At 40.2% G+C, this 72,089-nt stretch overlaps 2 protein-coding genes across 5 annotated transcripts; one reads left to right on the forward strand and one right to left on the reverse strand.

Moving 5' to 3' along the window:
* Positions 1–12,596: 12,596 nt before the first annotated feature.
* salr (spalt-related) lies at positions 12,597–32,979 on the reverse strand. 4 transcript variants are annotated; one of them, XM_018004688.2, is made up of 7 exons: positions 31,747–32,979; positions 18,643–21,566; positions 17,975–18,132; positions 14,232–14,460; positions 13,930–14,162; positions 13,647–13,844; positions 12,597–13,481 (listed from the first exon to the last, which is right to left on the reverse strand). In XM_018004688.2, exons 2-7 carry the CDS (start codon positions 21,455–21,457, stop codon positions 13,077–13,079), a joined length of 4,038 nt encoding a protein of 1,345 aa, XP_017860177.1. In that variant the 5' UTR covers positions 21,458–21,566; positions 31,747–32,979; the 3' UTR covers positions 12,597–13,076. The 4 variants fall into 4 exon arrangements, with proteins under 4 accessions (XP_017860177.1, XP_089320074.1, XP_089320073.1 ...); XM_089463948.1 differs by lacking the exon at positions 31,747–32,979 and adding an exon at positions 22,181–22,315; XM_089463947.1 differs by lacking the exon at positions 31,747–32,979 and adding an exon at positions 21,812–22,145.
* A 20,633-nt stretch (positions 32,980–53,612) lies between these two features.
* On the forward strand, positions 53,613–54,447 carry LOC108609845 (uncharacterized). Its single transcript, XM_018001620.2, has 3 exons — positions 53,613–53,842; positions 53,911–54,148; positions 54,220–54,447. The coding sequence occupies exons 1-3, from the start codon at positions 53,753–53,755 to the stop codon at positions 54,279–54,281; spliced, it is 390 nt and encodes a 129-aa protein (XP_017857109.1). The 5' UTR covers positions 53,613–53,752; the 3' UTR covers positions 54,282–54,447.
* The last annotated feature ends 17,642 nt before the right edge of the window (positions 54,448–72,089 follow it).

Here is a 72,089-nt window from a genome sequence, read left to right on the forward strand (position 1 = left end):
CTGGTTTTTTGTATTTTTTGTTGTCTTTTTCGCTTTGCGGTTTTGGCCATCTCGCTGCTTTAATCTGCATATCTTCATTTGAGTCTGCCGCGTTTGCTCTTAAATGCCCTGCGGTGTGCTGTCTCACATCCAGTTTATTCCCATTCCTCTGCTTAGAGCAGCGTTTTTAGCAAAATAATGAGAATCATGATTTCTGCTGCAGACTCTCGGCCTCTGCGGCTCTGCGACTCTCAGCCTCGGCGCAATTTTCAGTTTTTACGCCATTTTTGTTTGGCTTTACTTATTTTTATTCTGTGTACAAATTGATATGCAAATTTTTGAGTAGCACTACGGCGACTAAATGCTGGGACTCCTCCGATCGGGGCTGGCATTTATCGTAGCTAAAATGTAGCCAGAAACGAACGTTAATTAGTTCCAAAGTGTTTGCCAGCCACTGTCATCCCGGGCAGAGTGGGAAGGCAACCCGAGTTTGCTTAACACAGAGGCACATTCAATTGAAACTGAGCTCCCGATTCATATTGTTCGTCTTTGCAGCACTCACTCCATTTTGATAAATCCACTCTATAGCGCAGCTGACCCAGCTTTGCTCTTGGCCTCGCAGACGTTCACTCAAAAACATGGCCACAATAATCTTCAGCTCCTCAGGCCCCCCATCCCCCCACTCTGGCGAGGTTGGCAAACAAGTTTCTGCACTCGAATAATCTGCATGAACCATAATTTTATTGAGAGCACGCCTGCCAATAAATAACTCCAGTCCGCTGCGCCCCACACCCGCCCCTCTCACCCTACCTCTCTCTCTCTCTCTCTTTCTTTTTGTGGTGCTACCTCTCTCGCTCTGTTCGTGGCCATTTATTAATATGGAAATCTACAGAGAAGCCGCTGCTGGCTGCTGGCTGCTGAAAGTGCTTCTGCTTCTGTTGTGTTGGCCAAGTCGGCTGAGTTGGCCAAGTCGGCAGTCGCCTCTCGCAGCCTAAACACATTACACGATAGCGTCAAATGGAAGCCGATGGAGCACGCCACTTGGCGCTGCCTCCATCCTGGCAGCCCCAGGGCACAGGGGGTCCATGTGTTCTTGTTGTTGTTGCTGTTTTTAATGCCCGATGCCGCCATCGTCATCATTGTGGTCGTCATCCGCCTTGTTCTCATTGTTATCGGAATTCTGTGCTGTGCCATAAGCGACCCGCGTTGCTGCGCGAGCCTGAGAATGAAGATGGGGCCATCGGCTTCAGCGTCAGCTTCGACTGCCTAAGCAGGCGGCCATCACAAAGAGCCGAACACAATTTCAATTTCATGTTATCCGCAAAATATTCATTTTAATATCTCTTCAATCCAACGAGCGATGCGGCTGCTGCCCGCAGAACTGCAGATAAATGTACAGACACACACGCACGCACACACACACAGACAGATATTATATTGTATCATCCAGGTGCATCGTTAATAACCAATCACAATTGCTTCCAAAATGCTCAAAATGCAAATTGCTTATGTCGCGCCGCACATAACTCATTGCCTCTGGCCAGGCTCTGTGGTTGGCTATATCGCTGGTTAGGTGGTTAGGTGGTTAGGTGGTTAGCTCGAGTCTATGCCTCTCTGCTGCGCAGCTTTGCATATGAAATGCTGCACACGGCTCTAACTGCAGTCGCCATAATCCCCAGCCGGGCGCTCAAACAGAACACCCCGCCGAGGCAGCAGCCCCAGGCCAGCCCCAGCATATGGATGGATGTATGTGCACAGCTGCCAGTTGTATGGTGTCTCTGGATATGGCTGGCGATGCGGTGGCTGTGCGGGGTGGCTGTGGGTGGTCTGCTTCCATTTGGTACATTCTGGCATAATTATAATGCACGCAGCGAGTCCTGGCTCCCCTTTTGCGATGGCAATTTCTGCGCTAGCTGCAACTGTAATTCTCCCAGTCAGTCAGCCACCCCCACCGAACCAAGTGACCGCTGTGGTGCTGGCGGTTTTCATTTTAATTCAGCCAACGGATCGTCGAACATATTCACCCTCAACATTGATGGACATAATCCAGCATTCGTTGGAGGCGCAAGTGTGCACTAGGGCTAACAGGGCAATGCTCGACTATGTGATACTCTGTACGAGTAGCTACTAGGTAATATTATTGGGTGATAGTTAAAAGCGGTTGCTCCTATATATATGCCACTACTTTGAATTCTTCCCTGACTAGCTTCAATTCAAGAAATAAGTTCTTGTGGGACAGATCAAAGGCTTAGATTATTTGATATATTATTATATATATATTATATATTATTCATATATTCAAAGCTCTAAACCTAACGTCTCCCTTCAGATCTGCCAATTCCAATTTCTATTCTTATCATATATAAACAAAAAGAATTCAGATGCCGAAATCAAATAGACTAAAATTTATAGCTCCAGCGAATCCAATATCTTTTTAGAAGCTTTCTTTTCAATATTCTTCATATTATTGAAAATAATTTATCACAGTTAAAAGACTCTACAGTTGTCAATATAAGAAGACACACAAAAAAATATTTTATAATTAAATTTAAAGATACGCATAAACAAAATTATTTTATTGTAATATAAATAAATAAATATATAAGTAAATCTAATACATTTAATAAATAAACTATATAAAATAAATAAACAACAATTTATATACCTGTGGGAATCAGCCACACCTTCGACTCTATGTTACACACTGAAAAGCATCATGCCCTGTTGAACGCTTTTCAATATGAAGAGGGTATTAAAAACACAGACTCGCTTCACTAAACGTTTCAGTCTCTGGAGTTAGAAGAAACTGCTTTAAGGCCCAGCCAGATGCGAAGTCTTTAAAATTGATGGAAGTGAAGAGAGAATCGCATGAGACAGACTCGCAGAACACATTTGGCAATTACCTGTTCCCGAATGGGGACTTTAAACTAGTTAAGCATTAATGCAACTAACATTCGGCAACTAGCAATTTATTAAAACTAACGTTTACTTTGTCAAATTAGAATATTATTTATTTAGAATGTAAATATGAACATTTGACCACAGACGTGTGCGTGTGTGTGAGTGAGTGTTTTAGTGTGTGTGTTAGTGTTAGTGTGTGTGTGTGTGTGCAAAGTGCAAACATTTAGCGACACGCACATTTATTTCCTTTTTAGGCCCTTACCCCAACCACGCCCCCCATGTGGGATGCGGGTTCGACGACGTCATTAATATTTATGCAATTCTATGGATGAGTCTGGCTCTGCTCACTTTTTGCACTAGACAGTGGAGCACACACTAACACACACACACACACACACACACACACACACACACACACACACACAAATTGCAACTGTGAGTACATTAGAAACGTAATTATTATTTTAATTGCACTGCAATGCTCATTTTGTTTAGTGAGTGCAGTGCTGCAGAGTGGAAGGGGGGGGGGGGGGGGTTGGGAGAGCTGTGGTCTGGCGCCGAGCTTTGCTATGCGGCAGTGCCACAAATAATAAATGTCCGAAAATTTGCCTGGCTTTATCGTATCCATTTGATTTCGGTTAACCGACTCACTGTAAATATGAATAATTTCGCATGGCCAGGCAGCCGAATTAGCATTCATCAGCAGCGTCGAGTGCGGCCGGGGATCATCAAAATGTAATTGACGGCGATGCTGAAAGCTGTCAACATGTGGCGCGATTGCCTATTTGGTCAGATCACATCGCTTAGTGACACGCCCCACTCCATAAGCAATCGGCCAACATCCAATCAGCGTTCCGCTGATCTGGCTAACTGCACCCGCCTGCCAGTTGAGCAGTTGCTCAACAGTATTAGCCATTAAAAGTGGGCATCTTGTGTAGGCATAAAGGTACTTAATATGCATAAGAAGGCGGTGTTATCAAGAAAATATTACATCTCTTCCATCTATTCAACCGAGTATTCTACAGTTAGCCCTCCCAGTAAACCGTTCGGGCTACTATCTGTATGTCTGTCTATTCATCTCTCTATCCCTCCCTCAGACTCTCATTCAGTGCATTAGATTGTCAGTTCGTCGGGTTGTCAGTTCATCGGATTGCGAGTTCATCGGATTGCCAGTCTGTCTGTCAGTATTTATGAACACGTCCAGCTAAGAATTTATAGGAAATAGAGAAAAACTTTTTGGTATGATGATCAATGGTATAAGAAAAATCGTCTTTCCTTTCCTTTCCCATTCCGTACAATCTGAGCTTTTCTTTGCCTGTCAGTTTGTCTCTCTGTCGATCTGCCTATCCGTCTCTGCGGCAACTCCAATGTCCGTCAAAACGTCACTCATTCCCTCCGTTTGACCGCCTCTGAGTCAGTCCGTCCGTTCAACCGTGTCTCTGTCACTCCGTCCATTCGACCGTCTCTCCGTCACTCTATCGTCCTCTTCCGGTTAACCGTATCTCTTGCTCGCCGTTTCTCCGTGACTCCGTCCATCCGACCATCTCTCTGTCACTTCGTCCGTCCAATCGTCACTCCATCTCCTCGTCCGTTCAACCGTATCTCAGTCTCGCCGTTTCTCCGTCACTGCGTTCATCCGATCGTTACTCTATCGTTCTTGTCCCTCATTCCGCCCATCTCTCCGTTATTCTGTTCGTACGACCGTTTCTACGTCACTCCGCCCGTCCGTATTTATGAACTCGTCCTCAATTGATATTATTCAATAGATGCATTCTACTTTTAATATACGATTCTCAGCACATTACCGCATTGAGTTAGGATTCCATCAAGTTGGACAATCGTATTCTTATTACTTCTTCACTTACTTCTTCTAGTTTACGTATTTTTATATAGAACTTCTCAGTTGATTTGAATGCTTTTTTTTGGTGCGAGGGTTCGAAAACCATGCCCATGCCCATGTCTATAGGATTTCGTTGAGGTACAGCATGGGAAAATGCTGCAGCAAGTGCAACGATTTGCAACCAAACTGTACAACTCAATTGGACTTGCAGCTCGCCACTGAGAGGCACAGAAGAGTCGCCATCTATAAATGGAGTGTACACACACACACACCTACATATATATATATATAGGTATATACTCAATCAGAGGCAGAATGCGGACAGTGTAAAAATAAAAATGAAACAAGAAACATAAATTCAATATGAACTTGTGAGTGGAGGAAATCCAAATCGGAGAACGAACAGCCTAAAGCCGGACTTGGGAGTCCGGTTCGCTCCACTTGTCGCCATTTGTGCTGGCGCGCATCTCGTTGCTTATTCGTCGTTGCCATTCCTTTTAATTTCATTTATTTTGCAAAATACAATTTAATTTGATGTGAATGCAACTGACAACTGGCAGAGAAGACAGCTAAAGCAACAAAAAAGACGAACAAGAAGAAAACAGGAGCCAACGACAAAAACGGCAAGCGACTGTGATGGAGACGCCGCTTCCTCTCTATTGGCCCCAGGCTGGGGCCTCCTACCATAAGGCAAATATTGAACTACAATAATCATCAACATCGATATCGACAACTGCACCGCGGCCATATCAGCGAAATCCCCAACATCGCTCGCCATTTCGTGCCGCCGCTCTCATCATCATCATCATCGTCATCATCTCAGTCGTCGTCGTCGACGATGGTTAACTGTGGGCAGGTGGGTAGACAGCTGAAGACAATCAAGCGCAAAACGAACGAGCAATTGTGGCACACGGATGAGCCAGGCCAATGATTGTCATGAAGATAACAAAAGTTGCCTTTTTGCATACCAAAAACATAGCCAGCAACAACTGCTGCCGAGTAACCGCGCAGCCAAACAGCAGCAGCAGCAACAACAACAACATCCACAACAGCAACATGTTGCTCAAAACTAACAAAGTATTGATTGCGCCGATTGCCAATGGATGTGGATCACTCGTCGTTGTCGTCGACAGCAACATGGATTGTCATCCAACTTCAACAGCAGCAGCAACAACAGCAGCAGCAACAACAGCAGCAGCAACAACAACAGCTTTGGCTTCAACTTCAGCTGCATCCTCATCCTTTGCCTTTTTAGTTATTGTTGTTGTTGCTGCTGCTGCTGCTGCTGCTGCTGTGATGCTGAGATACGCCACAGTTGCTGCCGACGACATTCTCATCCGCTTATCAAACTTCAAACAAATCATTTTGCTGGCGGCCTTGCAGGCCTTCTAGGTCACAATGAAAGCACCAAGGCAATAGTTAGCAGTACCCTAGAGTGGTGCATGAAGAGACTGAATTCCTCTCGCGATTGAATATACATAAATATCTGCAGTGTACATAAATATCGAGTCCACTTGAACCTGCTAGCGAGCCAGTTTTCTATACGAGAGCAATACCCTGTATCAAAATGAAATGTTGAAAGCGTAGGTATGACTAGCGATAACACGATTAGTTTTAGGGTACACAAGAATCGATTTGCTTTCGTTGGCGATTTAATTGTATCGCGAATGGGTTGCAATTAATTGAAATCGATAATTAATTAATAATAATTTTTTCAATATTTAATCCGTTTTTTCTTTTTTTTTTCAATACAATATCTTAAAGAACTATAAGAAAAATCATTTGATTAATGATTAATCGATTATATATGGTTGATTAATTACAATGTCGTTTACATTTATTACATATTTTATTAAACTGAATTAAATCGCTTTGATGGGGAATTTACTCTCAACCATCCATAGAGGTCTCTTAGACTATATATAACAAATAGGAAAAGTCAAGATCAAGATGTCATCAATATATCAATACTCACTATAAATCTACATTTCAATTAGATTGTATAGAGTGTAGAGTATTTTTAGTCGAGCATACCCGATTATTCTCACTAGTTCTTGAAGACAGACAGTTGCGTTGCTCATAAACATTTTGCGTCTAAATTTAAACATATTGCGTCTTATGGACTGACTGCAATCATTTTATAAAGCCTGATAATATAGTACGGTGCGACCGTATTTCAGTGCACCACTGCACCACCGCCGCATTTGATTCGAATGGAAGCAAGTGCTTGTGGCTTCTATGTAAACCATCATTTGTAATAATGAGCCCATGCCCAGGCCGTAGACGAAAGAATTCTCGGCCGAAATCAATTTATATAATTTGGTGAAAAATGATTGGCCCATAAGGTGTGAAAATACCTACAACAAAGCGATAGATTAATGAAGGCGCTGAAAAACTACTCTCCAAGGCTCTCTAGCTCGCTCGCTCTCTCGCTCTCTCGCTCACTCTCGCGCTCTATCACGCTGTCTTGCCACAACTCTAGACGCATCCGAGCTGTATCATGCCACCCAAATGTGGCAGCCAGGCTGTCATTAGCGGTATCCAAATCATAACATAAATATACTTGTCGTCTGCCGAGTGTCTGCTGCGGCTGCGGCTGCTGCTAATGCGCGAGCTGAGAGAGAACTAGGGGCGCGTTTGTATTATGACAGGCTGATGGAAGTGGAGATGGGGGTGGAGGTGGAGCTGGAGTAGAGTCTGGTTGGAGCTGAAACTGGCTGACAGACGATGGCGCGTCATGTTTGGCTGGGCTGCTGGGCTGCCGGGCTGCTGGGCTGCCGTCTGTCTGAGCAACTTGTTGGCCACATTTCATTTTGATAACTTGTCAAAATAATCTGTCGTCTGCAGGGCCGGCGGGGCGTATGATAAATGCGGCCAGACGCCGAGCAAGCCACTGAGTAAGTGTTGAATGTTATGCCACTTTATTATTGCCATTAAATGCGGCACACTCATGGCTGCCTCTACACACACACACACGCACACACACACTGATACACACCTTGAATTTGGTGAATTCACTGCAAGGCTGTCTTTATGGCTCTGCTGGGGCAGCGCGGCTCGGGGTCGCATAAACTTGTCGAGCATTGTCATAAAACTCAACCCTCTGCCACGACCCCGGCCCCTGCCCAATATTGAACATTGAATATGGAAACACTTTTGGGACGCTCGTGTAATATCGTGCAAGTCCCTAGCGTGATTCGAGCAAAAATATTTTTCGCTCTGCAATAATTTAGCACTTACTGGACAACAAATGCTCGGCAGATCCCGTACAGTTCGATCTAAGCCCTGCCCCGCCCCACTTGACTTTGACCTTTATTGATGCCAGTTGGTTTTATGTGCTCGGCTGATTGGAATATAATATCCAAACTGTGTGTATGGCCATCGACTTCAGCTTCAACTTCAAGTCGAGTCTCAGCTTCGGTTAATAAAGTCTTCTCTGGACTTCTTGGCAGGACATGGCTTAATTTGTTAAACGTTATCGCTTCCGCTTTCAGCCAACTGCCGCCGCAGTGCGGCCAAACAAAATGCAAGCCAAGACTCTAGCAGCCAACTTGTTTAGCTCGTGCGGCAGGGGGGACAGGGGCGAGCGGAGGGCACAGGCAAGACCTGGCTGGGCTTACCTTGGCTGGCTCTGTGCAGAAGATGTTGCAGTCACGTGCATTGTGCAATAAGCCAAACTTATTTCGCATGCCATGCGATCACTTGCCTTATCGACGCGACGCTTCCATGGCCTTGCCACAACTGAGAGGGGATCTAGCTCAGCCTTGTGTATTGTCGAATGCCTGCCATGAACTATATATATGTATATATAGTTGAATTCAATATAGGAATTGGTAAAAATTGTCAAACAACGTGAAGAGTGAAGTCTAGTAATATTATTGATTCCCACTTATCAGAGATGGGAACAATAATATGGCGAAAATGAGCTAATATTTATATTGCTATTTATATATGTAAACATGTAAATATTCGTTAGATTATCCTAGTTCATCTTTGCATAATGGCTGTCGTGAATTATTAAATTCAGGAATTAATATTGGTTGAAACAAGAACAATTTATGGAATATTTTATAGATGAGTAGTTGAAGTTCAACACTGTGGGATATTGATTTGTCCTAGTTAATTTTTGCTATGAATTATATAGGTATATTTTTTAGGAAATTGCAATTTTCTTAAAAAAAGAAAAGAAATGTTGTTCATCAACGTAAAGAGCGGAGAATAACTGTATGTTATTTTGAAATTCACTAGAGACAAATTGCAAAAGTTCTGTAGAGGAGTTCAAGTTCAGTATCAAGTTTGTGTGATATAAAGATTATAATAATGAGCTATTTTTTGGCTCATCATTTATATGCTATAACTAAATCGAAATCTAAATTTAAAAAAGTACATGATTTAAAATATAAATGAAATATACACACATGTATATACATGTCTAAATTATTGTTCATCACATTAGGATAATATGAGACCTCGATATAGCTTAATTTCTTGCAGTGTTTACTCGTAATGTTCCATAACTTTTATATATTCTAGATATGCAATATAAGAGTAAGATTTGTATTTAAGATAGACAAAGTATATATATAAATATAGTAAGCAAGCGGAGTATTTGAATTCTAATAATATTTCATTTAAGAATCTGCATCGATATCCAAAAACAACAACATGAATAATCTATTCTTTTATTTATTTATTTATTTTTTTTAGAGCACTTGTGCCTGGCTTTGAGGCTGGGCTTAGGCGAAGGCGAAGGCGAATGCGAACGCGATGATCATATGTAGATATATAGAAAGACTGCCGCTCAGCTCTCAATCCGGCAAGGTGTTGTCTAGATCGTGGCCACGCATGCGGCAACTGCAGAAGCCGAGTGGATGCTGCTAAAGTTGTAGGAGCACGCCGCATTGCATCGCAGCGCGCCGACAACGTCAAGGTTGTCAGCGACACTAGCTCTAGAGATTAAAGATTCCACCATAAACAAACAAGCGAAATAATTGAGGCAAAATTGAAGCAAACTGCTCGAACTCTCGCAGCGGCAACTGCAACAACTTGGCGATCTTGGAATACGGATATGGCCATGGCAATGGGCATTGGATGCTGGGCACTGGGAGTTGGATGTAGGAGTAGGGGAGTAGGGAGCTGCAAGCTGGTTGAGGCTGCAGCAAACCAGTTGCCGGTGCAACAATTAGCACGGAATTTGTGGGTGCCATTAAACGCGCAACACGATGGCCGCATGTTGCGTTTGCTCCCATTTCCATTTTTATTTACCATTTCGATGGCCATTGCCAACGGTGGGCGATAAAACCGCAGAGTCTATGGACTGCTTGGCTTCCATACGCTAACGGTTCGCAGTACTCCCAAATTGCGGCTCTTAGCGCCAGCTAGCGGAATACTCACACTCAATTAGGCACACTTCAAAGCTGCCTCCCGGCTGGCGAGCTGGCCCGGGATTTTTATTTATGTGGCCGTCGTCTCTCATAATCTCGCATATGCAGACGAAAATTTAATTGCTCGTTGAGATCAAACAAATTGCATGCAACATAAATATGGATCGTACATAGAGCACGACGTCGGGCCACTTGGCCACGAGGCTCGTTCGCGTAACTGGGCAAGCGAGCAGCGAATGAGGTTATAAAATCGAGAGTCTAGCAGAACTATACGGTTCATAATACATGCTCGTCATCTCTCCACTCACTCTCTTTGCAAAATCTTGATCTTGAAATCCCCGCCTGCATGCACTCCAGACATGTCACAATTTCTCATCGCTCATTTCGATGCAGGAGGCAACTCCGGCATTCGCTAGCCCCACTCCATCCCATTCAGTTGCGATTTAATAGTTTGCATTCGCCACATTATAGTCTGGGGGACTGATAATAGTTCCCTGCCAACTCGACATTGCCCTTGCCTGTCTTCTGGTCTGGCACTTTACGGCCCGGTCTGGTAACAGTGTCCGTGCAAAAGGCGCATATGAAATATGTGCGTCCGTGAAATGACTAAAATTTCATTGGAAAAGCGCAACATTGTGGAAAATGGGAAATTACAAGCGGCATGCGAAATGCTGCATACTGCCAGAGGTGTTTATAATAGTCGAAACAATATTTCGCATGCTACAAAACTATAAACAGAACATATGCACCACGAGCAGACAACTCGCTTCATAACTCAAATGAATTAGCGACTGTTTGAATGTCCCTGGATACGAATTGAAAGCTGATGGAGAGAAATGCCAGGACACTGCGAAGGGGTGTGGTGTGTATATAAACTGGGTATGGGTTTCATATGATCTAACTGAGTGTAATTATCTGTCTTTCTTTGTGAGAAAGGTAGTTACTTGTTCTGTTTAAAAGATTATAATATAATATAATCTTGTTTACTTCATTTACTTTATTCATGCCCACTGTCACGATATAGATATGGAAATCGAAATTTAAATTTTCCTTTTTGATGCATTATTATATATAATACAGAGAATTGATTTATATAATACAATATACAAATGTAATATAATACCTTCACATTATTGCGACCAAAATTGAAAAAATATAAACCTACTTTTTTTCATAGCAGGTCTTGGATATGTAAAGGTTTACGAATTCCAACACGAAATTTATGCCATAAATTAAATTTAATTTAATTAAGAACACATATACATATATAGAGCTCAGTTTAATCAATAAAATATTTCCCATAAATATGACTTAATGTGCATAAGAATAAAATCAATATATGATTGATTGATTGACTTCCTTTAGCGCTATGCTTCTCTTCTCCGGCAATGATGGTATTATTCCAACATTATAGGATATATGCTATTAATTAAGAGTAATGAGAGTAATTAATATATTAAATAACAAAATAATAATATAATTATATTATTTTATTTTTATTTTTCTTTTATTTAAATAAAGAAGTAAATAAAAAAAAATAAAACAAAATAAAATTTAGAAAATTAAAAAAAAAATAAATAAATAAATAATAAAAAAAAATAATATATATAATATACAAGAAATCCAATATAGAAGAGCAGCTTTATATACTGGTAATGGTATATACAAACCATTCACTTCCGCCTAGCGCACTCGTAACCTGTTGTAAGGCTGGCATAATACAATATTATATTGTTGGGTATAAAGACACATTTGCAGTTATTTATAAGCGCTTTTGGTTTTTGTCACCCTCGCAATATTTATGGCACTGGCTCAGTTGTCATATTCAAAAACAAAAGGCGAATTATAATTGGCAGCGACATTAACTTGTTGCGGTCTAGAAATTATAATTTGTTACAACACAGAGGCATTTGCCAAAGAGTGACAAAAATTTAATTAACAAGATGCGAGGCATCTACTTATTAGACATGAAATAATAATTCAAATATGTTTTCAACAAGTCTGAAAATACATTTAAAATTAAATAAAATACTGAGTTGCCTATTTTGAGTGGAATATAATAATAACTAAAAGTGAATTTAGAGTGCAGAGCAGGAAAGTCAAATATTTGAGATGCCTAAGATGTAAGGGAGGAAACTAAAAGAGCAGAAAAATATATATACATACTATGTATGTAGGTATTTTATTTATATATATGTATATATTTATATAAGATCTGCAATAAACAGATTTGAAATAAATTGAAGACCTAGTTGACTTCTAATAAGATTAAATGGTGAATTTAAAAAAAGAGATATGAGATATCTAAGGTAACTCCAGTTGTAGCCAAATATCTGTATGTTTATATAACGTATGTAGTTATATAATCAAGCGGAAGTCCCCAGTAGATGGTGTGTAACTCTAAGTAAGTTTTATATAAACTCTAACGACCAATAAATAAATAAATAAATATTTATATATACCTTTTCCATTGCTCAATAAAAAAAACATCATTTGAATTTTGCAATTTGCACGCACGATTTTATTTTTGATCATTCGATTTTCGACTTCGCTTTTTATATGCAACTACCACAGTTTACATTACGTGTATCTACTCTTTTTATATTTTGCATGTGTATTTGTTATGTTTAATGTGTGTAGCCATAAAATTAGTTAATTGTGTCTGTGTCTGTGTATGTGTGTGTGTGTGTTGAATCTGATTTGTTTTTGCTCACGTTTTGCAGTTTATACAACTTATTGCTATACTTAATGCATTTAAATGCCTCAAAATCGCCATCAATTACTCGTACTTTAGTTTAAATACATATGTATATATGTGTGTATGTATGTATTTATATATATATATAGACACAGAGGATATATTCGTATATATATGTGTGCTAGATCAAGCTTAGCGTAGTGTTATGCTCAAGATATGTACTCCACAAAAACCATGTGTATTCCAAACGGCTGTCAAACTAAATATATTACAGCTACTTCTCGCCGCCCTGCGAGCCCAGTTCTTCGGCCCCCATCGGAGGGCCAGCAGCTTCCTGCTCGGCATCCGCATCTGTGTTACCGTTATCCTCCTGCTCCAGCTCGCTCTGAGTGCCAATATTCTCGTTTTGATTGTTCTCCACCTTGATGTGATTCAGCGGATGCCAAATGTTGTTGCTCAGAGCTCCGTCGTCTTCCCGGGAGGCAGGACTCTGCGCCGGCTCCGATGTCGGTGACTTGCTGCTACTCCTCTCCGCAGCGTGCGGGTACTGGTGGTGGACACCAGCCCCGCCCAAGAAGTTGGGGAAGCCCAGCAGGCCAGGCGGATACGGATACTTAGCTCCATTTGCAAAGTGCGGCGGCGGTATGTTGGCAAACGCACCTGGACTCAGTTCACCGGGCTGATGTAAAGAGATTAGATTGAAGAGAAATCGAAATGGAAATGGAAATGGGTTTTCCCTTTAGTTGAAACTAAATGTAGATATCACTATATTTATTGAGAGTTCACTAACTATGGCAAAACCCAAACAAACATTCATAGAGTGTAAAGTCTCTCGAGAACTTACCTTGGGTGGAATTCCATTGAAGAATGGCGGCAAATAGGGGAAGAAGAGCTCCGGGCGACGTTGCATGAACTCCTGCTCGGCAGAGGGCGCGCCATGTGCCGAGCCCGGGCCAGGTCCTGGGCGCATGGGCAGCTCCAAGGACATGCGCCGGCCCCGACGCGATGTCGGATTCGTCCACATGTGCGTGCCCATATGAACCTGCAGAAAGCAAAGGAGTAGGCAAACAGGCAAAAAGAATGTGAGCTTGAGAGAGTCAGAGAGAGCAGCACCAACTATAATGCACCTTCAGGTTGCCCTTGGTGGTGAAGGCCTTCTGGCAGACGTTGCACTGGAAGGGCTTGTCTCCGGTGTGGGTTCGCATGTGAATCTGCAGAGCGGAGCTCGAGCTGAAGTTGCGCCGGCAGACGTGGCAGAAGTGCTTGTTGTTCACCGGCGGATCGAGACTGGAGCTGGGTGGCCCGGCGGACATCAGGGCCTGCTGGAAGTCCAGCGGACTAGCTGGGAAGCGATGAGCATCTGCGAATGCGATCGGCGGCAATTGAGTGGAAATGTGGGGCGAGCGGGCACAGGAGATATCAGACTTACGCAACTGCATCTTCATCAGCGACTGCTCCGCATCGCCGGCCGCCTCCTGCTGATAGCCGGTGGCCGGGGCAGCCGCTGCACCACTGTCGCAGCCACCCTCGTCGACCGGCAGCTGGTCGGAGTCGGGCTCCTCTTTGATGGATGCCGCCGATGGCGTCACGTGCTCCGCTGGCGCCGGCTCCTGCGGCTGCTTCGGCTTCTTGGCAAATAGATTTGGATTGAGAGTGAGCTGAAATACACATTGAGCGTAGACGTTCGGACTTTGAATTAGGGGCGCTAATTTCTTCGCATTTGCCGCTTAATGTGGCGTTCAGATCCCACTTCGGGAAGTTCGGGCCAGACGCGGCTCTTAATTATCTTATTTCGAGCAGAAGCCACCGAAAAGCAAAAGCATAATTCACAATTATTCTATGCCGGCGCACGGGCCTAATAATGCCAACTAATTATCTCGCACAGACAAAAACCGCCGGGTCTCATATTTTTATGGCAAAACAATTGTTTGCCGCGGACTCTCGTTCTGGTTGTTGTTCTTGTCGCCGCTGGCTGCCTCCCGGCGGCTGACACCCCAGCGCGGCCCCAGCTGCCCCACACAGATGCCGCTGATGCCGCGACAAACAAAAGATTAAATAATTTTGCATAAAGCGTAACATAATTTATTTGCATTGAATGCATCGCACACACCGCCACCGATCCGGCACACAGAACGTTCCGCCCCGCCCCCTACTCGCTCGGCTCGCCTCGCCCATCCCACTCCCATCGGCCGGGCGCTGTGGCACGCGAGGCGCGCGCTGACACTCGTGCGGAGGGAGCTGGCAGTTGTCTGGGACCAGACCAACTCGTAAATTTCGCATCATCATAATGCATTCTCGTAATTACTTACAATTTTTGAATCATTTAAAAATTTCCAAGACCAGCGAACAACAGCAACTGCAACAGATAATGCTCAACTCTGTCTCGTATCTCGTGTCTCGCGTCTCGGGTCTGTCGTAGATCATCAACAATGTGTTAAGCGACCAAAACGGAGCACGGAGTGCATAGAGCACAGTAGAGACCATAGTCTGGCTGCTGGGCCTAACAGGGCTGATTACTACTCGAAAATGTTATGACATTTACACCGCATTCGCATTTGAGCCAAAATATCGCAAGCGACAGGAGCGCAGCGAGGTGACAAAGGGGCCCAAAAGGCGAAAGTGCTTCAAGAGTGGAGATCACATAGAAGAGAGATTCGATCTTTCGCATCATATTTGAACTAATTTTATATAAAATTTTCACAATGTCTGATCTTTAGATTCCAAGAATTTTATTCAAGTTTAAAAGAAGTTACTTCTCTTTACATCGATTTTAAATTATCTATTTATTGATTTGCAGAATTTTCAATTATTAACTAACCTGAGATTCGTAACTCTCTTCTACTATTTCCATGCAATTTTCGTATAACGAATAGGAGAAGCGGAGAAGTTAGGAAGTTAGCAATTCTCATTTATCTTCATGTTGAGTTTAAGCTGCCTTCACTTTTATATACATATATAAATTTGATTTATTATCTAAGTTTAGATATATCGTCGTATTCAAATATGCGCTAAGAATTATGAAGTTATTCCAAATATAGAGTTTCTTTAAAAATAGATAAGTTAAGAAGAAGTTAAGTCATTCTATTCTATTCTCTATTTTTGTAAAAATTACAATTAATATCAAATTTTATTAACTCGCAATTTTGGGGCTAGGCCAAGCATTTAGGAATAGAGTACGTGAGAAATGGATATGTTTAGAAGATGTTAACTGTCTCTCTCTTAACTTCAGACTGAGTTTAAGCCACTTGAACTTTTATATAAAAATATGAATTATCTTTTAACTTAAGACTTGTCATTCGTTTGGGGCTACTTTAAGAAATTATATTGGAAATTCTCTTTTCTTCAGATAGATGTTAAGCTACCATCACTTTTACAAATATATTATTATAATAAATGTAAGTGTTAAACCTTCGATCCGTCACCGTATTCAAATATTCGCTCACAATTTTGGAGTTACTCCAAGAATTTAAAATATAATGAACGATGTCATTAGTCATATAGACAATGCCAGCAGCCAGAACCGCAGCCACATGAAAATGTGAACAAAACATTCTTAAATATTAATTTCGTGCATTTGTGTTTAAGTTATGGCCAGACACATGGCATAGACACAAACGCACACACACACACACCCAGTCAGACCTTACTTGACACACTACTCGACTACAGCCCTCTATCACTAGCACCCTCTCTCCACTCGGCCCTCTCCCACTCACACTTACACACACCAGCATTTCTACTGGCTTCGAAGGCGAACGCACTTTAATAAATAATTGGCATTGTTGTGTGGTGTAATCCCAGTGCTTAAAGTCATGCTCGATGCGAGTTTGGATGCCTTTGCTGCTTTAGATCTGCGACCGCCGCCGAGCGGAACGCCAACAATTAAGGCAAACTATGGCAGCGCGGCCACAATTTCTTCATAATAATGCCAAAGTGGTGAGGAGCGAGCGAGATGAGCAATTAATAATAAGCTCATAATTTGTATGGTCCTGCCTAAACGGGCGCAAGCCCAGTTTCCCAGTTTCCCAGTTTCCGCACTTTCTGCCCATATTCGGGCCTGCCTCGGCCATAACAATTCCATTAATGATGCCAAGACCGGGCCTCAGGTATTTCGCAGTAAACAACTTGTGCGCGCACAGCTGGCATTAGTTCTCATCATTAGATGAACTGGCTTCAAGACTAAGATAATGCATTTGCTTTAAGATAAGCAGAACTGATCAAGTGGGAAGTGCTCGACAGGGAAATACCCTAAGCAGAACCCTTTGCATAGGGAAATATAACAGCGAATCTTCCTAACTCTTCCATTCTATTCAATTTTTGAAATCATCCATTTGGAATCACCTTTGTTTGGAATTAAATTACACTTAATATAACATATAGAGTTAAGTCAAAGCTAAACTTATGGAATGAATAAGGTGTGGACTAAACACGAGTGGTCGAGTGGGAAGTGCTCGACTGAGAAATACCCTGAGCAGAACCGTTTGGAATGGTTGCATAGGGAAATGTGACAAAGCGAATTCATATTCTATATTCTATCATTCGAGAATGGCTTCGGGTAATCGGAAGTAATTAGAAAAGATGACGAGAAAATGTTTACATTTGGAACGGTTGTGGTAGTGCCAAACTTTCAATTTTATTTCTCGTTTCACAATGGACAGTTTTAATCCGGAGTAATCGAGCGAGTAAAGTGCTCGACTTAGGAATTTCCTGAACACCTCCGTGGAAAGCTCAGATTTTGACTCAAGCTTTCAGACTCTTAGGATGCGGCAGAGGTATACCTATGCTTTGATTTCAGCTCTCTATATAAGGGTTTGTTTGTCTATTTCTTGAAATAGCATGCGGCTCCTGATTACTTTTAACAAAATAGACAATAACGAGGTGTAGAACGAAATATTTCTGCATTTTGCAGTCACTTAATCAAATAAATTCTGAGATCTAATACACACGGATCGCCAGATTGATGAATGAATGGGCGCTAATCGAGTCGGATTTATCTAAAAAATATATTAAACATATATACTTTTAAGAAGTGCCCACACCGACTTCAAATATATTTCATTTTATTTAACAAATATTCCCTGCTTACACATGTCCCATGGAATGCGGGGTATAAAGATCGTTAAATTAAAACATATATGATACATATATTATACATAACGGCAGCGCACTTACCTTGGCTCCGTAGGGCGTGGCAGTCTCGCTGCAATGAGCTCGGCCGGAAGGAGCCGTCATTTCTTTGGCATGTTCGCTCTGTAGATGGCTCTCCAAGGCGGCCAGGCTTGGCAGCATCTTGAAGCACAAGTTGCACACATTTGGGGGCGGCTGCAGGCCTAAAGATAGACAGGCAAGGAAATAACAAATTACTCAGAAAGCCCGTCATGTGATACGACATAACTTTGGACGCGTGCTGCTGCTGTGCGACGGAACCGAAAATTCGATATAATAAATTTCAATCAGTTTAAAAATGTTGTGACATAATGACGGCGCGATCATGAAGCGGCGCGTAATTCATTGAGAGTGCCACCTCCCTGCCGCCGCCGCCGATCGCGATGGATTGGTATTGAAAATGTGCGAAAAGTTTATAAATAAATTTTGGAATTTGGCATAGGCAGACGTGGCATATAAACTGTGGAATGGAATGGGGCTGCGCCGCTGTCGCTGCCTGTAGCTGTAAATGCTTTGTCTTGGTCCAATTGAGTTATGTCGCGGCAAGAACGCGAGATTTATCGCACAGCCACTGCCGCATGGCAAACAGCGTTCGGGTCAAAGGTGACAGACAAAGAGGCTTTGTCATCTCGCAACTGGCTGCCAACAGAGGCAGCCGAGGACTGCGTACTCACCCATTAAGCCGAGCGGTCCGAAGGGCAGCAGTGGAAACTTGGCATGCGTCTGGCCTAGCGCGTGCATCTCCTCGCGCGCCGCCGCCATCAGCAGCAGATTCGGCGGCATGGGCATGCCCAGCATCGGTAAAGCTCCAGTTCCACCAGCTGCTGCTGCTGCTGCTGCTGAATTGTTGCCGACTCCAAAGAGGCGCGCCGCAGCCGCTGCTGCCGCTGCCGCCGCAGCTGAGGCGGAGGCAGAGGCGGAGGCTGACGAAGGGGAGGGCGATGAGAGATCCATTGCGGGCATCTCGCCGCTGTTGCTTTCACGCCCACCGCCATCCAGATCCGATCTGGAGCGCTCGTCGTCGTGGCCCGGCCGTCTGTCTCTGTCAAGCAGCGTTGCCGTGGCCGCGCTTGAGTTGTCTCGGGAGTCGTCAGTGCTGTCCATAGTCATGAACTCGTCGAAGTCGCCTCCCTGCGACGACTCTGATCGCTGGCCAGAGTGATCCGAAATTGTGGTCGAGAAGTCCAGGGTGTCCGAGGTGCACATCGACTTGTTGGAGTTCTGATCCTCGATGCCCAGGCGTTCGGCCTCGCCAGCGCCCAGGCCCTGAGCCTGACCCTGACCCTGACCATGCACCTGGCTGCCGCTGCCATCGTCCATGGTGTGGATGCGAATGTGCTGCTGCAGGATGATGCCGTTGGAGAACTTCTGGTGGCACACGGGGCACTTGAACTGGCTGCGCATGGGCGGCTTGATCTTGTGGATGCTCATGTGCGCCTTCAGGTTGCCCTTGGTGGCAAACGCACGCCCGCAGATCTTGCAGCGGAAGGGCCGCTCGCCCGTGTGGGTGCGTATGTGCATCTGCAGAGAGCTGCGACAGGACATGACCTTCTGGCAGAAGATGCACTGATTCGGATCGGTCAGCTTGTTCTCAATGTTGTCCACCAGCTGCTGCAGCTTCGATGTCTCCGATGTCTTGTCGATCTCGATTAGATCCTCCCACGACTTGTCTATGATGCGCTCCATCTGAGCCAGTGAGTAGTCGCCGGGCAACGCAACGGCCCCGTCGCGACTTGCCGAGGAGCGACGCACGAGCTTGACCAACTGCATGTGCTCGGACTGCTCCCGGTCCTCGCCCGGCGGGCTACCCCCATTGCTCGACTGACGCTTACGCACGCTGCCATTGCGACGATTTGCCGCTGCAGTAGGCGGCGTCGTTGACTTGGGACTCTCCTTCAACTTGTCCTTTTCCTTGCTCTCGGGCAAGGCTAAGCACGGCTGAACAGCATCCGTGGCACTCAGACTTCGGCTGCGCTCGGGCAGAGATTTGGGGGTCGGCGTGGGCTGCATGGGCGAATGCGACAGCTCCCTGGTCGGCTTGCTGAGATCCTCGGCTTGCTGTAGCTGTTGTCCGGGCATTGTCAATGCCTGGAGCTCGTGCTGCTGCTGCTCCAATGCCGCGTGCTCGCCGCTGATGGGTGGAGGGGGCGGTGCTAGAGGCGCTGGCGTGGCGAAGGGTAGCCGAATGGGTGCTAGAGAGCCAAACTGCTCGGAGCCTGACGCCGAGGGCTGAGCCCCATTGACCACAGGCGGCAGCAGCATGGGAGGAAAGATCTGCGTATGGCGCTGGTAGTGCACCTTCAGGTTGCCTTTGGTAGTGAACTTGCTGCCACAGACGTTGCAGTGGAAGGGTCGCTCGCCAGTGTGGGAGCGCAGGTGTATCTGCAGGGCCGAGTAGCTGCCAAAGATCTTGCCGCAGTACTTGCAGCGATGCTTGAAGATCTCGCCGCGACTCTGCGCCTCCTTGGAGGCGTACTCCGAATACTCCTCCTGCATTTGGGCCGCATGCAAGCTCTGCGAGGCCGAGTCCAGCACCTCTTCCGTGCGGCGCTGCAGCATTTCGAGGCAGTTCGGCTCATTGGGCGCCGGCGGTGGGTCGTGATTGGTGATTATGCTCGATGCCAGACTGGAGCTGATGTCGCACATCAGCGGCTTATACTCATTCTCCAGCTCCTGGTCGACGTCAGCCTCAATCTCCCGCTCCCGCTCAGCCTTGGCCCTAGCTACATCTCGCTCTCGCTCTCGCTCTCGTTCTCTTTCTGTATTGCACTCATTTGATATTGCCTCCCTTTCCTTGCACATTTCCTGTTCCTCAGTCTTTGAACTCTCCTGCAGCCTTTCGTGATCGATGTCCGCTGCCTCGCCATTCACGCTCGTCGGCTCTTTGGAAGGATCTGGCTGGTCCGGGTCCGTCTGCTCCGGCCGCTCCTCCTCCTCGTCCTCGTCCTCGTCCTGCTCGGCATAGTTCGGACCTTGCCTGCTCAGCGCTGCGACCACGCCACCCGCCCGCTTCAATTGACTCTGTAGATGCTGGATGAGCTGCAGCTGCATCAGATGCTGGCGCTGAACGTTGAAGATCGTCGACTGGACCATGGCCAGGTCGTTCGGATCGGACACCGATCCCGCCAGCGCAGTGGCCGCAAACTGTGCCACCGCCACTTTGGTATGTTGTAAAGCTTCTAGTGCCACATGCCCGCTCGTGGGCAAACGGCTGCCGGAGATTACCGACAAGTCCAGCGCCTCGTTGCTGTTCTCCGGCTGCTCAGTGCCGGGCAGCGACTGCTCAGCCTCGAGCTGTCGCTCCATCTCAGCATCTGGCGTCTCGTCTGCTGCGCTGCCATTGTTATTGCTGTCCGCACTCAGCTCCTTCGCCAGCAAACTGTCCCTGTCGGTCGTGGGGTCGGCGACCGACGAGCTGCCCGCACTGGATGAGCCACTGCGCGTGCCTGTGCTCCGATAATTGATGCGATTGCGAAATATTGAACACATTCTCCCCTGGAACGGCCGATGCCGAGCGCTCCACTTCCTTTGATTCAATCTCGATCTTGGACTCTGACTCTGGCTGTGGCTGTGGCTGTGGCTGATATCACTCAGATTGCTGTGGATGAAACGGCAAAGTATTGGAATCAGATTGTGGGATTAATCAAATTTACGCACATATTCCTGGCAAATTATTTGCTATAACCGACGAGATGTCGATGCCGTCACGTAAGGAGGCTCCGACCCGGTCAGACTTTATGATAAATTTTTGAATATATGAATAGCGTCATGTCGCAACTTTAGGTGATGAATAAATGAACGTATTGCATATTATTAGGGGCGTATAACTTAATTGTAACCCACCTAACCAGCACGCCGGCCCATACATACATCTATCTATCTATCTGCCTATCTATATCGGAGCAATGCTTTTTTCTGCTTTTCCTTTTTTTCGGTGGACTTTCTGCGTGCGGGTCTTGGGATTCTGAATTATTGTAAACTGAAAGCCTCAACGCGATTTTGCGTTTTGCATGAGCCATTGGCTTGGGTAATTTATTGATATATTACTTGGAATCACTCAGCATAACTTTGTGTTGATCCCATTCGATTTATTCCGGCTATATCTAATTTTCTTTACGACTAGTCAACTGTACACACATATATATATGCATCTATCCACATACACATATATATCTTATAATACGGAAATGCTAAAAGGCCCTTTTTTCTCACATTCAAATGGGCTGCAATGATTGTTGGATGAATATCGGTCAAACGCGTAATCGCACTTCTTTGAACGTCGACTATTTTCCGGACTATTACAGAACACTTTTCTCCAATATGCAGAGATTTGGAATGCAAAGCGTGCTTGGATTTTGATAATAATTTGAGAAGCAGCTTATGCAAGCTATCTCTGTCAGCCTTTCCTTCTCCCTGTATCTGATCTGTATATCTGTATATGTATCTGTATCTGTATATCTATGCACATATATCCGAAGCATATCTATATCTATATCATAGGATATCTATCTCTAGATTATACTATAAGCATATCTATATCTAGCTAGATCTATATCTATATCTATATCTATATCTATATCTATAATATCTATATCTATATCTATATCAACAAGCTATATCTATATCTAATCTAATCTAATCTATATCTATAGCTACTATTATATCGAGAGCGATATCTAGATCTAATCATGTCATATCTATAGCTATAGCTAGATCTATATCCTTCTATATCTATATCTATATACAGAGCTATATCTATATCTATATCTATCTATATCGAGATCTATATCTATATCTATATCTATATCTATATCTATATCTATATCTATATCTATATCTATATCTATATCTCGATATCTAGCTATATCTATATCTATATCTATATCTATATCTATATCTATATCTATATCTATATCTATATCTATATCTATATCTATATCTATATCTATATCTATATCTATATCTATATCTATATCTATATCTATATCTAGATCTATATCTATATCTATATCTATATCTATATCTATATCTATATCGATATCTATATCTATATCTATATCTATATCTATATCTATATCTATATCTATATCTATATCTATATCTATATCTATATCTATATCTATATCTATATCTATATCTATATCTATATCTATATCTATATCTATATCTATATCTATATCTATATCTATATCTATATCTATATCTATATCGATATATCTATATCTATATCTATATCTATATCTATATCTATATCTATATCTATATCTATATCTATATCTATATCATCTATATCTATATCTATATCTATATCTATATCTATATCTATATCTATATCTATATCTATATCTATATCTATATCTAGCTCTATCATATATGGAGCATCAAATCGATTTCAACATAATTCTACATGTTCGCAAATAGTCTCTAGCACCGTGAGTGAGTAAGAGGAAGACAAGTAAAGCAAATATTTCACAATAATCGATGCGCACATGAGCATAGAGTCGGTGTTGCTATAGAACGAATCGTTCGTATTACGTTCGATTGCTTTATGATTATTTCCCGGCAATTAAGTGAATTTATTGGCAAAGGTAAACACAAGGTGTGCCCAGACGCCAGCACTGCGCCCTCCGCCCCCTTCTCCTTCGATAAGAGCCATAGCCAGATTGTTCGGCTATCCACAATTCGTGCTCAGCACACATACATTATATCGATTGGACGCTCGCTTGGAACCGTCGATGCGAACATATCGTATAGTATTTCTATCAATGCCGACGCAGGCGAATGGTCTCATCCGAAATCAATTTGTTTAATGCAGCAACGGCCTCCACAGCGACGCACTTTTCCCAAACTCAAGGGAGGGAGGGGGATGGGATGCTGTGGGTGGTTAGTTGGCTTTCCTGGCTGCCTGGCTGCCTGGCTGCCTGTCGGCCGGGCTGTTGGGTGTTTCTTGGGCACCTAGCTCTGGTGGAAAGTGTTGACCGAAGTCGGAGCGAAAGTCGGTAACCCTTGAGTGGCCAGCCACAACTTATTCCACTTGAGCTGATTTCTTGAGCGATTTACGCACAGCCAAAAACATAAAACTTCCGCAATTGCTTTGCCTTCAATCTTGAAGGCGTCGAACGGTCATCACTTGACACTGAGATGCTGAGATACTCAGATGCTCAAATGCTGAGTTACTCAAATGCTCAGATGCTGGCAAGCTTTTCTCTCCACCCTTACATTTGTCATTCACTTCGATTCGTGTGCTGTGGATGCTCCCGAAAAAACTCACGCTTCCTGCCCAGCAGGTGGTCCGGCCCCAACTTGAGAGGAACTCTAAATCTTGCCCCACACACACACACACACACACACACACACAGAGTGGTATATATATAGTTGGTCTCGCTTCGATCGACTAGCTGGCGGGCATGCGTAAATATTGTATCTGCGAGATACAACAAACCGTCAATCATTTGGTAGCAGCGTTAATTATGGATGTACGAGCCTCTCACGTACATTTGTTTTATTCACAGCGGATATGGATCAAAATTCTATGCAATTTGCCTGACTGATTGATGGCACACGCATCCAGCATCCACCCATCATGGTAGAGATACGAGTACTTTCATACATCCGGATTGCATCTGAAATTTTTAGCCGAGCAAGCGAAGAGCCAAAATAAACAATTGATTGAGTGATTGCTATTGAGATATTGATTAAGTTTTGCCATTCCGACAGTCAATTCCAGCCAATCGAACATTGATTTTGATTTGAATAATCGCCAGAGCTAAACGAGATGTGATTCACCGAAGTTCTCTTCATAAATCTAAGAAGTTACTTATGATTCCTGAAAATGAATACGATATTCATACGATATTTATGGTGAAAATAAAGAATAGTATATCGTAATTCAATCTTTGAAAGAAATTAATGTTCGTCTTGAATATGCAAATGCGATATCCATACGATATTCAGCTAGTAGATACGATAAAAAAAAGTTTTTATGTTATTAAGAAAATAAATAGAAAATATATATGAATAGATGCTATACGATATTAAACGATATTCCTTCTATACTTGAATATCAGAATATCAGATCAGAATATTCACGATCAGAGGATTTTGTCATTAAACTATTCGAAAAAAGTTTATTTATCAAGTTTAGTTTATCATTATTATAAATACATCAAAGACAAGATTTTCGTAATTTTTTCTTAAATACGAACATACGATATTCGTTCATTTATACGATGTTCCGCCAGTACTTGAAAGTTATAAATGATAAGAAGAATAATAATATAACTGTGAAGTATACACATAGATATGTGTAGAAAGATCTCATACAACATTGTCGAAGTAATATTTGTCTTAAATATGCTCATTCGATATGCCTACGATATTCACTCGGAACATAAAGATTGCATACCATAAAAACACAACTGAGAAAAAAGAAAGAAACGTATGTGCCAAGTTTAATGAGCTTTGTTTGAAATATGCTAAGGTGGGGTGAGATGGAAGGAGAGGGACATCTGCATCAGAAAGAGAGAGAGAGAGAGGGCGCGATGCTTGGGAATTAAGCATGAAGAGTGGTTGCTGGGTAATGATAAGCGGTAAGGGGTAAGGGGTATGGGGCTCCAATAACTTGCAGTATTTAAAAGTCTAAAGACCGGGGCACATACAATGAGTGGAACGGGCCAATGAAGTTTCAACTGGAGCTGCGACCGGACACAGAGCAGAGCAGAGAACAAAATGTCTGCAAATTTATTAAGCTGCGGAAAAAATTTTATGAGTTGAATTGGTATAATTTTCATATAATTTTTTTTTTTTCCTTTTGAGAAAAAAGAAACCAAATGGAACGACGATACGAAGACGACGACGACGACGGCGACGACGCTTAAAGTGCATACTCAGACGCCGGAAGGGGCTACGACGGGCCAGAGGGCAATCAACCAGTTGAGCAGCAGACGCCGCGGGTGCTGTCGGAGGTTGAGGTGTAGAGCGAGAGAGGGGGCGAAGAGGAAGAGAGCGAAACGAAGAGGAGAGGAGCAACGGAACAAGCGCCACACACACCGTTCAAGCAATGGACGTCTGTGTGCATGTGTGTGTGTATGTGTGTGTGTGTGGGAAATGCAAATGTCTGCGTGTCTAAAGACGAAGGGCAGGACAGCAGTGCAAAGCGAAGAAGAAGCAGAAGAAGCAGCAGCAACAGCAGAAGCAGCTAAAGCAGACCAATGCCAAGTGGCCAAGTGGCCGGAGCGTGTCATGGAAGGGGGAACTGGACAACACACACACATAGACACACACGCACACACACACACACTCATAAAGTTGCTCTGGGCCTTGTAGATGAATTTGTATTGTTTTGCATTTGCTTTTGGGGCGCTACTTTGTTTTTGCTTTAGCTTTCGTTTTTATGTTGTTGTTGTTGTTGTTGTTCTTTTTTTCTGTGCTTGCCTGCCTGCCTGCTGGCAGTTGCTGTTGCTGTTGTTGTTGTTGATGTTGTTGTTGTTGTTTTTGTTGTTGTTGTTGTTTTTGTTCGAAAGGAATAATAAAGGCCAGTCAGGGCGAAAAACGGTAGAATGAGGGAGCGGCTGAGCGGGGCGTGGGTTGTGAGGGGCAAGGGGGAGAGCAAGGAAGGCGCAGGAAGAGTTGTTAAGCTGCCATTGCAAACAATTAAAATCATAAGAGACGCACATAAATTATTCATGGCTTAATCTAAAGTGGACAATCTATGCAAAGTACACAGCACACACACACATGTGTGTGTGTTTATGTATAGGTATGTATATAGGTGCATCTATAAGCTGCTTTCTAGTGGGAAGTTCTAAGCAAAATTTCTATACCAAAACAAAAACTCCGTTTTACATATTTTTCTTTCGTTTTTGTGACTCATTGTATATAGACAAAATATATATGTATAAATGTAGATGTGAATTAATTACATTTACATATATTTTTAAATATATATGTAAAAAAAAAAATTATTTCATATATAACATGTAATAGTTTTACAAATTTATTTAAGATATATATATTGAAAAAGAATTCAAATTAAATTTCTATTCCGATTTACAAGTTTTTTTACTTTATGAATATAATATATAATATTAAAATAAAACATACAGACAAATATTTAAACTTTTAAATTATTAAATAAATTAATATTTTTAAATTGCTGTAGCAAATATGTTTTATTTTTATTATTTTGCTTTGATAAATATTTAAAATATGTAATAAAAAATTATAAAAATTTGTACGGCAACCGCAATAAACTGAAAATCAAAAATCATCGACTCATTGAAATTTATTTCACGCTTTAGCAACAAAAACAAATGCATTTTATTGTATATTTCTACACACACACGCGCACACACACATACACAGTCGCATTTATCTATATAAAATGTGCAAAAAAATGTGTTCATCCACATTACAAAAATTTCTATAAATTTATCGCTGAAAATAATAAAATTTTGTGGCTTTTTGGCAAATATTTGGACAGCGCAAGAAATGAAAATGAAAATGAAAAGAAAAATGAGAATGAAAATGATGAAAGCGCGCGCTAAGGAATTGTGTGTAATCACGTGTGTGTATGTGTGCCTGATATATAGATATATAGCCAAGTGTCGACAGTTGCGATAGCTGCGCACATTTCTGTCATAACGAAACGAAAATGAGAAATATTTTTGCGCAGCTTTTCCGTCTTTGACTTTATCAAAATGAAAATAAATAAATAATAAAAATAACAAAAAGTAGAAAATTCTAAATGAAATCGCATGCCAATAAATACAAATAAATATGCGCTCGATTCAGGACGTCGGCACCGGAGGGGGCGGGGCGAAAAATGAAAAATAGACTCGGACGCAGAAAACGTTTCGAATTTTATATAAAATGAAATAAATGAATTTATTGTCGGGCAGCATTCGCAGACAACGGAGACACACAGACGATAATGATAATGACGCTGATGATGATGATGATGATGATGCTGTTGACTGTTTATGATCATGATGATGATCGCCATGATCAACAGTTAGCTGGGGAAATGAAATCGCGCAGCTCATAAATTAATTAAGCCAATAAATGCATTAGGCAAATGCGATTGCAGTTTCTGTATCTATGTATCTGTGTGAGTGCAAATGTATCTGTGAGCTAGTTGTAGTTGTTGTTGCGCTTGTTATGCTCAAACCACAAAAGCATTTAAAGTCCACCGTTTCTGCTGATATCCTCTAAATATTGCTTGCATTTGTATCTTTAAGAAATGACTAACTATTCCTTACGTGTATCTATAAGATAGTTTTGTATCTATGATTAACTATGTCTTACTATAGTCATTTATTGAACAATTATTCATAGATGCAAAAGTATCTGTGTCTACTGCTAGTTGTTGGTCTTTTTAAGCTGTATTGCTTTTCATGAAATGAGTAAATATCTCAAGCCCATAGCTTTTGCTGTTGTTGTTGTTGTTTACATATTTGTATCTGTGAGATAGTGTTGTATCTAACGATAAGTGTAGTCGCATCGATTCTCGCATTCTGCAGCTTATCCTGCTAGCACTTGACTGTTGCTGTCATTTGTATCTATAAAATAGTTTTGTATCTAACTATGCGCTAACTATGCCTAGTGCAAATGTATCTTCGCTGGGATAATTGTTATAGTTCTTATCATTCCTCCTTGCCTTTGACTATTATTTGAGCTTTTATCTATACGATAGTTCTGTATCTAATCATCAATAATTTACATAAGTTATATAGAAATGTTCTACAGTTTCACCTGATCATCGTATCTATAAGATAGTTTTGTATCTACTGCTAATCAAGTCTTACTAATGTGAGCACTCACCATAATGAACTACATATGACTCTCTGCTCCAATTGTGGGCCCTGCTGTTCGCGACTGTTGCTTGCATCTATAAGATAGTTTTATCTGCATCGTGTCAATTTGCAGTTGACTAAGCGCAATAATTAAGAATTAAGAAAAAGAAATATAATAAAGAAAACGATGTGCATGAGATTGAATCATAAATTTACTATAAAGAAATGACATTCGATTGGGGAAAGGCAAATGTATCTTTGTATCTGCAGGTGTAAATGGAATATAAATCGTATTTACTTATTGCTCTAGTTTCTATTCTTCCTCTTCTGAAGCATCTATATTGATCATCATGCATTTTCAAGCGCCTACAGCCTACAGCCTTTGGCTTACTGTCTCTCTCTACAAGATACTTTTGTATCTTATACTTGTTCCACATTCATTTTGCCCACGAAAAAAATGATGATGATGATGATGATGCTAATAATGCTGTTCATGCTGATGATGTAGGCCCCACACGCCACACTCACAGAGCGCTAGCTGCTGACACAAGATGAAATCATAAATTCATTAAGCCAAACATGCTAAAGTGTGGCCAATGCAATTGTATCTTTGCATCTGCCACTGCACACATGCAAAGACACACACACATACATGCGTATGTTTATCAATATATATATATCTATTTAGTTGCTGCTGTTGTCGTGCTTAATTGCTCATCATTCAAATCTTAAGCGTCCTCTTAAGCTGCTGCTGCCATTTGACTGCTGTGCGTATCTGTAAGATACTCATGTATCTGACACCTGTCATCTTTTCGTTTAACCTACGCCCCCGAGCTGTTCACCCCCATCCCGACTCGGTTGCTGTGCTAATTTTACTCATCCAATATGCGTGTCTCTCTCTCTCTCTCCCTCTCTCTATCTGTGTGTGTGTGTGTGTGTTGCGTGTATGTGCGAGTGTGTGTGGACTCTAGCACAACATGCTCCCACTTGTAGTGCGTGCTGTCATTCTGAAGTTGTATCTCGTGCCCATGCCGAGACGTCAATAATCTCACCTTTCGATTCGTCTCTTGTATTTATGTTTAGCTTTGACATAAGTCCGACATGCAACATTTTGTTGTTGCTGCTCTTCCTCTGTTGCTGCTGCTTATCATGATACTCATTCTAGAATGGCAACGGGGTATATTAGGTCTCTAAGGGGCTTTGTGAGAATACTCTGTCTGCTTGCTTTTGGCATCCTATCTTAGAGGTGTTTTATATGATTCTAGATTATTTTTCTTATACTTGGCGAGACACTGTGGGCGTGGCCAATTAGGAATTAACATATATTTGACAGCAGTGAGGCTATTGCTTCTGACTATATTCAATGCACATACTTTAAATGTGATAAATAGATATAAGCCGATAGCTATAGGCTATAGGATAGGCTATAGAACATATGTACATTAATATATTAGCCCTTCTGATCTACTAATTTAATTTAGCGTGTCAAATGGATGCTCAAACTGTAAGTTTCACAGTTTGAGAACAGTTTTCATTGCTAACATTTTGGCCAGTTGGTTAAGTTAGGAAGTTTCTTTTTGGAACAACTACTATACAGGTTTGTGTACCGTATTCAAATGCATATATCTGTCCGAATCGCGAATTACTTAATATATTATTTGTATATTAATATTATATTATTATCATACTATGTATATGGTAGGTAACATTAATATTCGGTTTTTAATATTTTTCGACTTCAAATGCAAAAAAAACATGTAAAATTAACTAAAATTTAAAAACTATAAGTTAAAGATTAAAATATTATATTTTAAAGTGGTTTTATCAAAGTATTATATTTATTTATTATTTATATTTTTTCAAAAGTCCTACTGAAAATCTGTATTTCAAATTTTATGTATCAGTGTGATTAGAGAAAATTATAAAATAAAGTAGAGTAAAATATAAGTTTGACAATTACTGTATATGCTGTTACACATATGTAATTTAAAGGCAAAACTTTCAATTAAAATAGACAAATTCTATAAGAGAAACTTTACGCCTTATAATATAAATTATAATAATAGAATCATTCGATAAAAGAACATATACCGTTTGAGAGGTATATACATATTTACATAATATAATATTTATAGTACATCCGCCACCTAAATACACCTAAATTAAAGTGAAATATATTTCAGATTTAATGTGTGTAGCAGCACATACTTTTATATACATTAAATTGGAATAGATTTTCTTTGCAAAATAACAAAGTTTATAGTATATTCACTTCTACCAACGTAATAAAGATTAAATAAAACAACAATATGCTAAGGTTATTTGAGTGCTACAATTTCAGAGTTTCTATTAATTGCTCAACCATTCCATATACATATAAATCAATTAAATATATGTTTTATTCGAATATAACAATTATCAATTAGGAAACAAGTTTTAAAGACTTAACCTTAAAGCCGTATTTCAGGGACAGTTTCAAGGTGGAACTCGCAATTGGCTAATTGTGGAGCTGCTCTAGATGAATTTAATAATTAATTTTTACGTTTCAATTTACCTATCATTAATTGTGCAATTAAGGAGTCTGATAATGTAGCCCAATACTTGATATCGCCAAACTGTTTTCCTCAACATTTCTCATTCCAACTGAAGCGAACCGAATTAACAATTGCGTTCGACAAATTTCATTAACCAAATGCAAAAGTACTTTAACTTGAAGTCTTCAAGTCTTAGCTGCAAAGCTTTTCTTGTTGGCCACGTTAAACTCATTAAGTTTTAGTCGAATTTGAGTTGAATAAAGAAAACTTTTAGGCAAAAGAGGGAAATTTTTACAAATGAAATATTAGCACTGTGTTTTCTGAAATTTAGCTCATATTTATATTCACAGGCAAATTAAATTTATATAGTTTATTTCAAATTAAATATATATAATTTCTTATTCAACTTAACTCTTAGCTTTTAATTGATTGTTTTTTCTTCCATACTCACATTTTCGTAAATTTATTGCATTGCTCATATTTATCCACTTTTGGCAAACATTTTTCAAACACTTTTGATTTTGTTCTTCTTTTTTTTGCCGTCGGCAGGATGTGTTAAGCAAATCTTCTTCTTCTTCCTCCTCTTTGTCGCCTTTTTCGTGGACTTGATTTTGTTGTCTTTGTTGTCTCACTTCACGTTTTGGGCGTTTCTTTTCAACAAATTCTATTGCACATATTTAAAGTGTTTTTTGTTTTTGCTTTTCGCTTTTGTTGTTGTTGCTGCGTTTGCCATTTGCATTTTGTTTTGTATTCGCGTATTTGCGTATTTTGTATTTGTGTTTTATTTTATTTTATGATTAATTAAACACACGCGACCACAAAAACTTCGACGTCGACCCCCCGCGCACTTTTGCCACATGACACGACAGCGCTCACACCCACACACACACACACAGAATCACACACATACACGAGCAAGCACACACGCACTCGCTCACACACACACGCACACACAGAGACGCAGGCTCACATACGCACACGCACACGGACACGCACTTAAAGCTGAAGATGAGACGGGAGAGGAAGAGGAAGAAGTCAAAAAAATAAGTAACGTGCGTGAGCTGCGTCGACGACGATGACGGCGACGGCGGCGGCTGCGGCGGTAATAAAAACCGTTAACTAGCCAGTGGGCGGCTGGCGCGGCTGCTGCTGCTGCGGCGACTGCGATCGCTGCTGAAGCTGTCAAAAATTGTATTATTGTTGCTGCTGCTGTTGTCGCTGTTGTTGTTGCAGTTGTTGTTGTTACTTTGGCAACAATAATTTGTTGTGATTGTGTGAATGGCAAATTAGCTGTAAACTGGCCACGGGTAACGGGCCGCGGGCAACGTAACGGGGCAACACTGTCAACTGGAGGCTCTAAGGCGGCTGACCAAAAGCCAAGAAGTGGCGGCTGTTGCCTGCTGCCTGCCTCGCTGGCTGCCTGAACTGAACGCTGAACGCTGAACTGTCGCTGGCGCTGTCGTTGGCGCTGCCGTTGGCCGTGGCGTTGGCCGTGACTGGAGCCGAAGCAGAGAATGTCCTTTATGGATTTAACGAGCGTGCGGCGCAGCAAGAAAAACGAGAAAACGGCAACGAGGCAACGAGACAACGCAGCAACGCAGCAGCAGCGCAGCAGCAGCGAATCGAAGTGTCGCTATCCGTTGGGGGCAGATTTTCGTGTTCGGGTATTGCAAAAGCTTAGATGGCAGCAACAACAGAGGCAGTGGCAGTAACAGCAGCGAGAGAGCGAGCCAGAGAGTGAGCATTGCATGTAAAAGTGCGTGCAACGTTTTCGAAATGGCGGGGAATCGACCGTATAAGACTGTTAACGTACTGTTAGTGGACATGCTTAACAGCGTGTGTCGCTGTTAAGCGGGCAACACATTAGCTGTGCTCCTCTAACGCACGCATTGCTGCCATTTATGAAAGGTCTTGACTGTGTATGCGAGTGTGTGCATGTGTATGTGCCTCAGCGAATGCCATAAATCAAAAAGAGACTCGCTCTCCTCGCTTGCTTGCGTGTGTGTGCGTGAGTGTGGGCATTGGCTCTTCTCTCTTGCCGGCTGCCGAGCGAGCACTCGCAAGAGCCGACGGCGCACAAATCGATACCCCCAAGCAGCGGACAGCAAACGAAAAACTGTCCGACAGCAGACAACGTCATCTTCGGGGCAGCGCAGCGCTAAGTTTGTTTTTGCGCAGCGTCATTGTCGCTGCTGCCGCTGCTGAGCCATCGACAAATAAATAAAACGCAATGTAAAAGCAAAAACAAATTATGACAACTTTAGGCGGAGCATAACGAAAAATGTGAACGAAATGTGAAGCGCTGCCAGCGTCGCAGCGAATCTCTCATTTCTTTTCTTATATTATATTCTCAACGCTGGCAGCGCTCAATCATATTTCTGTCTGCGTTTGTGTGTGTGTGTGAAATATAGTGAGATTACGAGTGACTGTGTGTGTGTGTTATTCTTTATTTACTTATGTATTCTTAGGTTGATTTTTTTCAGCTGCTTCTAATACTTTACCGTTGGTCCTTTAGCAGCCATTGCGAAAACAAAATGCCGTCGGTAATAAGCGAATTCCAATTGGAATTGGCGCAACTGAATCAAATCCATTTTAAAGAGTTAAGCGAAGCATTTCACAGTTAGTTATATTAAGGAATTTCAATTCAAATTGATTTACTTATTTGCTCATCGCTTAATAATTGAATTTCTGTTTCTGTTCATCTAATTTCTTAATTTCAATTCGCTCGCATATTTAAGAACTCGAATTCCATGCGGGAACCCCTTCTGCTCAAATGCCACACAGTTGATGCAGTTTGTGGCATGAATTATGCATGCCACCAATTGCATTTCATTTGTAGATAAATACGTGCGTATCTTCCACGCACATACATACACATAGGCACACACATACATATGTATAGAGGCATACATAGTAGGCACAACCCTCTCCCATATAATCTGAAAGTATTCGTGCGGAACATCTGCCCGCTGCGTGAGTTTATGAATTACTAAAAAAAAAAGAAGAAGAGAATACTTTATGCAAGAACAACAACAGTTACACGACTGTGGACAAATTTCAAAATGGTTTCACATTGAATGAAAAAAATTGAAAATGAAATGAAATGATAACAAACAACGAGAGCGAAAACAATAACAACAAAACTTCACCACCCCGAATAAAATATATTTCAAAATGTATTTCAAAATCCCTCGGCATTAGGGATCAACTAATAACTAACCCTCTCTCAATTCAGCTCAACTCGACTCATCTCTCCCTCTCTCACGACCTTTGAACCGAATGCCTCACACACTAAATTAGCAAACTCTAAATAAATCCCAAGCAAATGCCAATGAAATACCAACAGAACCTGGAAATAGCAGAGTTAAGTTTATACATTTCCTTATAGACACAGCGTCTAGACCCTAACAAAATAATTCCCAGACCCAATGTCGTTTATCATCGTGCAACGCATCCATGGGCAAAGATGATGGCCGCCAAAGAGTAAGAGAAAGAGAGAGAGCGCGTGAGGGAGAGAGGGAGATAACAAGTGGAATTTCTATGCAAATCGAAACACGTTTTAAAATTTTGATGACGCCGATTTGTCTCTCCACATTCATAAAATATCAAACCAAAAAAATTACAGAGAAAGAGAAGAACAAAAACCAAAAAGTGTTTCAAGAAAAACCTCGACAGGAAAATCAAAGTCAAAGCGAAGCCGACCAGAACGCAGTCAACAAAGCAATAATTAAAATCGGAATAAATTATTATACACCTTTCAAAGGTAAATGCGACAAATGCCCAGAGAACCGAAACCGAAACTGAAACACAAACTGAATCGAGTCGAGATGTTGAACAACGCTTTTAATCATCATGAGAAACGTGAGTCGGAAATCTATTCAAGTCCATTGATTACGAATGCTTAAACTAAAGCTAAAGACAAGAAGAACCAACAGCAGCAGCAGCAGAAGAAGAAGGAAGAGAAGAACGAGAAGAAGAAGCAGCAGAAGAGAATGCATAGTTAAAAACACATTTAAGTAGATTATTTTGCGATTATGCACAATATTTTGGTAGAGAATTGAGGGGATTTCCAATAATTGATAATTAGAGGAAGAAAAGTGTAAAAGGGGAAATAATATGAGGTCAAAATACACTATAAAGATTGCTCTAGACAGGTGAGTATAGATAGATGTTAAATTAAACTCTATGAAAAGTATATACACAGTGCTCCATATTCGAAAGACCCATCTGGTAACGCTTCATGTATTACAACTATTCTCGTTTATACTGGAAATTTGAAGGATTATAATACTATGTATATACATTCTGTATATCCGAGTTAATAACCAGCGAGTCATTGAAATAGCACAGACTAAAGACGTGTTCCCATTTATTGTTGATTATTTTAGAAAGTTTTATTTTATTCTTCTTCAAATAAAATAAATAAATAAATCATATTGGTAAATATATGTAAAAACATATTTAAAAAAAGTTCGATTAGATTTTGAAAATCACATGAAAACGAATATACGCTCTATAAATTAAGTTTTATGGATGGGCGTGGCTAAGTATGTCTCCTCAGACTCCAAAGTTAAATAACTGACATTTGATATAAAGATTAAAAGTTATAAATACTATGCAAATGATTTCTTTAATTTGGAATAATCTATGTAAAACAATAATTGTTATCAAAGCTGAGTCCTTGATGCTATACCTATAAGGAGCCTTCTTCCAACTGGAGACACAGACAGAGAAATGGATTAATAAATAGACGAATGGATGGATGAGGAAACGCACAAAGTTTTATTAAGCTATCTGCACTCTTAGTCTAAAGAATCTTGAGTAGATCTGATAATGCCTTAACTTGACATACTATAAGATTTAGTCTTAGTTATATACATTACATATTTACATATACATTTTAATTGAGTGTATACCCGCAGCTATTATTATCGAAAAAAAAAAGAAAACAGAAAACAATTTCAACTCAATTTTATTTAAAGTTTCTTCTTTAGAATTTAAACTTCACAATTCTCTTTAAGTATTTGATCGTAAACCAATTTCAATATCGTAACATTTGCTGTTTTCAATCAGAAAAGTTTTTTATATTTATGTGAGGCTTTAATGCATTTTCCCCCATTGAATCATATGAAAGGCTCGCATGCATCATCGCGCTGTAAGTTCTTCAAGTTGTTGACTAATTCGACCAGATGCAACTATTTAAATAGGTCTTCGATTGTTAATCGAATACAAAAACTATATAAACTTTCAAATAAATGACGAGGATGCCATTTGTTTTTCTTCTTTTTTTTTTTTTTTTTTTACTAACCACGAACGTAACTCGAGCTCTAAAATGGGTTTTATTTTTTCTGGTACATCATAAAAATGAGGTACTTTAAATGTGTGTTACTCGAGGGGGCAGAGGGGAGGAGAACAGATTTGATTTGTCCAGAGAGTGATTTATGTGAACGAAACTCTTAGTTTATTACTTGCGGGATAGAACGAGGTAAGATTTTCAGCTATTGTATTTCTAGTAAAATGTTTTGTTTATTTGCATTTAATGTGCTCAACTTGAATTTAAGACTCTTGCCAGAACTGACCTTGGGCCGGGACACCAGGGCTGCCCGACTGGCTGACTGGCTGACTGGCTGGATGGCTGACTGGCTGACTGGCTGGATGGCTGGCACTTTGGGTCATTTACTCGATTGCGTTTAATCGATTTCTTTGTAAACTCGAAACCAATGTCAACAGCCCCAACAAATTCACAGATACACACAGATACACAGCTACTCACAGATAGACCCAGATACAGATACACAGATACAGATGCACACATACACGTATACAGATACAGCTACACAAATAAGCAAATTTCAAGTGGAAGCTAAAGAAATTCGCTTCTTCTTCTTCTTTTCTGGTCTCGAAGCGCAAAAACATTTACACACTTTAACGAAGCAAAAACATTTGAGCAAACGGCCAAAAAATAAGAAAAGGAAATCGAGTGAGTGCAGGCAATGCTGACTGCGTAATACTCGCTCATGGCACGATTATAAATAAATTGTGTAAAGAATTTTTATTTTTGGTATAAAAGAACGTGCAACAATTAGCGCTTTAAGTGTAGATATAGAATAACTATTATTCAAATTTAAATCTATGTAGAAAATAGAAGATGTAGACAGAAAATATAGATTGATGATATTGACATAGACTGTTCCGACTCCAAATGTTTTTATGAGAGAGATCAGTTTTAAAGTAGATTACAATTTATATAAGGCAATCAAGATCTGAAGACACAGACTCTAAAGTATTATCCAATGGACTATATAAGACTGATAGTATTATATAAACTGATATATGATATAATGCGAAATCCAGTGAACTAACTTTTAACATTATATATATATATTATACATATATGGAATTTCTTGTCGAACATTTGTGGAAGTACAAAATTAGTCTTAGAGGCTACTTACAATTCCAACGAAACTCATATACTCTATCGCACTTCAGGAGCGAGTATGGCAAAAAAGAAAAATACAAATAGAATTCAAATTCTGGGACAAAGACCGGAGAGCGCGAAGCAAGCGTCAAGGATGCAGCAGGAGCACAGGACAGAGAGGAGCCACGACGATGTTGGCTTAAATTTGCTGCCTGTCGCATAGGTAAATAAGCAACAGTTCTGCACACACACACACACACACACACACACATACTTGAGCTGTGCAAATGTATCCACAATCAGCATTTGCGACACAGATGTCCTTGTCGTCCTTGTTGTCCTTGCTGCTGCTTGGGACTGTGCAAAACTATGTCTAAGTCTCGCCTGCCTCTTTTTCGGCCTCTTCCTGCTGCGCTTTAAGTTTCAGCATACAAATTTCTAGTTTCAGTTCAACTTTCGACTTCTCATATTGGATATTATTCCCGTTTAATGCGCAACGAACACGCCCATTGCCTAGGCGAATGGGCGTTATCTGAACTCAACTCGAGTCGAAATTTATGTGGCATCTGTCTATAATAATAGGACATTCTACGTACTCTAAATCGACTATGGGCTGTACGGAATTTCGACTCGTGCCGCGCATATGTGGCACAAGAATTACAATCTGAGACAATTTCAATATTTGATTTAATTAACCTACTTTACTGCATGAATATATATTTGAGAATTTCGTTTGATTGAACATTGCGATATTCCATTCCTCTTCTGAACTGTAAATATCACATATAAGAATTTACTTTAGTAAAGTCAAACTTCATGTTCATTTTGATTTTACATTCGCTCAGAATACTTTAATTTCATTTAATTTTAAGCTTAATTCACATTAGAGACTTTATTTTAATTAATTTTATATATTATTGACTTCAATATTTCTCAATCTTTGGTATTTAATTCTATATTCATATTATTATTATATATATTATTGGTATTTATTATATAAGTGAGCATTTGAATATTCTTTGACTTTGATACAATTGCTTCAATTACATGATTTATGAAAATGTATGTAGTCTAATTTTCTGTAGTACGATTCCCTGAAACTATTATCATTCAATAATATTTTTCAATGTACTTCAATCAGAAAATCGGAAATTCGATGACATTTGTTTTACGCTCTTAGAGAACTGATATCTGCAAAAGGTTTCTCAACTGTTTCCCAACCTGAATTTCGATCTCTAATGCAGGATTGAAAATTCGATTTCATTTGAAAATTTGAAGTTTTCCCGGCTTCAACGCGTTGCCCTCGTATGGCGCTTAAAGCAACGTGAATCCGACTTGAAATGAAAATTTAATGACAATTGTTGCATTTAAATGCTGCCCAATTTCGGAGACGTCGCTTTCGAGGCCAATGCCATTTCTGGCCATTTTTGGTGCTGGCTGGGTGCTGCTGTTCGAGTTTGGGTCTACTATGGGTTCCCGAAAAAAACACAAAAAACACGAAAAAAAAAATCGATATGCTCCCAAATAGACATGTCTGTTGCGCTCTGTTTCTTCTTCTTCTGCACAACACAGATGTGTGCGTGTCAGTGTGTGTGTGTGTGTGTGTGTGTGTGTTAGCTGACTTCATTATGGGGCTAGCAGTTAGGGGGTCTCTCCTGCTAGCGAAAGTGTTGCCACCAAAGTTCGTCCGCTTGTGTCGGCCCATCAATGGCCCAAATTACGCTACTGCAACCAGCATAAGTATTTATATATATATATATAGAACTATATGTATATATGTAGTGTGTGTGTGTGTGTGTGTGTGTGGCACTGTTTTCGCATCGTCCTTGCCAATTTCTTCCTCTCCCACATCAAAGCCAACAGCTAACTTGGCTCCGACACGCCTTCTCTTTAGCTTACGCCCTCTGTTTCAGTTGTCTGTCTCCCTCTCCCCCTCTCTCTCGCTCTTTCCCTCTCTGTCTGGCTGGCTGGCTTTTTCTGTCGCCATCGTCTCGCAGTTTCACTTTTTGTATGTGGGCGACAATTTTCCACTTTTTGCTACTCAAATTTTCACTCGCCTTTGTAGGCGAATCGGAGTCGCTGTTTTATGCTACCAAATGTCTCTGGTTTCACTCGCTACTGTGCACATGCGTGTGTGTGTGTGTGTGTGTGTGTGTTTTTTTAAAGCTTAAACATTCCGAAATTAGTTAAACTGTAACGATCTGTATGAAAGAAGAAGAGAAAAGAGAACAATACAAAAACTGCGGGCTTCTATTTGTTTTATGCTAATCAGGTCAATGGCACGCCCTCATCTGGCACTAAACGTGTCGCCCTCTAGTGTGCGCAAAGTGCACTAATTTCACATACGCAAATGCATATTAAGCACGACGCCATCTACTGTGCGGTTAGCGCACTAATTTCGAGATGTCGAACAAGGTTTTTCAAACAGATTCAGATTTGTGTTTTATTTTGACTAAAAATTAAAAAAAAAAAAAAAAAGAACTGGAAATAGCTGAGCCTAGAATGAGATAGAGCTATGGTGACACACATATACATACATATTATCCATATATTTAGATAGGCATTGTTGAGGTCTCGTTCTCGAGCCTGTTTATTTGTTTAGGTTACGCGACATGCGAACGCAAACACAGATAGGAAAACAAACACGCGCGTATGCACAGATTGCATTGTCGTGTATCTGTCATGGCGAATATCCTTTTATGGATCTAATGCGAATTTCATATCCTGCTGCGTGATCGACTGCTCCTGCTGTTGCTGTTGCTGTTGCTGTAGCTGCCTCCTGCCTGCCTGCTGTCTGCTGTCTGCTGCCTGCTGCCTCCTGCCTCTGCCCCTACTCCCGTCGCCTGCGGCTGTTTGCCTTGCCTTGCCTGCGTTTTCGGCTCTTTTGTCTCGCTTCGGCTTTGATTTCATCAACTTGTCAATTGGAAATATATATATTTCTATATTTACTCAAGCCATCTTTATGGATTATCAGAAATTGCCACATACTATAATTAAATTGTGTGGATATAAAGTTTTCTTGCACGCCATTAAGTAACTTTTAGATGGCAATTTCCCGTAAACTTTTCCAACCACCCGTGCTCGTGCCGCACTCTTCCCCCGGGCCCCCGCACGCACACTCTATAATTATGTATTTATGCAAATTGTTCCGGCTGCCGTGTCGAATGCTGCTGCCTTCCATATTGTCGCATCATTTAGCATTTACGAAATTGTTTAATTCAATTATATAATTATATGCATATGTTTTTCCGTAGCATGCATGACACCCTCGCAGACGCCAACAGCGACGGCAACGGCGAGAAGGAGACGGGGCAGGCGACGGCGACACGCACACACATTAAAAAAGTCGCCCTCTTGGCTTGCACCACCCGCAGCACCACCCAGTGCCAAATTACGAGCGACAATAAACTTTGTCAACATTGAGGTGGCTGTGGGTGAGTGTGTGTGTGTGTGTGTGTGTGTGGGTGTCTGAAAGCCTTAAGCCTGCGCAAGGGGAGTGTGTGCCGTCAGCTAATTCATAAGCTGTATACATACATATAAATATATACATATAGACTTGCATATATATCCATATATAACGCGAAATTCATTTGCGTAATGCTAAGAGGACTCTCTCGTCTCCTGCTCTCTCTCTCTCTCTCTCTCTCTCTCTCTCTCTCTCTCTCTCTTTCTCTCACTCTCTCTATCTGAAAGGGAGCTTATATGAGATGCGGGTCGCTAGATTTGACAGGCTCATATGAAACTTTATGCTTGGATTTGCTGTGCATTTTTATCGTGGCATAACCAAAAAAGCAACAACAACAAAAAACAAAACAACAAAAAAGAAGAAGAGGAAGAAAATCAAATTCGATTCCGCATGCAAATCCTTTTATGTGCAATCGGTCGACTTCCTTAAGGGAACCTTAAAAGATTTAGCCGCTGTATTTATGGCCTGCCATTGGCAAATGGGTAAATGGGTAAATGAAAAGGAAGCCGCCCCCACACCACCGCCCCACCCCATTAAAGAAATGTGAACTAGTTGATGTGCCGGTTCACACACCATTAGCTCAGGCCCCCGCGATCCCCACCTGAACTCCACATCATTTAAATGCACGGCAAGTAATTTTGTTTTTTTTCCTCTCTCCCTCCGTCTCTCTCCCCCTCTATCTTCACAATTTTATTTGATTTTCATATAATTTGGATTTTGATTGAAATTAAAGTTTAGCTCACGTTTTGCATGCCTAATGAAAGAACAGTCAAACCAGCCAGAAGACACACGCGCTGCGAAAACCCATCAAATTTCCCATTTTACATTTTCCATTTCCCAGCGCCCACGCCGCGTCAAGTCGAACGATTTGTTAGCTCTTTTTTATTATTATTTAAATGTACTCATTATCATTAATGTGCTCGGCAGTGCCAGCTGCATATTACATTCGTTTTGATCTTGCTGACATACCCTGTAGCTGAGTAAAAAGGGCATATTGCGATTGTGTGTAAGTGTTTGTTATAAGCAGACCAAGTCAGAGGCGATCTCATCTATAGGATCTCATCTATTTGTCCGTCCGTATGTTCGCCTGGCCATCCGTCAGTTTGTCCTACAGTCTGAAAGCCTATATGTCCGTACATTTAACCGTTAGCCGGTGTGTGTGTTACTCCGTATGCTCCTCTGTCTGTCCATTTGTCAGTCCGTAAGTCAGTATATCCATCCTCGTCCGTCCGTGCTTGTCTGCCCTTCGACGCGTCGAACGTCGCGACGTTTGTACGTCCGTCCGTCTATTCGTACGTCTCTCCGTCAGACTGTCTGTCCATATGAACGGATTATCGCACTGAACTACAAAAGTTATAGAGTTTTCCCTTGTAGTATGTATACACCTACTAATATTCCTATATTTTTTTTATTTTACGCGAGAGCTATCTAAGCCATCCACACCAAATTAAATATTTTTAACTGTATATAATTTTATATTTAATTGTATTTTATAATATTTTGATTACATTTTTTACATTTTATATATTTATAAGACTTCTTCTCTTCTCTGTCTTGGATAAATTATAAAAAATATCTATAATTTCAAATAATTTCTCTCTTCTTATATAGCCATATTCATTAATAAAATATATAAACCTGAACCTTTCATTGACTTAGTTCAAGGAGACAAATGTGGGAAGCAAAATGCAAAATAAATGGCATTCATCTAGCGATAGATCCTAATTTTGGTATCATTTGTCAATTTTTGCTCATTTGAGATGTGGGAGGAAATCGATATCATGTCACTTAGCATGAACTTTGATAGGGAAAACAATTTTCCCGCAGAGCAGCAATAAATTCTAGTGGAAAGTATCAAATTTCCACGGCTCTCAATCAAACCGCACAGAAAAGAAAAGCAAAAGCAATTATTGTAAATCGCTGGATTTATGTGTAATGCAATTTTCCAAGTCTGCTATCGATACGCGGACCCACAGAGATCGAGGAGATATTTCGACGACAAGACGACCGAAAAGGAGGACAATTTCCGAAGAAAAAAGAACGAAAATTAAATTCGATGAGCGAGCGAGAAGGAACAAACAAATGTGAAATAATTGATATGTAAAATAATATTTGATCGTTGAGCGACAAATCCCTAATGATCCTCGTCCCAGTGCCCGAATCCCCATTGTGCGAGTCTCTTAATATAATAATAATAATAATAAATCCTTAATAATTTCACAATGATCAAAAGAGAGCGACAGGCAAGGACAGATTGGTATTTAATGGAGGGTCTAGTCAGACTCGACGCGAACCGGCTTAATGAACTCGAGCCCAACAAAACGCCGGTTGACAAATTCCTTGCCAGCGATCCTTGCTGATCCTTAGCGAATACCCACACACACTCGCACACATAGGCGGAAATTTCATTAGGTTGCACAAACAACTCATCCGTCAGCTACTCAGGTCTTATGTCTTTGCCTCGCTTTGTTTAAGATATTGCGGTTGATTGCACACGATTTGAGACTGAGCCACAGAGAGCCTCAGGCTGAGGCTGAGGCTGAGGCTGAGGAACTGTTCCAGATCCCAGGCACTTTTAGGTAACATTTCGAGATGAGTGCTCTCCAATTGTTTTGGCCAAGCTACTGTGCGCCATTGTTTCCATTGCGATTCAGCCGAGAGGAAAATTTGTCAACACGTAAACGCGGCTCGGCTCGAAATCAGTTTTTCGGAATCTTCTTAGATCTCTTCATCTGTGCACGATCGATGCGAGTTTGCGCCATATGCGACTTGTAAATGGAATTCGAGTTTTGGGCTCGACCGCATTTTGTAGTTTGTATTTCGTTCTCTCTCTCTCTCTCTCTCCTCTCTCTCTCTCTTTTATTTTATTGATATTTAATTTATGTTCTCTATTTGCTTCCGCGATGCTCGCACGCATTGTTGGTCGAATCGACGACACAAATTACATATTGACACGCTGATGGTTTTTTAATATGCACACACACAAGCACACACACATACATTCAAATATCACCTATATAGGGGGCGGTCATCTGTCGAGGCAAAACGAGAAACAATAAAAATGAAATTCATTAAATGAAATTCATTTATACATTTAATTTATTGGCGCGGCTTTTTATCAACAAAATTTGATAAAGCAGACAGTCGAGGGTTGGGAACAAAATTGTATATTCCGTTACGATCCAGTAACAGACCGAAGCGAGCCTATATGCTCTCACTTACATACATCCGTATGTATGTGCCTCTACGACTCTAGCTTCATTGCACACAGTCAGCGTCGACGCCGACTTCGACGTCGATATCGGAATCAGCTTTGACGCTCCCTTTTCGCGGACATTAACAGATGCGGTTATGTTGGTTAACGAACATTTTATTGCCAGTTCAGTTTCGATTTTTAATTAAAGCCTAAAATATGGGTTCCATTTGACCATTTTTGACGCAGAACACGAGTCTGATATAGTTACATTTTATAAATCAATTTCTGGGTACACACTTCAATATATAGGGATAGGGGAGACATTATATATCAGAAAAGACAGGAGTAAAAGTAAAGGAGTAAAAGTTGACTGTAATATACATTACAGTTTATAGAGAGAGATATAGAGCAAATCGTGTATATCATCAAAGACAGTATTTTCTATCCCATCTATGTATTTATGTAAATTCTTCTTTATATATTTTAATGAAAACTTACAAATTTGTAAAAATATTTGAACATTTTGAAATACTCTATTTTACAAATTCTCTATTCCTTAATATAACTAAAAATAAATATTTTAATATATTAGACAAGTAACTCAAGTTCTACAAAGGCTTAATTCGCATATAACTGAAACATATTTCAGTTAATATTCATCTACATTTAGCTCACATACCTGTGCATAATACTACTACATTCCATAGTACATATTTTCCATTGAAGCACATTTTCATATAAGTATTACGATATCAGGAATTCAAGTATTTCAATTTAGGTTATTTTCTTATTGTCAGAAGAATAGAGACAACTCCAATTAAAGTGACGAATGCGCTGTACTCGTTCTCAAAATGCAAAAGGGTATATTAGGCTGGTGCAATGGGTCTTATCCTTGATACACATAAATTTGGGTTAAATAGCATCGAGATTTATTGATAGCTTTTATGAGTCTTTTAGTTAGACACTTTTATTTCAGCAGAGTATAGGAAATTGAAATATATTCCATACATATTATATTATATAAATATTAAGTTTCCTGAACTACGCCCATTGATGACAGATTGCTATTGACTTTCTATTAATCTGAATAGTTTACATTTTCTTAAAGGCGTGACAAATAGCAATTTAATCATCATAGCTTTTGAGATTGACCAATATATAATATGGTATTCTAAAGGCAAGTCTCTTGCTCGAATCGTGAGCGAGTGTTAAACAGTCGGCTACGACCAATTGCAATGTGCTTACTCATTCGAATTTGCCTACAAACTATTAGCACAACACTAAATTACAGTAAAAACAAAAAAACAAAAAAAAATATATTGGATAACAAGAACCGCAACAATATCGAGAACAACAAAAACTAATGCACACACATTCATATATAAGTACATATGTATGCATATAAATTTAAAAAAGCCTCGGGTTGCATCTTTAGGGCTTCGCTTCATTGTGGATTGGCTGGGGAAGTGCTCCATTTAAAATGGATACACATACATGCATCGTTCTCTACTTTATGTATATAACTATTTTTCTATGCCTTGCATTAAAATACGATATAAAAGGGGATTAAAAGCAAAATACACTGAAATTAGTCAAATGAACAAATAGAAAAGCACAAACAAAGGCGTCGATACAAATACGATTAAATTACAAGCTTTCAATGCATGTGTTGTTCTTAGGAGAGACAGAGATAGTGACAGAGACACTGATGGAGGGAACGAGAGATAGAGAGCTAGACAGAGAGAGTGAGCGGCATAGTGAGAGAGGGACGTACTTAATACACATTAAACCATAGAACACATGCAATTTTCAAAGTCTGCAGAACTAACAACATAAAAAAGCTAGAAATAAAAAGGAAAATTAAAAATCAATAATATTAAATTCAGCCGATTCTCTTTGCTGGGCGTATATTGTAAAATGGGGCGTGGCATTACATTATGCAGGGCTATTTGTTTTTTCTTTTTGTGTTTCGCTTTGCTAGTTCTTCTTATTGATGTGCTTTAGCAAAGGAAAGCAAAAAGTAAGAACTTAAGCGTATTAAATTGGATTTGCCGTTAAAGCTGCAGCAAAACATGCGACAAATGCGAACACACTCACACACATGCACTAGGATAAGTATTGCTGTATGTGTGTGTGCAAATTTGCATTTGTTTATACATACAATAAAGAGCGGCAGGCAGGTCTCTGTCTCTCTCAAGTTCGCATTCGCCTGATTCCGTTACTCTCTCTTGAGCTAGTGCTCTCTTTCGCTCTTTTACGCTTTTTACAAAGCTGCGACGATTGGCAGCCTTAAGGCCGTGTGTGATCGACAGCGAGGTCCGATGCTCAAATCAGCGTTGATGATTTAGCTTTCAGCTTCAGCCTTCGTTTGATCTAGCTATTTTAAAGCTTTTATAGTTTAGCTGATTTATAAGAATTTTAGCCTGCCTTCCGCTTTAATTAATTTTTAATGGATTTATTCAAAGTTCTAAAGTACATTTATTTATATGAAAAATGATTTCAAGTAAAGTTTATATAAATTTAATAATATATCCATCGTTACGATACGTTGTATGCCCACTAAATATAGCTTTTGGCTATATTGTTTAGCTTACCACTAAAATGCTCACAATACGCCATTTGTTTTGTTACTCTCACTTTGTTAAATATACACATGTATGCGTATGAATGTTTGTATATATTCAAATTTTAATTTGTATATTTTTAGAGTCTTTGCTGGCCTTCTAAGAGAGAAGAGTAAGCAATACAATCAAAGAATTGCCACGCTCATATACAATAATTATTTATTGAGTTGACCACAGAAACATTTATTGATGCACTCACACCCTATTTTATATGTATTAATAAGCCAGTCAGCATAAGTTTCGCTGTATTTGTGATTGTCAATCACAGACAAATCCTAATTAGCGTGGTAATCTACAAACTCATTTCTTCAGATTTAATTGAATCCAGCACATTCACAATATGAAATTATGCAAAAACACTCCAGCATACCAAACAGTCAATTATATTTGAATAATATTCCGTGAGTCCCACCCACCACATGCCGACATAACATCAGAATTGGGCAGTGCGGATGACCCCAGAACATGGAACAATGGTGCCATCAATTTGCTGTTGACATTAGCCAAGAAAGAATTAATGGAAATGCATTAAAAATTGATTTACGACGCTATTTACGCTCATAAATTTGTAGCTATTTAGCGGTAACACACAGAAAAAACCTACAAATTGTCAACACAAACAAAACAGCAGCAGCAGACGCTCCTCAAGAACAACAATAAGAGACGAAGCCGAAAAGAAACGAAGGAAAAAAAAACTGAAATATTACACTCAAATATTAAACAAACGAAGCGAAGCGGAAGCCAAGCAAAACATTTTCCAAAACAGACCAGAAAAAGGAAAGAACATAAATGAAAATAAAACATAAAAATAGAATTGACGACGCGTTGACAGTTGGAGTTGAAGGCAGAGCGTGGCATCTGGAGGGGGAACGATGGATGACGCTCAGGCTCAGCGAGTGACGCGCCCGCAGGATATGTGCCCCCTATACGCCGGGATATTAATGTACGACAGGCAGCGAGCTCATAAGATGAATGTTGCCTCGGTCAACAATGGCATTGCAATGCGCAGTCTGTCATCGATATGACTCTTGTTATTACAATTATTAAATGTTTCACAATATGTGCTGACGTACCTTACTAGCCTAGAATCAGATGGGGCTTTGACTTACTGAAAGTGAAATAGCACTTGGGAGTCAGACCGTCGCGTTTTAGGGGCATACAGAAAGACTGTCAGGGTAAATGGAAGTACGACTCATTCCAAGCAAACCCCAAGTGATATAGCAGCAGTTGCAGGGATGGGCTCAAGAGATAACGGAGCTGTAGGATCTATGTAGAACATAACACATCTACGATCATTGAGAGAGTATGTGAATCAAATATGAAATTCTACTTAATAAAATAAATCTTTGAAGATCACATACCTTTTTGAAAGAAACCGATGGACATAAGGTTAGGGATACAATTCTACAGATTTCTAGTACATATATAGAACCTGAAGACATGAGACCATTCTGGCTTTCTTTAATACGACTGGTAGGGTATCTAAAAGTGCTATATTATTTTGTACACTCATTACTTCTAGATTTCATAACATCTCTTCGGCCTCCCCTTCAGTAAATGCCCCAATCAAAGTCATAAGTTTGTTCTTTATAATAACTGTATCGATTTGAAAGCATGCTTCAAATATTGACAGACATCTGTTGAGAAACTTCAATACATGACTCAGTAAACTATCTTCTTTTCCGCCAAGTTCAAAGTTTTTGTCAAATGCAATTCAGCAGCTCCGCCCGGGGGCTAGGTCCAGTGTCCTGTGTCCTTTCACATTTCATTGTAAAACCGAAACAAACAAAAGAATTTTTGAATCAGAAGCAATAAATTTGATGACATTTATTGGTTTTTGGCTGGGTGTCATGACCCGGCGACAGGGACGGGGCATTCCTTGCATCACTGATAGTGGGGGATGACTGTTTGTTATGTCCATCTGTGTCTCGTCTCTCCGTTCGGGTTTCAGGCTCGTGCGGGTGTCATTTTCGGACTTAGTGCCACCAGTCGAAGAGCCACTTGAAACTTTGGGCTTCCGTTGGGTCGAGCCTGATCATTAGCCCAAAGCAAAAGGCGGCAGCGGCGGCGCGTGCCAGCGTTCAACCCTCCTCTGGCCGCCGACTGGCAACCGCCCACCCCTGCAAATGACCATAGAAGTGCAGGGACGGTGCGAACATAAAGCCAAATAGTTCCGTTCGACAGTTGCAGTTGCAGACTGAAAACTCTCGGAATAATAACAATAACAATAAACCGAAAAATGCTGAACAATGCGTGGAGAGACCTTGCGACCTCTGCGGCCGCCCATGGAAAGCAATCGGCAAGGGGGTGGGGGAGGGTTGCGACAACTGGACAAAGGTCAGCAGTTTAAATTGTGTCAATTTCTGACATCTCTCTCGCTGCCAGCGCCCAGCATCCGGTTGCACATTCAAAAATTGAAATATTACACACATTTCACTTTCAAATAACAGTTATTGCCAAAGTCCCGGGACAATAAACCAACATTGACAGATGAACTCTGGAATATGCCTAGGATATGGGCCATCGGGCAGCGCTCAGCTATTTCCATTTCTCCTCTTTCCCAAGCATTGGCTAATGTGCCAGCTATGAGTGGGTTTTGTCACATCCGAACTTAAACTCGACTCTAATGACATCAGATCGACGCTCAGGCAAATCAATTGCACCCCACGCACAGTTGAGGCCAAATGGAAATCACATTTTTCATTACTCAGAAAAAGTCGACAAAATTGAGTCTTTACCCTAAGCACATAAACATTACTCGCATTATGGTAAATAATAGGAGTAAATATTGTTAATAACAGAGGGAGATAGATAGATAGAGAGATAGAGAGAGAGAGTAAAAAAAAGAGAGACAGAGATAGATAGAGAGAGTGAGAAAAACAGAGAGAGGAAATGATGCAGATAGGGAGTGAGAGAGAAATAGATAGACCGATAGATAGAGAGAGATACCGATGGATAGAGAGAGAGAGAGAGAGAGAGAGAGAGAGAGAGAGAGAGAGAAAAAATAGATCGAGAATTATATAGACACATAGTTAGATAGATGGATAGATAGATATATAGGTAGACAGAGAGAGAGAGAGAGGGAGAGAGAGAGAGAAAAAAAGAGAGAGAGAGAGTAAGAGAGAATTTGGTTAAAGATCAACTGGGAAATAAAAACATATTATAATTTTTTTTTCAATTGCGATTTATATTCTAAGAGCTTCGGTGAAAGATATGTATCATAAATAATTATTAATCATTTTAGATTTAAATTTACATAAATAAATTAAATATATAAAGAAAATAATATAAGAATAGAAGCTGAATAAGTGTAAATAAATAATACCGGAATAATAGCCAACTGATTAGTTAAGACATTAATCAACATGTGCTGTAGAGTAGTCTTGGGCACTAAAAATTAAAAATACATTAAATAAATAAATTTGGACATATTCACAATAGTCAAAATGGCAAAGATCAATAAGTTCTACAATTAATTTTACGTTAATATCAATTAAAATTCCAAACAAATTTTGGAAAATGTGTAGAGAAAGTTCATTAAAAATAGTTAAGATCGAGGTAAGTTCATATATAGTATATACTGATCAGTTTCAGTTTGAAAGATCATAAAAATTAATTAAATTTGAAATTGTATTTAAAGTAACTGGAAAGAAAGAAACTTTCCGTATTACATCTAAATCAATTAGAATTAATTTGGATATATGTATATGCGAGGGACTCTCTAAAAATAGACAATTCAACAATGTACACAAAATTTGAAAAGACTGTTTCGACTTCTTTATGCAAGATTTGGAAGAAAAAGAAGTTTATGGAAGGACGAATTTGGTTTCCTAGAATTTGTCTATCAGTTAGTTTATTGCTTATAAGCAATCATAGTCTTAATCAAGGTGGGAGACTTTCTACCAGCACGAGTTCCATCAGACGGAGTTAGGCCAATGATATTTCAAATATTCTTTATTGCTGACTTTGTCCAGGTAATGCGAAAGTCGTCTTCTGAACTCTTAAAACCTATCGGAATTGGTATATTATTTAATTCCGTTAGTTAACAAATTTATTAAAAGCGATCACGTTTATTGTACGTTCAAATTAAGCTTCGTTGAGGTCCATCAACTATCACCGTATAAATGTCAGACCGAGTGGTTGTGGGGCGACCCTCACATATCTCCAACTTTATGTTGCACATTTCTAATCTTAATACGAATTTGAAAGCCAAAGATGAGCCTCTTCGCCCACACGTCCATTACGATTTATTAAGCTGATTAAATTGTATGGCAATTCATATTTTAGCCAATTAGGGGAAACGATCTCAATGGAGCATCGAACAGACGGCACTAATTGGCAGGCATTTAACACTTTCCCCAACCCGACAGCTCCAAATGAAAATGGAAGGCTGGCACTCTCGTGCCTAATCGTTTGGCTGCCATATGCTGTCTGCTGCTGCTGCTGCTGCTGCTGCTGCTGCTGTTGCCACTGGGCCATGGAGATCATCAGCAGAGAGCATTTAGAGACTGCTGCTGTGATGAAAGGGGGAGTACGTATATCTGGAGAGTGCAGGCATGGTAAGGGCAGTGTGATTCGCCCCCACGCGCCAAACCGTTGCCGATGATTAATCGCTTTGGAAATGTTTCTCTTTTCATAAACAATTTTTTAATAGGCCCGAGCATGTCTCTCAGCTTAACACACGATGTGCATTCGATTCCGGATTCTGGGGTCAAAACGTTTGTGGGCGGGGTTAAAGAGTTCAATTTGTTTCGTGTAGAGTGCAGAGTGTATCTCCTCTCTCGAGATGATGATGACGATGACTCGCTAGCCAGCTAGCTGTAAAAGATGTTGCCATGTTTGGAATTTAAAAAGAGTTGATAAATCAAAATGTTTTGGGCAAGTCGAAGAGGAGAAACAACAACAGCCCCTCGCCCCCTCGCCATAGCAATTGATGAGGCACGCATAGCTTGTGGGCAAACTCATAGCATAGGCATAGGTAGGTGTTAATTGTCAGCTATTTGAATGGGCTTTCTTCAATTTTCCCAGCTGCTCTATCTGCATGAAAGAGACTCAAAACACTAGAGAGAGAGAGAGGAAGTGGGGGAGATAGACCCGCGGAGAAAGTAAATCAGATCTGAACGTAAATAGAACAAAAAAATATGTATAAATTTAGCAGACAAAGAAAACAGAGAGGGCGAGTTTTTAGCTTCTTCCGTGACACTGAAGTGGCACGTGGCATGAAAATGAAATTTATGAAATTCTCTTCGTGTTGCCTCCAATAATTGAATATAAAAAATGCCCGCAACAGGTGAACAAAACAATTTTACGACTCGGAGACCGACTTTAAAGTGTTTTTCAGCTTTTAAGATATATCCATATGAATTTACTAATTATATCTCTGGCATTTTATGGCATTTAAATAGCTGACTGAAAAGCAGGGAGAAAATCCAGTAAAGCATTATCGGCTCGACAGTAAATCATTGTCTAAGTAGAGCTGTTTCAATATTGTCGGGCATAAAAAACGAGCCAACTACCTGGCAGCACAGGTAGAGCAAGGTGCGACCTCAGTCAGGCCCAATGCTCAAGGACAACAACACGGCACTCACATTGTCCTCCAAGCAAACGTGATTAGCCTTATGAATATGAAGCAATTATATATTTATGAAGATCATAACGAAACAATTTGATTTATGAGGTCATTTCGTAGTTCTTTGTTGCCTCGAACTAGACTAGTCTCAATGCTAGGCCATTGTCTCAGCCACTCCAAAGTGTGGCCGCTGACAAAGACTGGTTTTTGCAGACAGCTGTGCTCTACACAGGTGTATAAGGTGTGCGAGACTCTGGCGGAATGATTATTTTGGAATTGCTTATGAGTAATCCAAGCCTCGTTTCATTGACATTAGATATATATATATATTAGATATTAACTTTCATTCAATTGAAGATATTGTTCTTCTTGAGCATAGACCAGTTGGTATGGATCTGTTAAACTCTGTTATTCATTTAATAAATAATCATATTTTGAAATGATAGTTATATTTGTTTTCGTATTCTTCTCTTGAGATTTGCTCATATATCAAAACCTTATAATTCAATTGCAAGCCTTTGTACAAAATATATTGGAATATATTTTTAATGCTGTTCAGTTTCATGTACGCTCAATATGGCTGCAAGGAAGAGCATCATTTCACCTCACATACAGCTTCATCATCTATCACTAACTCTTGAAACTCGAAACTCCTAACTCCTCACTAATCTAAATTATAAATCAAGCACTTCAATTTATTTTTGGAAATTATTTAACAGTGTTTAATTCGTATTTACTAAATTTAATTTCAGTCCAAAAACTTCAAGTCATACGCTACAATTTTCTGTACTAAAATGCAAAACTCTGATTTAAGGTTCAAGATGGACATCCTACTATGTATTATATCTACCCCATTCTATTCTAAACATAAAATCAATCTCTATGCTAAAATCCGTGACTGAAACATAATAAATATAGAGCAAAGACATATACATATATTCTCATAAGTTAACGAAATATTTATATCATATTTAAATAAATATATTGAGCAGGCGGGGCTTATAGTGTCACTGAGCTTGAATTTCTGATGGGGTGCCGGTTGTGTGAGTTAGGAATATTCATTCGACCTCAAACATTTTAGTAGTAAACATCTGGGAAAAATAAAAAATAATAAAACAAAAAAGATTTTTATACATCTAAAAATTAATTTGGAAATTTTTATTTTGGCAAAATAATTATTTGAAATGGATTACGGAAACAGTGGTGCAGAGTTTAACTGGAGCTACGTGGGTGGCCAGGGCGGCAACGGCGGCCAAAGCATGACGTACCCTCAGGTAATTGCGTAGAGCAGCGGCAGGCATTAGTTATTGGAGTCGACTTGTATTGAAACCGATTTTTGCAGATGGGTCAGATGGGTCAGGGCAGCTATGGCTCTGGCGGTGGACAGCAGTGGCTACACTCAAACCAGGGCTACCAAAACTCAGTGCCCAACTCCACTCCACCGGCTCCGTTCGAGGCGTACAATCAGTCAATGATGCGCTACACGAATGTCCACAAAGCAGGCGGAGGCATGGGTCATATGGGCATGGGTGGAATGGGCGGCAGTTACGGCGGATATGGCTCCGGAATGAATCGCAATGGTAAGGCGCTATGACTCCTGCTCCTCCTCTGCTCAACTGCTAATCGTAATCTCTGTATTATGTGTGACTAGGTCTGGGCCATGCCGGTGGTGGCATGGGTCAAAATGCCAACAGCGGCTACTCCAGCTGGTAACGGATTGTTAGTGATGGATCTCTGCATTCGCGTATATTTGCCCAATTATTTTGAAATTTTTCCCTGACTAGTTCTTCGCCACTCAAATGTTAAACCAATTAAAAAATCTCCTGAAGTAAACCGATTATAAAATATTTAATAAAAACGTTTTATTACGTCGATTCAATCGTTGGGCTTCGTCTCGGACAATGCCATTGCCGTCGCCTTTTCGACCATTTACGTGCGTATTCCCGGATCACAATCGATATTTAAATCTGATCTAGCAACTGCTGGGGTCAGCGACGTCTATTAACCTACGATTTGACGTGTGTTGTGACCTCTGTCAGCGCCTGGGATCGCTCTGCAACAAGGAGGGGTGGGCAGGCAGGCAGAGAGAGAGAGAGAGAGAGAGAGAGAGAGAGCAAGTCGGGCAATCCGTCCGGGTTTGCAGTGGCATAAATTACACAGCCGTGTGTGTGTGTGCTTAGTCTATGTATGTATAAATTATGAAGCCTACTATTAGTTAGCATGTCATTTGGCAGCGCTGCTATAAATTACAGCAGAGCAACAACTGCGCGAGTGCCACTTCCCGTGGCAAATGCAACGAGGATGGAATTATGGCACGGCATGAGCTGGCATGGGTTGCTCGGTGTGTGTTATGTGCACTAGACACGTGTATGCTGCATCGCTCCGCATCCACTTATGTTTTTACAATACTCTACTCGCCCTTGAGTTGAAGAGAGTATATTGGTTTTCAGATGTCAGAGTATATAAGACTAGAGATTGGGAGAGATCGAGTTTGGGGTTAGAGATTAGAGATAACTGAAATATGTATATGTAGACTTATGGGTCTCCTTTTCTGGTAAGAAAGAGAGAGAGAGAGAGAGAAAGATAGGGGCTAGAGATTAGAGAGAATTGAATCTCCTCTTATATATAAATACTACATACAAATTGGAAAATCCTATATTGTGTAGCTTACAACTGGAATAGATCGGTGAGAGCTACCTAATAGGTCTACACTTATTGATCTTTCGAAATGACCGAACAATCTCATTTCGTTTAAGATGGGCTTTAAGTTTTATATTTCTTGAAAGTAAGAGATAAAAATAAAAACTATATTCCCTTCATAGGATTATAAAACAAGGCAATTAAATTGTTGATTATAGGACTTTCTCCACATATACATATATATTATATAACAACTGCCAAAAATTTCATCTCTTGCTGTGCCATGAACGAGTATTGCGTGGTCGGTTATTGCCTTCTTTTAACATTCCAAAATATGTTTTTTCTCTGCTTTTTTGGGAGAGTTTTTATTAATAAATTTCCATAGTGAATTTTTTGGGGCTGGCGCGCGCGTGTGTAATGATCTGTCGCTCTGGATCAGGGTTGTGGATTAATGGTAAACCGAACGCATTTTTCATCGAACATACGTCGCATGAATTTGACTGCATTTGACTGCGTTTGCCTGCATTTTGGTTGTTTCATTTTCCTGTTTTATTTTTTATTTCATTTTATTTTTTTTTTTTTTTGGTTTTTTGTTTTTAGCATGGAAATTTATGTCGTCGCCATTTGCCATGCGCCGAGTTTTCAGCTTTCAGTTTTCAGTTCAGTCAACTATCTAAGCGACTGCTCCAATTATGAGAGCATTCCAACTGTGCTCCAAATATTTGGACACCGTTGCCAGCGTTGCTTGTTTCCGCAATACGTGTCTCACACCCCGCACTCTGAATGTTACCTCTGATTCCAGTCACGTTCAATTCTCAGCTAGAGAGCGACACACAGTGAGAAAGAGAGAGAATAGAGCAACTTAACTCGTTAGTCAAATTTGATTAACCTGTTTGTATGACTAATAAATATTAATATTTACATATATTATATATACAAAAATCAATTAAATTTCATGTTGTTCTTTATCATGTTTTTTGGTGCTAATAATGAAGTTGCGTATTATATTATAAACTATCCAGTTTATATAGAATTAATTTATTTAGCTGATTTGCTGCCTGTGATTTTCTAGCTAAATCGCAATCACACCATTATGTCTGACTTATGTATGTGCCTTATAGCTTCTGATCTGGTATTTAAGAAAATATTATTTGCCACACTTATAAGCAATATTCAGCTCTATCATTCATTAACATTATATATAAAAAGCTACTAAATAGCAGCTTTGATGATTTTAGGTTGGTTGCTGAACTCTGTAAATATATTTTATACCCGATATAATAAAATAAAATCTCATGCTAGAAACACTAAATATAACACTCTAATATATGATAGATATAGATAATTTCTATGTTATTATTAGGGTTTCTATTTCTTTATTTTTTTTTTTTTTTTTCAAATAATCTTATCTTATATGCCATATGTCATGTTTGTAAATAAATATCTAAGTAGAAAAGGCCTATGTCTTAGTTTAAACTCTTTAAGAACAGTGCTGTCCTTTCTATTTAGAATACTCGCATATTTATTGGCATAGCTTTCAATGCATGTAGAATATTTTTCATATATATTTTTAGTATATAATTATTATCTTATCCATAATTTTCATATATGCTAGCAATATTAATTATAAAACTCCAATTCCGAATTTTTGTATGAGTTTATTATTATGACGCTGAGCCATAATAGGTGAAGGCTCATCAGACTTTATTTAGTGGATCGTCGGTGATCGAACTGATCTTTAAATATTTTATTTATTTTTTTTATTATTTGAGCTGACTGATTTAGGCTTCTTAAGGCAGTAGAGTCTTGGACATTGAAACAATCTACTTTAAGCCGATTCGATCAATAGTTTTCCGTTTTATTTTATTTTCTGCATTATATATGTATATACAATTCTCAATTTCCGAATTGATAGCGTATTTATGTTCGATTTGAGAGAGCAGCCATTTTTCCACGACATTAAATAGTTTTCGATGTCGTTTGATGGGGAAGGGACTAGCTCGCTGCTTGTGCCGGTCGGTTCGATCGTGCTGCCCTTTCACGTTGTGGTACTTGAAAATTTCTTGGTGTTATTTTAATTTGTGAGTTTTTGTTTCGGTTTACTGTCTGTGTGTGTCTGCGGCTTTATACGCATTTGTTTTCCATGCACTTATTTAATTGTGTTTTTATATTTATTATGTGCTTTTCTCGAGCTGCCTTTAAAGTGCCACATTTACCTTAAAAATGTATTTTTAATTTATTTTTTGTAGCTGCTTTATCGAGCAGCTCATCGGGTTCAGAGGCGGCATCGGCGATAAGCACGCACCATTTTTTTTTTCGGGGTTTTGGCTTTTTTTGAATTTAAATGAAGTTTTTTTTTTTTATACAATATATTATTCGGCTTTAGTTTTAGTTGTCTTCATTGCGTTCGTTTTTAGTGCGATGTAATGAAGTTTGTTTATGGGGCTTGGGGCACATTAACATTTCGTGTAAGTCAGCTATTACTCTACATTGTGCCGCGGGTACATACATACATCTACATATGTATTTACATACATACATATGCAGCACTGAGTGAGTGGGAAAAAAGCTATTGGACACCATTCGACAATTGTCCAGTGTGGTCCCCCGTGTCGGGCATTGCCATAGTTTGTCTCTCTTTTTAAGTGCCGTATGACTGTGTGATTTTCGTCGCTAAAAAACGGCGGTCGGCCATAAAATCAACACTTTGGTTAGCAAAACAAACCGTTTAATGCAAAACAAACAGTCAACAATAACAACAACAACAACAACAGCAGCAACAATAACAACAGCTGCGACTATGGCTACACCTGTAGACACAACTAGCGGGCAATGCATCTGTCTAGTTATAGTGTTGAAATGGGCGTGGCACCCGTATCGGCTATCACTAAATTCACAAAGTGATTGCAAACACAAAAAATATCCGCAATTTGTGCAACATTTTTGCTGAAAACCACAAAAATCAATTGCCAATTTAAGCAAACCACCTGAACGAGAGTGGGTGTGTATTGGTGTGTGTGTGTGTGTGTGTGAAATTAATATGCAACACTTTTTAGTGACTTTTCTATTTGATGGTAATTGAATCATAAAATACTCGATGGGCTGTCAAGCGAATGACTTTTTGTTTTTTAATACCCTGCAAGCATTGAAAGGGATGCTATAGGGTATACTGAAGTATTAAGATCAATGTTACAGGCACAATGTAAATAATACTGGTTTTTGATGACGATCAACAGACGATCGAAATTTGGCAGTTTGCCTATCCATCTGCCTATCTCTCTGTCTATCCCTCTGTCAATACGATAGGATTGATCTCGAAGGATCCTGACCGTAGTACGCTTAGAACAAATTGAAGTGCTCGAAAATATTTCGTCTATAATGGATTCGAAATTATTCTATGTCAAATATCGTGTTGAATCAGCTATTATGATATTTCCTAGACATCAGAATCAACCAAAGTTATTCTAATTGATAAATCGATGATAAAGTGATAAGTTGATCAATCGATATATTTTTAAATTACAAAATAATTACACAATCTGTTCAATTTATAAAATCGATATTTATCGATTGCAATTAACATTCAATGCTTCTAATACAACACAAATCGAAGAAGGAAGAATCCCCTACTTTTGGATGTCTATGCTTATAACTCCTATAATTTATTACCATAGAGATTTGGTCTCAATCTTATATCGACTTCTTGTAGCCATATTCATGCTCTAATTCAATTCAAGGGCAAGCTTAACAATGGTAATCGGCTCGAAATTCGCGGTATTTCCCAGTCGAGCATTGCCTGTAGACGTGTTTCAGTGTTTGGCTTGTGTATTTTTAGCTGCAATGGGAGAGACCGACAATTGAACATTTTTGACACCACTTCACGGCAGCCCATTGACAACTCAATGCGCCTCTCCGCCGATGCATTTATCACCCGGCCATGGAGGGCGGGTCCAGTCTAATCCAGCTGATAACAGCGGGTGGTGGCCCGCGTCGGTGCCAGCGATTAACCCGCGACCGCCAAGCGGAATGGTGTCATTTTAAAGTAGCCATTACCACGCCATTGTCTGGCCCTAATGGCGAGTCCCATGGACTGCCGGTCTGTCGGGCTGTCGGCCCGTTGGTCGCCTGCTCGGTGTCGACCCCCCGCTCCGATCCAATTTCTTAGCGTCTGATTGATATGTCCGGTCGAGGAGTTGCTTTATGTCTTTTTTTCCCAAAAGAGGGTTAGAGTTTTGGACAGTGTCTTTGGGGTGTTTACGCACAGAGTACACAAATAGAAGTTTCTCTAATTGTAAAATAATTTATTGTATAAGGAAATTTTTATCTTTTCCATCAGGTATTCAAGCCTTTTTGGGCTCGCAATTTGGAGAATATTTTTATATAATTCCAATAAAAAGTGGAAATGGATTGCAACATTTCTTTAATATCTCGCAATTTCGCATTGTAGGTCACGCGAATTCGTAGAAATAATCAAGAAATATTTTCAATCATTTGCTCTGGCGCATCCGCAGTCCGTTCGACAGACATTTGGACAGTTAGACAGGGGCATCAATTTTGTTTGTATTTTATATTGTCTTTTTTTCCCCCTTTGTGAGTCTCAACTCGCATGTGCAGAAAAAGGGAGCAATGCCAACAATTGCGCTAATTTCGAAATAAATTTTTAATCTCATCCGAGGGACAATTGCAATCAGCAGACGCACATCCACCCACATGGGCTTTGTCTTGACGTGGTGACACGGCGCGCCGTCTGCGGGCCACTCGGATCCGGCAGGGGTCAGCTGTTGACCGTTGGTCAGCAGCCGCCAAGTGTCCCACCCCCAGCGCGAACAAAGGGAAACGTCAAAATTAACGAATGATTTTTGGCGATTTAACGCTCAAAAATTTCCTATACGAAGATGAAATTCGATGCTCTCTAGTTTCAAAATTGGAATAGTCTCTCTTTCTGTGTACGCATGTGTGTGTGTGTGTGTGGAGCAAAGGCAAGTTGAGGTCGAGCTGTAAGCGGATTTGTAACGCCCACAACAATTTGTAGCTGGCCAGACAATGCGAACACACACACAGACAGACTGACAGACAGGAATAGAGTGCATCAGTGTGTGTGTGTGTGTGTGTCAAATTGCCTTTGTGAGTGTGTTTTAGGTGTCAAGGCTCGGGAGCAACACCTACGGCAACAGTAGCAGCAGGCGGTCAGCGAAGGGTTCAATCGAACAATTCATGTTTCCCAGTTTCACAGTTTCCCAGTTTCACAGTTTTTGGCTTTGTTTGCCGTTTTTATTGGTGGCTGCTTTGATGCCTAAATCCAGTCGAAAGTCATCAGACAGGCCTGGACGCAGTCCAGTCCCGCTCTGGCGACTCCTGCAAGGTGTTGCCTTTGTGCCAATTCATTAGTTGAGCCAGTCGCCGCACCTATGCCACATGCAGGGGATCGCAGGAGCAGGAGCAGGAGCAGGAGCAGAGATCAGCGCCAGGCACACGGCTGTGTCACGCGTCCGACCTCAACGTCAGCAACTATTTTGATGTTTCCAGCCCGAACAATTGGCTATTGTTCCATTGGCTTTACCGACTCTCGGCCTCAATTGTGAGCGGTTTTAATTGCTTCTGATTGAGTTTTATGCTGGCCAACGCACACACGCGCACAATGGACCAACATTTAGGTGTTAAACATGGATTTGCTCAGCCTCAAGGCTGCTGCTGGCAGGAATAGCCTATGATATTATCATAAAAATTTATAATATTTGCAGCAGCAATATCATCAATATTTCACTGAAACTGCGTCGCTTAAGACTTGTATAATATGAATATTCCTCTGAAAAGCCTGCGGAAAACCTTCCCCAAATCGTGTCTACTTGAGTCGTGTGGCAACCCTTTTCGTCTGGCTGCCTCCGCCCCCGCTCTCCTTGGCCATAAAGCAGAAAAGTGCATAAAAACGTCAGGCAATCTCATAAACAGGGAATAAAATTGAATTGAAAATATCTCGACTCTGCTCATATATCTGTGCATAACTCGTGCCAAGTGGCAAGGGAGCTGGCTGAGTAACCGCAGACGACGCCAGCGTCGCCAGCGTCGCCACCGTCGCGCCGCCTTGGAATATCTTATTTCATAAGCAAATAAGACATAAAGTAAACGCCAAACTGAACCCTCCAAGCACGCACACACACTGACACACATACACACCCACGAATAATGTAGCCGCCGCCCCCCGAAAAGCAAATATAAATAGTCATACATATACCCAAGTATATAGAGCAATATGTATGCAGACGAACAAGCAGAGTTTACGCAGATTTTGCCACAACATCCTTCGGCTGCGAAAAGCCAGAGCCCCAGACTCCATCAAAATTCTGGCCACAGAGCAAGCCGCACGGGGCCCCGACTCTGCCCGGCTCTGCCCGACTCTGCTGGGGCACGTACATGGCCCTCGGGGGAGTTGCCGCAGCGAAAAGGGTTGCGGCTGCCTGCACCTTTCTGGTGGGGTTGGGCGGTGCGGTGCGGTGCGGTGAGGGGCGTGGCGTGGCAGTGCTCTACTGGGGGCTCGCCCCATAGGTTGAGTTGACAAAAGATTTTGACTTTCGCCTTGGCGCTAGTCGCGATAAACTTTGACCAAAAATATTTCAAACGGCGAAAGCCGCCAAAACGGGGTGAGTGCGTGACGCCCACAAGGATTTTGGTTTCCTATAATAAATACACTTAGCGAAAATTGTGCTACATACAAGTGAGAAAGTGCATGTACATAAATCATTTTTATTATTATCTAAATACTATATAAATATATATGAATATATATCAATTTTTATTTTTTATATTTTTGATAAGAAATTGTCAAGCCTTCGTAATGTCTAAAAATGTGGAGACTGAAGACTATAAATTATGAAAAAACGAAGTTTAAGGGAAACCTAATCTGGTTTTACATTTAATGCAGTGAGCAAATAATCACAGGTAATACATACATATACAGAATTCATGTTATTGAGATATATGGAATACACACATATATAATAATATATTCAAACATTAATCAACTATTATGGGGAAATCTTGTATAAACTTGAATTTTAATACAGACTAGCGTCTATATTATATAGATACTATCGAATATATGCTATACCTAAGACTTCAGCTATTCAAATTTGAAAATGCACTACAATTCTCATGTTTGATTTCCTTTGAAATTGGCGAAATTTTACGTACATTTTATGTGTTGACGTATAAATATACAGGAGGCATCACAGCAAAGTGGCATTTGGATCAATAATCACTCACTGTATATGTATATGTTTCTATATATGTTTTTGAAGAGAATATCCTATGTTCAGCAGAAAACAGTAGGATATATAATATATGTCATACCAAACAAGCAATCAAACCGTTTCTCTTAAGAATATTATTTTATATACTCTACATGTACATTATAGATGCAAGCATAGCTTTTTTCTCAGTGTATGTGAAATGTTGTTGTTTTGGTTGGGGTCTGGCGCTCAAGTTCTGCGTGTACTTGGCAGCCCACAAGTTAATAAACTTGTCAAAATCCCCGAGTTCACGAGTCAGCGAAGCGAGCGACGCTCGATTGGAACTGCGGCCAGCACTTGGACTATCCTGGTGGCTAGTCCCGTTGGCTGGCTCTGGGCTGGCGCGAGTTTTAATCGATTTCCGTGACCAGGGGCTGTCACCTGCGCAGTTAACAAAGGATTACACAGACAACGCCTGATGCATCTGCGCAAAAGGGGAACAGTTGACCTCTGCCGCAGTCGCAGTCGCTGTCGCAGTCGGTGTCGCTGCTGCAGGCGTTGGCTGTGACGCCTGCGCAGAGCTGAGCCGCATAAAATTCAAATAAATTATCAACTCGTTCGTGCGAGTTTCATTTTTCATTTGTTAGTTGGACATGGGCTTAGGTTTTTGTTTATGCCCAAATAGTGAGAGGGTGAGTCGAGGCGAGTCGAGTGGAGTCGTTGCAGCCGTGGGCTGATCAACACTGTCTTCCTCTTCCTCTTCCTCTTGCTTGAAAGGCCTTTGCCTGTTACCCATTTCCATGCGCAATTCACAATTTCATTTGTCGTTTTATTACAGTGAAACAAAGACAAATTACATAAAATACAATATGTATGCCTGTATGTGAACATCAGGCACACACACACTCACACACATGCACTCGAGTATGTATCTTGGAGATACACTCACTCATTTGGCCCACACCTTGAGCTGCATCTGCATTTTTATGTAAATTGCGCCCTGGCAAACATATCCATTAAACAAAACCGCCGTCAAGTTGAGCTGCGCCGAGTTCATCGCGCCTGAAATTGCTAAAGGAAGTTGTTACTTTGTAATTAAAATTTGAGATTGATTAACTTATTGTTCGTGTGAGTTTTACAACCCGAAACTATTACCGTCAATTTGATGGTTTGATTTGGCTTTGGCTTTGCTTGCGGCTTTGATGGCCTCCTCAGTTGAGACTTCTACTTCTTACGACCGTCGACTGTAGAGAGTCGAGAGTCGAGAGTCGAGCGACTCCCCACTCGCCGACTTCTTAATGTCTTCTCTTTGGGTTATTGAACTCGGTTTAATGAGACCAGAAATCTCAACTCCCAGTTCTCAGTCTGCCCGCTGTTTTTTTTTTTTCTTTTTTCATTTTTGTTTTTCGCTTTTGTCTATGGGTTTAGGTGTTGCTTTTAATTGTGCACAATTTATTGCCCGACATTTTAATTTGAATTCGAATTTGATTTGCTCTCACGGAAAATAGCATTTTAACACCTGTCCAGAACTTAACTATCGACAGCAAACGATGATATGCTTTCCCTCTTAGTTATGCCTCGCACATGGCACAGGAAGAGCCAAAGACTTTGCGTGATTGATATCTTCTCAGAGTTTGCTCTGAAAATTTATGCCAGCTTACAGATTGATAAACATCGAAATGGTTCACAGATTAATGGTATTCCGTATTCAGACTTCTCACAAATATTATTAAGATGTATATATGATCTTTTAAATTGTAGATTTTCAGGTTTTTAGAAGAACAAGAAAATTGTTAACGTATAAACAGTCACATATCGCATATATTTCAGATGAAAGTTGATATATGTGTTTATTGATAATACAAGCGGACTTATGCATTTGGAATTGATTGATTCAGAGAGTATTTCGTTTTCTCTTTTAAAATACAGTTCAGATTATAATTATATTATATAAATATATTATATAATTATAAGCGATTAACACTATTAAGGATATCTGAGGAAATTAGGGAAAATTTTGCATTGTAATATGAAATAGTTTTACAAATATAAATACTCATCCTTATACCTATTCCAGTAAGTGGTTCAACCAAATACATATCGCTTACATTTAAATAATATTAGATGTACTAGGCTAGTGAATACCCTGAGCAGCCGTTTGGGAGAAATGTATTCAAAAAGTATAATTCTTTATATTTATACTCAATAATTAAGCTAGATGTAATCAATATGAAGAAAACCTGGATATGATCTTTCCTCATTCAAATACCTAAGAAAAACTTTCTTAGCGTCATCTTACGATATACGTTCATACATACGAAAGGGGCGATAGATTTAGATCGCCTATACGAATAATTATGCTCAAGACTATATTTTCTATTTTAATCAAATTAAATATTTTTTATCTATATATACATCAAGTCATATCTTTCGATTCATTAGTTATCCTATATATTTTGTAATAACCCGGTTCCATTCTAGGAATGATTTTAAATGAGAACACAATTCAAAATAGTTTATTATATCTTATATCATCATATAAGTCATACATCATTTATATCATCATAATAATCATATCCTATTATATAGAACAATTTATATATATAATATCTTATATATCTTTGGTATTCGGCACACTTGTCTTAATCTCAACATATCCTTAATATCCTGCATTTCCGTTTTCAATTCATGCGAGGCATAAATAATATGTTCGCTTCCGATATTCCCTCCATTCATTTCTCAAATTTCAAAGTGTTTCCACTTTGACCCTCGATTGGCGGATTTGTGGCCTGTGCGAAAACATAAAATCACTTAGCTTAAAAGCCAGAAGTAACTGCGCATAAATCTCGAGATTTATTATTCATATGAAATCATTTTTTGGTATATGCATAAATTATGCATGTGTGCGGACCGCAGTGGAGGCATTCAGGCTAAAATTGAATTTCAAATCAATATTTCCTCAGGACTCAGAGCACTCGCTCTGTCACGTACTGCCCATATTTTGGCAAATAAATGTAGTCAAGAGTAAGCTCGACTGGCTGCCATTGCGGGGATTATTGCTGCAGAGAACGAGTGGAGAAAAGTTTAAAAATTGATTTTCATCTGTCGAATGCTGCAATGGCAAACGCATAAAAGGATTTTTCATATGCTGCTCCTGCTGCTGCTCCTGCTGGTGCTGCGTCAGGGCAACGTTTTCAATTGGAATTGATTTTTCTACGTAAACATAAATAAAATATGAACAGAGCACACTCGATAGGGTGCATCCATCCATCCATCCATCCATGCGGGATGGGCGAAATGTTTGCACGGTAAATATTTTTACAAACTGCTGTCCCCCCTCCCCCTACCCTACCCTACCCGTGGCCGTGGCTCATCAGCAGTCCAGCAGCGAGCTGGTCAAATAAAGCCGTTAGTAAGTATTTCATAAGTCGCTCGCCAGAAAAAGGAGAGAGAGGAGGCGCCAGGCTGTAGCCCGGCCAGATAAGCAATAAGCCCTCAGCTCAGCTGAGCTGCGATGGACAGCTCAAGTTTTCGTCTCCCAAGCAGAAGCAGAAGCAGAATCAGAAGGAAAAGAAACGAAAAGCAAACGAACGAACAAAAATTCATTGGCACACGTACGCCTAATACAAACAAGGACATGAGCTCGGTTCGTGACTGCGAAAGTTGTTCTGCACTCGATCCGGATGAACTTCTCGTACTTTTCGTATTTTATTTCCATCATTTTTATTTTAACTCAACGCTCGAGCGAACACGACCGTCCGAAACTTTTCCAGATAAAAATTTCTTATTTATGGCTTAAGGATTTCAACTGAAGAGCTTTTTGGCTAAATTTGTTACCTCAGCGCGCAAAAAAGAAAAACTTCAATACGAAAGTCCAAACGTAATAAACATCTTTAAAATCTATTCCCCATCCCTCTACTTCTGACTGTGGAAAACTAAAATATATATAACTATATATATATCGAGAGAGAGATAGAGAGAGAGAAAGATCTTTCGATTGTATTAATACATTGTTGTTTGTAAAAATTTTTGAAAGCGACTATAAAATGCTTTCTTATAATTGCTTTCCGATTGCATTGATTGAATAAATTCTTTAGCAGTTTTTTAAGTTTTATTATAATTGAAATTCCCGAGCATCGATTAATGCCAACAGAGAAAAAACGAAAACGACAAAAAAATAATTCGAAATAAATTAAAATGCAATTAAATAAATCGAACGAATCGAAACGCAACGAATCGCGCTACGAAAGGGTGAAAAATCGCAAAAATTGTAGACGTGCAATATTTTTTATGTGCTGATTAAAAAACATTCCTTGGATATTGGCCAAAATATGCAGCAGCGAGTCATTTGCATTTGCAATGCATTTATATATATACACATATGTATGTGTATGTGTATGGGGCTGCATCTGTATCTGTATCCGTTTCATCGATTCGGATTGATGGCTCGGCAATTGTTCTCTCTGTTTTTATTTTAATGACAGCTCATTGGTCTCTTTGTCTGGGCCCAGTGTATTGGAGGCAGTGCGGCATCTGCGCTAGTGAGTCCGCAATTAAGAGTTAAAAATATAATTATTGCAATTGCAATTGCAATTGCCGGGCGCAAATAAACCGAGGAGTTTTCGCATTTCCCAAATGATTAAAAGCGGCACATTTCTGAGTTCGTAAATCACTTCAAAAAGTGTGATTGAAACAATTGTCAATCGACACACACACACACACACATACTCACACTAGCTTATCCTTACAAAAATGTCAGCTACGCCTCTCGCTCTGGCATAAAGCACTCAAGCACTTGGCTTCTATTTATTGCTTGCCTTTAAATGCCATGCGGCTAAGACGAGTGCTATATAGAGCGGTTTTGCCTTTTAGATCTGTCTAGACTCTGCTTCTTCTCTCTCAACATGTCAATTCAAGTCACACATTCTTTTTGGCATCGCGTTGGCAATGCGACATTTCGACTAGTCCGACAAGGTTCGTCTCTCATTGGAATATGCTGTAAGCAGAACAGAAACAGAGAAGAAAATACAGTTTCTATTTTAAGTGCAAGCAAAGGGAAAGATATTAAATACAGAATAAAGAAATAATCAAGCTAAAACTTTTAATATGGATAGTTAATATAACAATGTTGATCTCCATGTTGGATTCAGCTTTAAGCGTAGTACTAATAAAATAGTATCAGAATCAACAATAAGGTTTATCAAGGCTTGTTCGTACGTCTGTCCGCTCATCTGGTTTTCATTCATTCATTCGTCCATCTGTGTCTGTGCAGCCGTTCATCAATTCGTCCATACATCCTAAGATCCGTCTATCCGTCAAGCAGTCCATCCAGCCAACCATCCATCCGTCCGTCCGCCAATCTTATCGTACATCCATCCGTGCGTACTTCTTTCATGTTACCGTCCGTCTATCCGTCCATCCGTCAAGCAGTCAATCCATCCTGCCATCCATCTAACTATCCGTCCGTTCATCCGTCCGTCCAACTGCCTATTTTCTTGTATAAAGAAATCTGTCGATCTTTGAAACTATTCGAACTAGCCTCTCCTCTTATAAGACCTAAAGCTCAGCTCAAGCTTTAAATCAAAAGTTATCAATGATCTATGAATAGATTTAAACTTTTATTATTGGAACATATTTTGCATATTTAAAGATTGAGATTCATGAATTTTTATTAAAAGAATGATATAGATGATGTCTTAGTGCTTCCTCTCTTCTCTCTGCTCTCTCAAAAAGAATATATCATTAATTTTAAATATGCATATAAAGTATAATTTATATTAAATACATATACAATGTAATTTTTTTGCACCTTGTGCTATATTTTATTTTATTTTTTGAGCTGCTCGCCTCTTTCAAAAGGAGGGAGGGATATTAAGTAATATTTTTTAGTACTCTAATCTCAACTAGAACATGCAAATTATCCTAATGAGAGTATACTAAGTAGTTAATATGTAGGCCTAAGGCTCTGACATGAATGTGACCCCAATTTATTGAATAATCATTTCGCTTTTATTTCAACTTTTTATGATTGTGCTAAGAAGTTGGCGAAACTGTGGGAAATTTACATAAACTTAATAGCGGCATGATGGATATGGCCACACGTGGCCTAGCCAATGGCTTGTGTGCTTATAATGATGGCTATTACTGTATCCAAGCAGAAGAAGAAGTTATGAGGTGGGGACTAACGGTGCGTGAGTGTTTTAAAAGCCATTTGGCTGAGAGCTTGACTAAGTTGCGACGTATCTAGGCGGCTTTTTAGTTTTTATTACAGCTATATACGATACACATACAACATACATATGCATATGCGCGCACATACATATTTTAATTTAGTTTTTTTTCTCTTTCTGTATTTTGTATTTGTTTTTTATTTCATTTTAGTTGGCAATAATCAAGGAAGGCGCGTTTTGCATAACAATTACGACCAGCAATGAAACTGTCGTACCGCCGTCGACATTCCCTGCCATAATTCTAATTCTGACTTTGCCCCACACATACACATGCACACACACACATACACACACACACACATGGCGACATGGTAAAGCAAGCACGCATAAATATACAAATGCCAGACGCACGTTCGAATTAGCCCAATTTCGTGCGGGCAGCGGTAACAAAAGCTGAAAAAAATATGTAAAAATGTTCATAAACGACAAGTTTGGAGTACTCAGGGGCTCTGGGCTCTGCCATGTGGGAATGGTGGCAGCCAGCTCTCTCGATTAGCTACTCGAATTCGCGCACACGTAGCGGCCATAAAAAGGCGTTTCTAATCTCCTAATCTGCTATCAAATATTTTGACGAAATTTTTAATTAATCGCCATTTGCTGACGCCGTTTGTCGTTCACTTAGCTTCAGCTGATATCTTTGCCAAATATCGTGTGAAAATTTTGTACTCGAACATCATGAAGGCCTCGTGATTGCGACTCACATCACACCTGAGAGACAATCAGAAACACTTTCCTGCGTTCCCGCTGCTCGCATTTGCGTGGCTTTCATTACATTTCATTTCATTTCATTTCAAGAAATTTACACTCAGACAGCGAACCATTTCCGCTGACAATTCGACTCGAGTGAGGGCTGCCTCGATCAGCGTCCATTCGTCAAGCTATATAAAGCTGACGAGTGTGAAACATCAAACTTGTGCGAAATGGAAAAAAGAGTTAAGAGCGCAGAGGCTGGCTTCTGCCTTGACTCTAGAAGAGAAGATCCGACTGGGCTTAGATCAGATGCAAATGCAATATTTAAGCCATGCTCTTAGCCCTCTCTCAGATCTGTGGGTGGGTGGCTTCGCTCAGCTGTGCCTGGGGGCTGCTGTCGGTAGTCTGCTAGAAGTGAATCTAATTGCTGGCAAGGTGGCAACAACTCGATTCACATCAACAGCAACGAGAGGAAACATTGACGACCACTAAAACTGCCCAGGCAGCAGGCAGTTAACCGATTTTAAAATATGTTTGCCTCGTCTTTTATGGCTCGAGAACAGCTGCCCAGCTGTGTGTGCAAGGACAGTAAGCTATTAACTTTGGCCCAGGGCCTACTTCATCTCCCCCTCTCCCTCTCTCTCTCGCTCTCTCTCTCTCTCTCTCTCTCTCTCTCACAATGCAATTTCGATTATGGTCATTTGCTGATTCGGAACTAATTAGGTGGCTAACTTCACTAAAGGGCGTGGCACATTTATGGTTTATGGTGCAGGCAGAGAGAAAAAAAAAGAACATTTAAAAGCTTTTACATGTTCATTTTTTCCTCATTTTGCTTTCATTCGCTATTCATAACTGTTTACCTGTACCTGTATGCATATGCATATGAATATGCATTTCCTGGGAAGCACATACAAATACATATATGTATATATGAGCATGTAACTAATTTGTTAGCCCGCATATTATATTTGCAACTGTAATTAACAAATCCGCATCACTTGAGATAATATGAGTTCTTATGCTCGCTCGCCAAATGCAATGGGCTATATTGGTTTTTGTGAAGAGTTTGTCTACACGCAAGTAATTCACATGTTGAACTTGTCTTTTATGAGATACTTTCTCTCAGCTTGCATGCTTATCATTAATCCAAAAATTGTTGAGCAAACTCATCTGTGAGCGAGTATTAGGAATTCAGACAACCGAGTGCAAAGCTCAGACTTGTTTTCGCTTCACTTAGGGCAATTAGCTAGATTTAATATAATAATGAGGGCCGCTTGAAGCCATTTCAAAGATTCATTGGCAATTATTATTTATTTTTTCAGATCATTATTTATATCATTGCTGTATCGCAGCAACACAATGCGCACTTGAGTCCAACGAATAGCTAAAGTATTGAATTTATTGGCATTAGAACGCGCTTGGCATTTATGCATTTGAAATGCTGACGACAGCTGTAAATATGCATATTGTATATAGTCATACGGATTGTCATAACTCTCGATGTCGTAGCATTCATTACTCACTTGACACACGATGGATAGGGGAGGGGGGCGGGTGGATCGGCTTCAAGGCTTCGTCACAGCTCGCCACATCGCGCATCGGCTGGGCAATTTATTGGCAAGCTGCATCGATATTCGCCGCTCGATAAAAACAAAACTCGGGGATAGTTCGGGGTATTTGTGGGCCAGCGACAAGTTATGAATATAAAATATGCACAAATGTGCAGCGCAAACACGAATAGAGCATGTCAATGTAATAACAAAATATAATAAAGCAAATTATTAAACAAATGCAAAATGCAAAATGCTCAAAATGCAAATGCGTTTCTATGCACACATAACGAACGATCGTCGACTGTCCGTGGACTTATCTACAATCAAAGACTAGAAGTAAACGCTCTTAAAGCTCCCGCTGTCAGTCCCTCCACAACAACAACAACAACAACAACAACTACGACCACTACTACTACTACTACTACCACTGCAACAACAGCAGCCCACATAAACATTTTGTCGTCGCATGCGATACGATTTCAATTTCCATTCCAGTCTCTGAGCCCGATCCACTGCATCAGCCAAGTTTTTTCTCTTTCTTTTTCTTTTTCTTTTTCTTTTTCTTTTTCTTTTTCTTTTTGATTTTTGTATTTGTTTGCTTTTGTCTGGACCGTCGTTTAATTTGTTCTTTTTTTTTTCGCTTTTACAAATCGTCGATGCTGAAGCTTCGATAGACTCGCCTTCTGCTGCGGCTCGGCTGGGATACCTGTTCGGCATGGAGTCTCTTTGAGTTTGGAGCCCTCAAAGAGTGGGTGGAGCCAAAGGGCTGGGCAAACCGAGCTAGGCTTCACTGAGAATTAAACTATGTATATTTTCTAAAAGGCCTTTAAGTTGCTGAACAGGAATCTGAATAGAGAATGGGCCTACCAACGCAGGTCAGCCTATTTTGTGAGTTTTTTGGGTTGCTTTCGGCACTAACCACTTCTCAGAGACTCTAATATATTGCAATAACAAGATAACAATAATTATACAATTTTTAAATAATTCTAATAGCTATATAACAATAATTAAAATAATGGACAAATTTAAATAGTAATAAAATTAGTTTATTGTGATCAATGCTTTTTATATGAAGCCAAGATTTGCTGTAATTCAAGCATTTTACGCATGTTTTTTCTTGAAACTAAGTAAAGTGGTTTCAGCTGGAGAGCATGTCTCGTTCCATATGTATTGGCTAGTGAT

Source organism: Drosophila arizonae, chromosome 3 (assembly GCF_054131065.1).
Source record: "Drosophila arizonae isolate 15081-1271.41 chromosome 3, UAZ_ARI_1.0, whole genome shotgun sequence".
Taxonomy (NCBI): domain Eukaryota; kingdom Metazoa; phylum Arthropoda; class Insecta; order Diptera; family Drosophilidae; genus Drosophila; species Drosophila arizonae.

Excerpts from the sequence above, each read along its gene's own strand:
- salr (XM_089463947.1), bottom strand. The coding sequence starts at position 21,840 with ATGTATGTATGGGCCGGCGTGCTGGTTAG. Across the intron at positions 18,133-18,642 it reads CGGACCGCTCGGCTTAATGG|GCCTGCAGCCGCCCCCAAAT; the intron begins GTGAGTACGCAG and ends GTCTATCTTTAG. Across the intron at positions 14,163-14,231 it reads GCTGATGAAGATGCAGTTGC|ATGCTCATCGCTTCCCAGCT; the intron begins GTAAGTCTGATA and ends TCGCATTCGCAG.
- LOC108609845 (XM_018001620.2), top strand. The coding sequence starts at position 53,753 with ATGGATTACGGAAACAGTGGTGCAGAGTTTAACTGGAGCTACGTGGGT. Across the intron at positions 53,843-53,910 it reads AAAGCATGACGTACCCTCAG|ATGGGTCAGATGGGTCAGGG; the intron begins GTAATTGCGTAG and ends CGATTTTTGCAG. Across the intron at positions 54,149-54,219 it reads CTCCGGAATGAATCGCAATG|GTCTGGGCCATGCCGGTGGT; the intron begins GTAAGGCGCTAT and ends ATGTGTGACTAG.